This window comes from Triturus cristatus, chromosome 1_1, assembly GCF_964204655.1.
Source record: "Triturus cristatus chromosome 1_1, aTriCri1.1, whole genome shotgun sequence".
In the NCBI taxonomy this organism is placed as follows: domain Eukaryota; kingdom Metazoa; phylum Chordata; class Amphibia; order Caudata; family Salamandridae; genus Triturus; species Triturus cristatus.
This window is the reverse complement of record NC_140579.1, coordinates 767,866,445-767,938,533: the sequence shown is the minus strand read 5'-3', so window position 1 is coordinate 767,938,533 and position 72,089 is coordinate 767,866,445. Positions and strand designations below refer to the sequence as shown.

At 47.9% G+C, this 72,089-nt stretch overlaps 1 pseudogene across 1 annotated transcript; it reads right to left on the bottom strand.

Moving 5' to 3' along the window:
* Nucleotides 1–14,138: 14,138 nt before the first annotated feature.
* Nucleotides 14,139–50,258, bottom strand: LOC146871053 (uncharacterized; annotated as a pseudogene). Its single transcript, XR_014979026.1, has 3 exons — nucleotides 50,159–50,258; nucleotides 17,190–17,417; nucleotides 14,139–15,258 (listed from the first exon to the last, which is right to left on the bottom strand). The product of XR_014979026.1 is annotated as an uncharacterized LOC146871053 (transcript).
* Nucleotides 50,259–72,089: the final 21,831 nt, after the last annotated feature.

Sequence of the window (72,089 nt, the reverse complement as noted above, 5' to 3'; positions counted from 1 at the left end):
AACTGACCAACACCCAAGCACCATGGAGGCAGTCGGAGCAAGCGCAGAGGATGAGTGCAACCCCACAAGCACCCCGGACAACCTGCCCGGGACCATGGGGATAGGGAAGGGCAAGGACAAGAAGAAGAGGAAGACGAAGTTCAGTCCGCAGGAGAACAGGATCATAGTAACGGAGCTGATGGAACACCATCAACAAATGTTCGTCACCTCCAACTTGTCATTGGGCACCAAAACTGGAATATGGCGGGACATCGTGGACAAGGTGAATGCCGTCGGAGAGCACAAGAGGACAATGGACGAGGTCAAGAGGCGATGGAATGACATCAAGCGGAAGACCAAGGAGAAACTCTCGGCCAACCAGAGGGCAGCATGGCAGACTGAATGTGGGGGCCCAGCTCCACAGCTTGTGCTAGATGACATGGAGGAGCTGGTGTCGACAGTCATCAGTGTGGAGACTGTGGCCGAAGTCGGGGGAGCGGACACTGCTCAACAGGAGACAACACAACCGCAAAAGGGTAAGTGACCACCAGGTACTGGGGGGATGGGTGGAGATGGGCACAATGGCACACATGCACAATCAAGCAGGGCACAGTGCACACCCAAAACGACTCTGTGTCCTCGCCCAGATCTACAGACTGTCTCAATGTACAATGTCATGCTGTCTGAATGTCAACATGTACCATGCAGCTACATACATGTGGACACATTGTAATACACCAGCTCCCCTTCACATCGCAGGGGCACCGTCAACACCTCCTGCAGAGCAGTCCCAGCCACTCTTCACTGATGACGAGGAGGACAACACCAGCATCGACACCCAAACCATCCAAGACATCATTGACCTCATCCGCCACTCACCTCCAGGATCAGGGCAGCCCAGCTACAACGATGAGACCCCACCCACCACCCAAACCACCCAGCAGGAGGCACCCACAGCCCCGGCATTCTCCCAAGACCTCCAGGAACAACATATGGCCTTCCAACACCGTGTGCTGGAGTGCCAGAGGGAGACGGCTGAGCAGGTGCGGGTGGGCTTCGGCATCATGGCTGCCAAACTGGACGCCATCCTTGGGTGTCTATGTCCACCCCATGGTCTCCAACGAGCCCTGACTGACATCGCTGGAGTCATGACATGGAGAGAAGAGCAGCTGTCCGCTCAGAGTGGCCCCAGCTGTGAGCTGGCACACATGCGAAAGCTCATGGAGGACATGGTGCGGATGGAGGCGGAAAGGATGGCAGCCATTGCTGCACATCGTCGAAATGTAGCTGGGATCTAACATGCCCTGAAGACCTCCATCATGGCATTGCCGCCACAAGGCATCACGCTGATGAATGCTGCTGCCCCCACACCATCCACATCCCGGCCCCCTGGTGTGTCAGTGCCTCCCAGTGCGGCAGGCGTATCCACTCAGGCCCCTGATGTGTCAGTGGCACACAGTGCCGCAGCCAGTTCTGCAACACCCACCGGTGGGGCAGGACACACACCCGAGGATGAGGACATGGATGGGACTGTGGTCAGAAGGACCAGGCACTACCATTCATTTCCGCCACCTGGCCTGTTTCTGCTTGGTCCCGCACATGGCCTCATGACCTTCCACTGACCCCTGATACACTCCGATGCACTCACCTTGGACAGCAACATGGACTGCCACATCCTGTTTGATGACCAATGACACAGCAACCAGACTGCGGACTGTACCCTTCCCTTCCGCAGGACTTGTCATCCCCGGATGGACTCTGGCTGGCCCTCCACGGGCCGATATCGTGTAGTGTGCTCGGCATTGCCCTGTATTGCTCCAGCTGCATGACTGCACTGGATGTGCAATAAACATCCTGTGACGCACTGCTGTGTCATGTCTTTCATCAGTCATGTATGGATGTGGAGATGAATGTGGGGACAGTGCCTTCCCTTGCGGCAATGATGTTCATCCTGTGGGATGCGAGTCAGAGGGTGCTACATTGCATTTTGTGTACCGGGTCCCGTGAACACTACAACAGGGACATACGCATCAGTCACTTCCTTGTCCGCACATGGACTGGACCACGCCGAGAGCCCACGAGTCATTGTGGCAAGCCCTGCACTGGTCCGGCGTACAGCAAGCAAGACCACTCTGATGATGCACCGAGGGGGGGCCCTCATTGCTACCCATCGCAGGCATACTCGCTGGTGGTGTGCAGGTCACTGGTCTAGTTGTCAGCATGTCACAGCCACTCCCTGAGGGCAGGTTTGCACACACACCACACCCATCCGACACATGTGTCACTGGCCATGTGACTCCACCAACATAAGGGGCGAGAACGTCACATTCCCCTCTTCCAGTGGTGACTGGATGACGGCCGTTTCACGCTTCTCATCATTACGGGACCATGAGTTGTTGCGCACAGGGTTGGTGGCACCCGAGGCCTTGCGGATGGCAAGGGCGTACAACCACGTGGTGCTAACTGGGGTCGCACAGGGTTGGTGGCACCCGAGGCCTTGATTACGGCAAGGGCCTACAACCACGTGGCTCTGACTGGGGTCGTACAGGGTTAGTCGCACGCGGAGCATTGCGGCCGGCACAGACACCCCGCCGCAGGACGATGACTTTGGGTGCACTGAATCAGTGGCACCGTAAGCTGCTGAGCAGGTGGGCAGCCTGCGGTGATGCCCCATCCCGGCTGTCTGGACAACTCATGTTTTGTGTGCCCTGCTGGACCGCAGTGTAGGCCAGGTGCACTGGTATGTCCTATGCCATGAAGTTATCAAGACCAAGCAACAGACGTGAGACCTGGTGGCCTGCGGAGCATGGCTGCATGGTGTGGAGGGTGCCATGTCCACGGGCCCCGGGCTTGAGGCTTGCAGCGGCACATGGTGGGACATCCGGTCTACACACCGGTGGCGGAAGGTGAGCAGTGTGGCCTGGGTGTGCATGGGCGAGCATGCTCTGACGTGGGGCGGAAGGGGTTGGGGTGCTCTGCCTGGGTGTGCATGGGGGCGGGCAGGCGATGTCTTGTGCAAGTGTGTGTACTGTGCCAGTCGTGTATCTGGACTTTGTTTCAGATGACGGCTCTGACTCAGATGTGTGACCTGGTGTACTGCTATATATACCGGCAAGTGGTTGGAGACACACCGGTGGCAGCAGGTGAGCAGTGTGGCCTGGTTGCACAGGGGCAGCACTCTCTCTCTGTCTCCCCCTCTCTTCTTCTCTCTCTCTCCCTCTCTTCTTCTCTCTCTCTCCATCTCTTCCTCTCTCTCTCTCTCTCCCTCTCTTCCTCTCTTTCTCTCTCTCCCTCTCTTCCTCTCTCTCTGTCCTTTGATGTGCGCAGGATTCACCTTCTCATCATGTTTTTTGTCTTGCAGGCTGTGACCTACGGAGTGTCCCGAGGGGAGCCGCCATGTGTCTTCATTTCATTTCAGTGTTCATTTTAATAAAGTTTCATTTGTTGCTTCGAAAGTGAATGTGTGATGCTCATTTCTCTGACGACACATGCATTTCACCAGTTGTGATTGTGCGACATCAGCAGATTATTTTGTACATGTTTTGGTGTAGCTGATGTGGCATGTCTTTGTTCGGGGGGTCCCAGGCAGGGGTGGTCCGGTGGGGGGGTGGTGGTGGGAGTTGTGGCCCTCTTGGGTATCCGGGCCGCATGATGAGTGGCTTCATGACATGTGTTACACTTACGATGTGGCCCTGGGCTCCCTTTTGTGGTGCTGGCTGCCGTCCGACTTTACACCAGGTCAGATCAGGTGTAGATTTCCTGCTGCTAACGCGCCTTATCGCCGGTTTTGTGTTCTTATCGCCAATCTGACTGGCCGTTGAGAATGTTTAGGAGTGGTGTTGTTGCGGCTTTTGGCACGGGATCGCCCACTCTGCATCTCATTAGCGAGAGTTGCGGGGGGCCTCTGTGGCAATGTTTTTTGTGGCTGCTATCGTGGGTAAACTGGTGCTGTGGGCTGTTAGCACCAGCTTGTGAATGGGGAGGTAAATTTAACACGACTTTAGCTGCGATAAAGTGCCGTTAATCCGGCGATGGCTCCTTGTGAATATGCCCCTAAGTCTATACTATAAATATCTCCTCTGCTTGTTCAAAATGGTTAATCCTGACCCTAAAAATCCTTTCATGTCTCTTCCTCGTTCTCTGCTGACTAGCCAGCATTCACATCCGCAGCGCCATTCCATGCAAAGTAGCTATTGTGAAATGGCCTGATGCATTCTGGGGCTGTTTAAATAGGTTTGGGTGGCATGTGCTTTGCCGTTTTGTATTATTGGATGAACGGTTACCACAAAGTCACAGGGCAAAAACATGCCTGACATCTACTCACACATTTACTAGTTTGCAAAGGTAGTAGAAATCGGTGATCACTTCCAAATGTAATCTTAAGTTGAGCCCCTTAAAGATAGTGGCACCATTCTGTGAAGGCAGCTTGTTCTGTTGAAGTATAATTGTGCTCTCTTGGAGAAAGATGGCAAAAAATAGAACACAATGGGATGTAATTCATATATATCAAGAGGTCATTATGATCCGTTCCAAAAGGTTCATTAGAGACATCATCCTCCAAAATAAAAGTTTGAACAGGAGATGGGTGGAGTAAATCTGGAGCTGTGTCAATAGATAAAATGTGTCTGAAAGACATGGAATAAAACACCCATAGGAGTTACATATAAAACAGTGCATTGGCTTCATAGTGGTGGGAACATTATGTCCTTGGTTTTCTGTGGCTCAAAAGATAAATTGGACATGGGGCTGGTTAGGATGAGAATTTTCCATCTCTGGTAATTGGGTGTGTAAGCCTCCCTGAATGCATGACTGCGTGTATCCAGCTTTTGATTTTAGGTCCTGATGTCATGCTGCTCTGGTGTGAGCACATAGGCCTTATCCACTCCCTGACAATGAGAGGTCCTGCACTTGTCCTGTGGTCACACCAAGCATGCCATCATTCTAAACATAGGACCACTGTTCCTGTCATTGGGTTTAGAATGTAGCGGTAGTGGCAGCATACTGTGTTATTGAATCTTCAATGTGACCAAAACGTTTTATCTGAGTCACTGGAGTGGAGCACTACTGTCATACTGGTGTCAAATTCTGCTTCTATGTAATTTCCCAGAGTTTTGTGCTAACATTCAGAGTGCACATTAGGTGTATTGATGTGTGCAGCCTGTATGGTACATATATGGTGGATGTGAGTGGGCCAGAGTAATGGAGACCATATTTGATGCTCCTAGCCTGTCCTTGCTCAAATTGGAGGGTGGGGACTGTGCCCACAGACAATGGAAAGTATTGCTCACATTCCTGTAGCTGGATTCAGGGCCGGACTGGGAACCAAAACCGTCCCTGGCAAAGTGCTTGGCCGGCACTCCGGGGGTTGAGGGGTGCGGCCGATCTGTTTGCCAGGGTTGGTTTCCGCCGATTTTGTTACAGGGGCCGCTTCTGCAGCTATGCTGCAAAAACGGCCCAGTAACAAAAACGGCCCCCAGGGGCCCAAAACCAGCCCCCACCCTTGCGGCCCACCGGGGGAATGTCCGCTGCCCGCTACGGCCAGTCCGGCCCTGGCTGGATTGAGGAGATCTCCACACTGAAGTGATGGGAATGGGGTGAGGACTCCTTAGATATTCTATGCATGGGTAACGGTGAGAGGTCGGTATAAATAATCTGTTGTAAAAGGTGAGGAAGCATGTAGTTGCAGCTGTCTCTGTGTGTTTCATTGATTACCCGTTCAGTTGGACTCATAACAGCCAGGTGATGCAACTTTCTATCTCTTTGTGCCTTTTTTTTTCTTCTCCACCGGGCAGAGATCTCACAATGGCAAAGTATACGGGAAATGTAAAAAACGTAATAAACTTTTAAAAAAACTGTAAAATCATTTTTATATTAACTATTAATGTAAATTAATTGTATCTACTTATTTTAAATATAGAAGAAAAAAAATTAAAAATACTACAACACTACCGACCTAATAAATTTAAATATATCAAATTAAATTAAAATTATTTTTTAAAGATTTATTTAAAGGAATTTACCACCTAAGTGAAAAGTGTATATTTATTTATGTATCAGAAATTACAAAAATGTTACGTATATAATTGATTTAAAATAATGTAATTATTTATTAAAACCTTAAAGTTTACATTTAGTTTCAAATATAGTGAAGGGTATTTCAATATTTTATCATAAATAACATGGATGTATTTATATATAACTTGATTAAAGGTAAAGTAAATTATATATATCTTTAAAAAGTCCTAATAAATTAATTTAATTTAATATTATTTCCTAAATAATTGATACCTCCACTGTTTTCTATGAGTAGGTGTTGCAGTATAAAACAGCATCAGCTGTTACTAGTAGCCTTGCCCCTCAATTGGAATAATAAAATATAACTCATATAAATACTATTGAAGAAACACCTGAACTATGCAAAATACATTGATTTCAAATCATGTGTGGAACCTGTCTGATAAAATATGGGGTGATGGGTGTAAAAGATATAAAATGACTGCAATCAATAGCTATACAACAGTTTTCGGACCATCCCGCTTTCCTACCATTTTTCCAAATGCCATAAACGGTTTACAAGTGGACTGAAGAGTGCTGGTCAGCTTTCCACAAATAATGGTATAAGATGTTGGCACAGGTCACCTTGTTGTGCTGCCTTGTGGCAAAGGAAAAGGCCAGGAATGCACTGTATCTATGGCATATGGTGCATTCCTGTCCTTCACCCCTGCGCTAGAGCCGTTTCTGGAGCTTAGGTCCAACGCAGGCACTTTGGCAGCATTCTTTTTGTGCAGGAAGGGGTATCTTCTTGCACAAAAACAATCCTGAGTGGATTATTCCTCTTTCTATATGTGCTACAGAATGCAGCACACATAGAAAGAGGTAAAAACGAGGGGAAATAGTGATACGGGAGGTAAAGGTTAGTTACCCTATTTGTGATATACAATTGGATAGCAAAAACGTTAAGGCTTTTGTAGACTCATGTTCCCCTTACACCCTAATAGACTATGACACATGAAACATGTTTGATGAAGGTGAATACACTTTTGAAAAACCAGACGTACATCCAGGAGGGTACAACAAGGATCCCATTCCTTTGAAAGGGATGGTTAATATGCGCATTACCTTTAAGGACAGACATACCTTTGGGAAGATCTACATCACGGAAAAGGGAAGTAACTTACTAGGGTGGAAGCATCAGAAGGATTTAGGTATCACCCTTGATCCCAATAATATTGATCAAGTTTTACTTATTGATAGATCCTTAACAGGAAAAGGAATTTGTGATGAGTTTCCAGAGGTCTTTACCGAAAATGTGGGTTTGCTAAAAAATTACATGCACAAAATAAAACTTAAAAATGATGCTGTCCCAATCGCACATAAAACCAGGTCCATTCCCCTAGTGATGCGAGATCCATTAAAAAAAGAACTGAAGAAACTTGAGAGCAATGATATCTGCATGTGTGTGGACTTAAGAAGTTTAAATGCCAATATTTGGGTAGACAGGTGCCCGCTTCCAAAGATTAATTAAATGTTATCTGTAATAAATGGTGCCAAGTTCTTTTCAGTATTAGACCTCACCTCCGCATATCATCAAATCGCCTTGTACCCTGATTCTCAAATTCTCACAGCTTTCACCTAACCTTTTGGCACTTACAAATTTCTAAGAATGCCATTTGGTCTGGCCTCGGCCACAGTGGCCTTCCAGAGAATAATGCAACACGTTTTGGAAGGTGTAGACAAATCTATCTGTTTCCAAGATGACATTCTCATTTATGGTTCTAATGAAGATGAACATAATCATAACCTGAGAAAAGTGTGTACCAATCTTAGTGAAGTGGGTTTCACAATTAAGAAAAACAAGTGCTAGATAGGAGTACCATCTGTTGAATTTCTAGAACACACTTTGTCCAGTGAGGGCATGAAACCCAAGATGAATCTCATAGAGTCTGTGGTAGAAGCTCCTGTTCCTTCTAACAAAGTAGAGATCAAATCTTTCCTGGGTTTGGCTGAATAGATGTCCACATTTATAAAAATATTCTCTGATCTCGTACAACCTATTAGAGACCTACTTAAGAACGAAAATAAATTTGAATGGTTACATATACGCAACTCTGCATTTGTTAGGCTCAAAAAAGCTATTGCTACAGCACCATGTATTGGAAATTTTGGTAGTACGAAAGACACGTTCCTTACCACTGATGCTAGTAACAGAGGAATTGGTGCCACCCTGTCTCAAATGCACGGGCGCAAAGACAAAATCATAGCTTTTGCCTCCAGGACACTCAAATATGCTGAGGTTAACTATTCCACTATTGAAAAGGAGGCTTTATCTTGTTTTTGGGCAACTAACCACTTTAAATATTTTCTATGGGGCATACCGTTCGCACTCAGGACTGACCACAAACCTTTGGTGTCCTTATTTTCTTCTACGGCTATTGAGAAAACTACAGGATTGGCAAGTGGTTGGTGTCCCTACAAAATTTTAACTTCAAGATTGAGTATGTTCCAGGCACAAAGAACCAGGTTGCCGTCTGCCTTTCTCGTTTACCTCTCAATAAGCATATGGAAGAAATTATGGACGAATTTGAAGTGTTACAAGTGACCATTCCTGCCATTTTAGAGGAAGAGTGGAAACATCTCATGTCAAAGGACATTACTTACTAAAAACAGTTATAGAAAACATCACTAATGGTTGGTCTAAGAAATGTACTGATCTTCCTTGTGAGTTGCAACCATATTGGAATGTTAGGGATGAACTATCTATTGCAGGAACCAACGTGTATAAGTCTGCCAAGATAGTTCCCCCTGTGGAACTCAGACAACGCATCTGTGAGATAGCTCATGAAGGACATCTAGGTAGAAGCCTAGGCAAAAGTAAACTCCGTTCAGAATACTGGTTCCCCGACATGGATACTTTCATTGAGGACTTGGCCAAGTGGTGCCATGCATGTGGTCTTAGCGATAAAACAAAAAGCACTAGGAGAGCACCATTAGAACAGGTTCAAGTTCCCATTAAAGCATGGGAGAGAGTAGGTCTGGACATCATAGGACCTCTACAGATAGCTGGTCTACAAGAAAGGTTCATTATAGTTTTAGTGGATTATTTCTCCAAATGGATTACTATTAAGTTTGTCAACAAAGTGGACACCAAAGCTATAAAACTTTTTCTTTCTGATGCATTTTCTAGTGAAGGTGTGCCCCACACACTCATTACTGACAATGGAGTGCAGTTGGTTTCTGAGGAAATTAGAGTCTTCCTGGTTAGTCTGGCCATAAAACATGTTTCCACTCCCTTATATTGTCCACGTGCAAATGGGCTGGTAGAACGCTGTAATAGGATGATTAAAGACACTTTACAATTAGCGATGGTTGCAAACAAGCCCATAGTTCAATCTATCAAAGACATGATAGGGTCCTATCACATGACGCCCAACAGTGTAACTGGTTATTCTCCTTTTTGTCTTTTGAGGAGGCGCAAACCTGTATCCAGACTTATGCCTAATTGGCTATTTGAAGATAATTCATTTGTGTGGGATGGTCAGTTAGCCAAGGAAAAGATTGATAGCCATCAAGAGAAATACAAACAAGAATATGATCGCAGATGGGGAGTCAGCAAGTTCTTGTCAAAAGACCTGATGTCATCACAAACAACTACAACAAATACTATGGTCCTGCAAGGATCAAAAATGTCAAGAAGAATGTGGTTACGATGACTGATGGCAGAATGTGGAGCATGGATAGAGTGGTTCCATATTCGGAACAAAATGGTGGTAGCAAGTTGTTTGACGATTCCAATGAGGAAATAAACATGCCCTAGATCAAAAGGAGTGACAGATCTGTAAGATCACCCAAATGGCATGGAGATTATGTTATGGAATATCCTTTTAACCTGGCGTAATTTTGTTTGCTTCTTTTTACTGCATTCTTGGTTGTCCTTCTTATGCACTGTACCTTCAGACTTTGGTTTTTTTCTCATCCCTTCTTCTCTATCCTTTGGGGAAAGGAGGTGTTTTATAATCTTCCTACTATTTTGGGATCATATTAACAGTATATGTACACTCTTGTGTTTTTTCCCTTTTTGGCACACTCCATTTCCCTCCCCAAGTTATGGTTCCTCCCTGGAATGTTGAGCAGGAGTGCAGCATAGAACGTTGGCATTCTTACCTGAGGAGCATTAGGCTAAGCAATCTGAGGAACCGTCTCTTGTAATAAACTACCTTCTTCCTTCATCTACAGTCTTGTTTAGTATTATTTCAACAGCGATCATCAACATTAAGTTGGCGAGCGCGAGCTTGGAAAATCAACCTCCCAGCAAGATTTCTCAACGCGGGCCGTCAGATTTCTCATTGTGAGTCGTCGTGTATGCTTGTGTTGAGAAACCGTCTGTTCGCGTTGAGAAAACTGCCACTCGAGTAAAAATCTACTCGAGCGGCAGAAAGGAAGCAGTGCCCGCTTGCGCTGTGCATGGTGCCATTCACGATGATTGCACAGTGCGGACAAACACCTGGTACTGAAAATCACTGCAAACCGCACTACTCTAAAGAATCTCTGCCGCTTGCGGAGCTCCGCGTAGCGCTGCAGAGTTTTTTTGCACTTCACAGACTTCCACACAGCGAAAATCCGCAAACTCCGCTCAGACTTAATTATAAGGCTATCTCTTCGCCGGAAGTAAAGCATTCATAGAAACGCATTTTCCCTTAGAATGAGCATTATGATGCAGTTGAGTGTACTGCAAGAGAGAGCTGCACAGAGCCAAATGCTTCTTTCATTCACATGTTTTGTACATACCCCTCTCTGATTAAAGTTAAAGCTGCTAACCTTCAAATGAGTTCCAGCTGACAAGGCATTCTCATTAAAATGTGACTGAGGGAAATAATCAAAATCAAAGGAATAGGTTGTTTTCCATAGAGACCAATATTTAAACATCAAGCAAGTACGTTCTGTTTCCTCCTTGTGTAGGTTTAAGTCACAAGGGATCGCTGAAGTTAGTCTGTGGGTTTTATTTGTACAAACAAATTAAATTCTGTTGGCCGATAGTGTTGCCTAGTAGTATGCAATCTAGGCTATCAAGTGTTAGGCTTTACAAGTTTATTTGTTTCAGCATCTCTTTAGTTATGTTCTGCACAAGTTAAGGCTAAAGAAAATAGAGACCAGAAATTACAGTCAGAAACAGAATCACAAGTCATTTGCGCTTGTACGTTCAACTTACACATAAAGTTTTTACGAGCGTGAAGTCATTTGATTCACAAAACATGGGTTTCCATAATTATTTATACATACATACATACTCATACAGCTCTCAGATTGTTAAATTGTGGTTTTACCAAGAGCACAGAGGGGCTTGCAGCCAGCCCACTGCTTACCATTGGTTGGCTTTACAGTTACCCTTATTTTCATGCTTCTTATTTGATGGCTTGCCTTGTCCATTTTGTGTCTGTTCCTCCCCTGGAACATTCCTAATTTACTTGTGCCATTCCAATGCTTACTTCTTTTTTCTTGTCTTAAGCACTCCTAAGAGTGCAAATATGTTCAAGCTGTCCTCCTAGTGTGCTTCTTTTTCCACCTCCATGCTCCATGTTGCTCCACGCTCCACTTTGCTCTGTCTTACCTTTCTACCTTGCCCTCCCCCCGGATGCATTTTAAGAAATAAATTATCCTAATTTCCAAGGCCAGTTTTCAATCTGGCAGATTTCACCATCACAATTTTTGCAGTAATATTGTGCTATATATATTGTGTGTAAATTATCTGATGATCCATATTACCAAAATGACGCACTATTGGACATTTTCTTTATTTTTAACACCCAAAGATGAGCTTAGCTCCTACTCATTTGTTTTGCTTGTCACCAAAAAGGCAAAGCTATCCACACAGTTCGACACCACAGAATTCAACTCCACGCATTTCTAATCCACACCACGTAGTTCGACACCAAACCACAGAATTCAACTCAACAACACAATTATACAACACGCCACATATATTCAATCCTCACTAAAGAATTCCACATCATACCACAAAATTCAACAGCACACCACATAATAAAACTCTACTACATACCACTCCAAAACACAAAATACAATTTCAAATAATTACACCCCACATAATTTCAGTACACTCAGTTCCACATAATTGCTATCCACATAATTCCACTACACACCATGCCACATAATTCCACTACACAAATACACTTCACACCACACAATTGCACACCACATAATTCCACAACTAACAATTCCAATCCAAGCCACATAATTCCACTAGACACCACATACATACACTCCAAAACACATTGGTAAAAGACATCGTCATTTACAATGCCAATAGCTCTAACTTAAGCAAATACGAGACCTACTGCATTTTGAATACTGTTATTGCTATTATCATAGTGGGACTATGCATTGCCTGTGAGTGAATACGTTCATTTCCTCCTTCGATGAGCAATCGGTGGGGCTTATGTGCCAGTATTATGAAACTGAATCTGTCATTTTAAAGGTTAATGGTAACAAAGGAGAAAAATGATTGTCTGAAACATGGGTGCAAATGTATTGATTATATGCAAGTGGTGTATTTTTTGTTCATAATATAAGCAGTTGTTATCAAATTGTGTGTACCTGTTGGGATTTATAGATTATGAAATTGTATGTGATGAATGTATTCACAAACTTTATAATGCTCAACTTTCCCGGTACAAAAAAAAGGAGTTATTCCCCACGATCAGGATCAAAGTGAAAGAAGTTGACACCTAATATCACTAATTGCATATACAACACAAATCCTCCACTGCCTGGTCATTTTGAACTTTTGAACTTTTCTATTATGTCTTTCTTGCATAAATTCTCCTTCAACTCTTTCCTCATGCACTCTACGCACTAAGGGCCCTATTCCGAACTCGTTTGGAAAGCAAACAGAACGACTCGTGTCCGGAATGCTTTCCATATGACTCATTTCAGAGGAGTCCAAGCGATCATGTACGATGCATTTGAATGCATCCAGATACGATTCGGTCAGACTCCCATTGACTTCAATGGGAGCTTGTTTACTGAACGTGTACACAGACTCCCACAGCAAAAAAGGGGTGGGTGTGGAAAAGCATACACCCTGTGGTGGTCACTCCATGGTGCCCGCCACACTGTTCATGGTCTGACAGGGGGGACCTATGGGCACACCCTGGGAACAGATTTGGAGGGCCCCTGGTGAGGGGGGGCCTGCTATGGCACCCCAAAGTACGATTCTGACAGCCGTCTTGTCTCGCTGAGACCGAGGCAAAGCGGCTGTCCGAATCGTGAATCGTACTCACTCGGTCGGAATTTGACTCCATTGTGTGGCACCGTCCGGCTATGAACTAGTCGTACGGACAGGTTCGGGTCTGGGAAATGATTCGGTTGACGTGTCTGCGATCTTCGCATCATACTTTTTCGTTCCGACCTTTGTACTATTCGGTCGGAAACAAGGGCAACGAATCTGATCCGGGAAAGAAAAATCCGATTCGGAGGCCTTCCGAACAACATCGGAATCGGGCTCTAAGTGTACCCTTGGTTGAGAATACATTTTTTAGCATCATCTTGTGGCCTTCAAGTCCTACTAAACTGTCAATTAAAACTATTCAGGAAATGTTTCCATGCAATCTGTTTATTTGTGTGTTAAGTTTGATGTAACAAAAATATTTGAACTGCTACATTTCACAAGTAATGAACACCTCATCTTTCGGCCTCACTGTTGATTATTCCCAATCCTCTCATACCATCGGCATAGACATCATCTAGTACATAGACATAATTTAAGGTCTCAGCTCACATTCTTGAGAACCACCATTGATAATTTGATCAAGAGTCTACAAGAGAGACACTAATAAACCTTTTACATCTAAGGTGCTCCCTATATAAACTGCAACAAACTGCAGACCGTTTGCAAACGCATACTAGGAAATCACAGTCAATGGCTGTACGAAAATAGATACACACATATTCTCATTTTTTAAATGTCACCTGATACTTTATTGGCATTGCACTTTGTATTTTCATATAAAAGGTAAAAATACATACAGTGAAGGGTGCACAGAGAGTTTGTGCACTTCAACCGGTTGTTAGTGCATGAAGATGGAGATAAGAATTAATTCATTATTGGGTGACACAGAGTGGATCATGAATGAAACAGGAAAAGCACCACTAAAGTACTCATAAGAAAATTTGGGGGCCTATGCACATGACAAAAGACTGTCTAGACTAGTCCCAAATGATTTAAAGCTGCAAGGTTGTGACGTCCTGCTTTATCCACAGCGGATTGGAGCGTCAGCGCTCACAATAATCTCAGCCACCTGCACCCCAATATATTCCCCCTTTACATCTTGGACATTTATGGTGGCATCCTCAAAGATAGTTCTCATTTTTCCTGTCCAGGGTATGTCAGCAGTGTAGCGCGTTCCTGTGACAAAGTATTCCACAGAGTACTTGGGCCTAGCTTCGAGTTTAGCATTAATAGTGTCAGTCCTTGATTCCATCCGCCTACCTACGGTACCCACAGTAAAAGTGGTGGTGACAGAAGAGGAAACAGACATCTCTCCAAGACCTGGGATGCCTGCACTTATCTCAACGGTAACTCCAATCTCAATGGAGGATTCAAAGCTCCAGCTAGATTCTGTTTCAATAGTAAAGGCCAACTGCCTTTCAGCATAAACAGGTGGGCTATCTGCGGGAGCAGCACAGTTCTGCACTTTGGTTCTGGCGCTCAGTTGTAAGGGCTCCGTTCTCAATATTTTCTTATCATTGAAGTTATATTTAATATCATAAAGGACTACTTTTTTGGTGGGCTTGCTATTATGAACTAAAACGTACTTGCTCTTCAGCACGTAGGCTGGGATATCCATGTTCCCGTGCCTTTTAATACCAGACATAGCATTGAGGGTTTGACCTTCTGGATTTATTGGAGATGCTTTCCAGATGCTGACATCAGCCCTTGCCCCACTTCCTCTATCATTCCAAACCCAGGTCCAAAGTGCCGGGGTTACATACTCTGCTTTAACACAGCGGAAGTCATCAGCGGAAGGTGGTGCTTAGTTCCCTGTAGCTGCATAGCCAAGGGCTACATAACCGGGTGGACACACAGGACTCCCAAACCCCTATCTGTCCAAACCTGGACAAAGGAGATAGGCTTCACCAGAGTCCCTGCCTTAATATCCTTTGCAAATACTCCAGATGGCTTATTCTAATTATCAACGGGGATGTGACCCAGGCTGCAGCAGTGGTCAGCTTTCCAGAAGGAGACATCTCGAGCTGCTCCACTCCCTAAAAAACAAGATAAAGTATACGAGTCCAACGCTCATACATCCCTACTCATGCTGCAAACATGTCCTTTATATAAGTCCTGGCTGTTTTAAGAAGCTTGTCTTCCATATTTTAAGGCTTCCAGACCTTTTAATTTCCATTAAAGATCACGAAATTCCTCCTTCTTTGTGTAATGTTGCCAGTGTGTCAACAAGGATTGTAAACACTGGGAACTCACAATAGGGGTACGACTTGTGAACCAACCTCAAATTTACGAGTTGATCTTTAAACGACTTTTTGAAATGAAATGGTAAATAAGGACCGAGGGATGAGAAACCCTCAGAGTGTGCATGCATAGTCCACCATAACTACCAAGCAAAGTTGCTGATTATTTGTGTCAAACCACAAGTTTGTAAAGGCCTCACTTGACACTTGTCCCTTCATTCCACCCTTTGACCTGTGTCGGCTTTTTGTTTTCCCTTTTTCTAAACAGTGAATTATCCTCTGATGGTGGAAGCACACTTGCAGATGACCTAGAGGTCTGCCGCATATCTCCCTATTTAAAAAATCAAGGTATTTTAAATAACGTAATGTATAAGCAAACCTCATCCAGACCTGATACTTGAGATTCTTGACCAACTTGTTTGTCCACCACGCTATAGCGCCTCAAAAGGAAGCGTGTATTCTCGTCCCAGGATATGAAATTACGCAACACTATTCTCATGGAACTATCTTTCATTTAATTTAAAATCCTTTCTTTTCAATCAAATGTTTGCATAATTCTTAATTCATTTAGCTCATTCATTTGCCTTCAGCCTTTTTGTTTTTAATCTCTTTTGTCTTTTAAGTCTGTATCTCTTCTTGGAGTAAGAAGGCTCCCTGAAATATATGTTTACGAACATTCATCCTTCTCAGTGAGAATTTTATAATTTGCTCTGATGTGCCTTTCCTGCTCTAAAGCCCAATGAGCAGTTCATGCACCAGATAGGAGCAATTTGTATTCATAGACTATCTTTCAGTGCAGCTAGAAGTGGCCTAGGGAGCAAGCGTAGTCAAATCAAGATATTGGTAGCCCCAACTCCACGAGGCTTGTGTGGGCTAAAGCAGATCCATAGGCTTTTGTTAGAATTTTACTTAGCTATCCCTTCATCTAAGCTGCAGATGAAATGAAAATGGTCTACAGTGCTGAACCACAACAGTATAAATAAAATGAAATTAATGGGAGGGTGTGCCCACCTATGTAGGTGTTGGTTACAAAATGGCAGATCCTATTGAAATTCACATGGGCAAATTATCTTGGAAGATTTGCTTTATGGAGACAAGATAGAGAGTTAGCAGGTATGTGTATTAAATAGGTGGAGTGGACTGACGTAGGTCCTTGGGAAAGTGGGACGGTATGCACTCATCAAGGCAGCTACCATCAGTAAACATTCTTACGAAAAAGTGAACATCTTTGGCATCTATTGGAGCTAAACACTGATATGAAACATGTCAGCAGCAAAGAACTACCCCATTATCTATGATAAAATCTCAGCACACTGCATAAAAGAGTTTCAATGGTCGCAAATTAAGAGACCATCAGCGTGATCAATGTCTCCTATTGAAAAAAATGCTGATTCGAAAACTGGGAACACAGAAACACACAGATACATAGACGAATTCATGTAGGCCAGACTGTTTGACTACATGCCTGTTACAGAGTGCAGTTTTACATACATAATAAGCCCACCAAACTAATCAAAGGGCAAACCCCTTGGCCAAGCAGGTGCCTCTAAAAAGACATCATTCATGTGTCTCTAACGTGACTGACTTTTCACTAACCATAGGAGCCAATCAGGGTCAGCAGAACTTTCGCAAATTCCCAACGTCCCTATATGCCAGCCCTCATCTGCGTAATTAAATCTGGGCAGTGACCAGGGATTTATAGTGACCTTAAACATCTGTGAGCTTACCTCTATCATCCCAGATGTTGGCCATTTCTTGCGTCTGATAAAGAACCAGAGAAATGTCTTCAGAGTCGCCTTGTGATGGGAGTGTTATTTTATCAGATTTCAGGATGTACGGTGTATTCGATGGTCTGTTATAGTTGCTAACAGATAAGAAAGACTCAGAAGTCAAACCATTAAATGGAAAACATAGACGATGCAGGTTAATTTCATTCAACTTGGTCCACAAATGTGCTGACAGTTATACAATATCTCTAGTTTGACTGGAATAGAAAAGATGTTACTGTGCAGGCCATCTCTGAAGGCCATGAAAAGACACTGATATCATTATGGCAGGATGGTTACTTTTTGTCCCACACTGTAAGCGCTGCACCAGTTCTGAATGACTTGTTGGTCTGACTTGAACTGATACTGTTTATGAATAAAACCTCACCCCAAAAACTAGGTATACATGACTACTTTTACTTCAGGAAGAGGACAGGAAGTCTGGCTGACAGGGCTGGACTGGGCAACAAAAGCAACTCTGGTAAAAACGATCAAACCATACCCAGCTGCACAAAGCAAGCAAACGTAATGAGTGAGTTTAACTTGTACACTGCCAGAATATAGGCTTCTAAGTATCATGCTACAAAAATGTTATAGCAAGAATTTCAAAAACAACAATATTCTGAATGTTAGTAAACAGAGGTAAGTATAGATGTATTAGTCTTTAAAAAAAACATTTTAAAACATTTTGGTACACAATCAAGATTTATATTACTCTGCCAGGACTTTACACATACGGTCAATTATCTTGTCCATTAACAGTCCCCGTTCTCCACTACTGTTCCCCTTCACCTGGTCACATTTGCATTAGGCCTTGTCAGCTGTCAGTTCACCCAGTTCACAGTCCAAAGTCCATGTTCTCCGACTGTATGAATCCAGGAGGCTACCCCAATATTGATACAATCCCCTCCAGATCTTTTTAGATTTATTATATTTTACTCCACATAGATGTACCTTTCCCCATCCTCGTCCCACTCCAATGCACACACATCACCACCAGACTAACTCACCAAAACAGAAACTGCATCACTGACAAGGACTGGAACAGTACTCTCAACACACACTGACCCGAACACAACAACACCATCTCCAAAAGCCATCAAGACTTTAAACAGTTGCATCATCAACTGTGCATATTCCCTACACCTCCCTCACACTTAGCATTACAACAAGATCTAGACCACAGGCTAGATGGTACAAAGAGGAAGGAACTCAGACTGATTAAATTCCATTCCATTCAACTGGAGCGCACATGGAAAATAAGTCAGGATAATGTAGATAGGAGCATGTTCCAATCCTCCATGAGAAGCTTCCACCAAATGTGCCACTCCGGCGGATGGCATTGATGCCAACATCAACAGAAGTGGATAAATCTTTGCCATTGTGAAGGATTTCACCTCACCAGTGGTCACCCCCCTTTTGATCACCCCCTAGCAGGACCTCTGCAACAATATATCTCAATTCTTTAGCAACAAAATTATCATTTACGGTGACTTCAACCCACAACAAGACCTGACAGAGCTCACCAAATGCCTCCCGATATTATCCAGAAAACCAGTGCTAAACAAGTCTCACGGCAGAAGAAACTACTGCCGCCATGAAGTCCATCAACTCAGGGGCCCAATCGGATCCCTATCCACACCTCACCTACTACAGATAACTGAAACTCATAAGCGCCATGCCCACACATTCTGAATGCCTCCACCTCTTTTGCGACCTTCCCAGATGCTTGGAAGCATGCAGCTGTCCTCCCATTGCTGAAGAAACCCTCAGCAAACGCTTCAATGCTCGCCAACTACAGACCAATCTCCCTGTAACCATTCCCAGACAATGTCTTAGAGAAAATCATCAAAAACACATCACTGGGGGGCGTGGCCAAGATGGTGACCTGATCGGACACGGTCTCCTGTGGCTCCCCGCAGCGGCCCTTCTTCCCCGGTCCCCAGGCGCAGGTCGTCCCCTACCTTCCACTTACAGGGGCGGTCAGCCAAGCAGGGTGTAGCAGTGCAACACTGGCGGGCCTGCTGGGCCATCTGGGCGGCGATCTCCTCGCACAGCCTTGGTGGTGATTTGGCGCTCCACAAGCAACATGGCGCCCGGGTTGTAGCAGTTGGTGCCGGCGGCGGACTACCTTTCTGGCCCGGTGTCTGCCCGGGATCCAGTCCTTCAGAGGAAGTGCTTATGCCGTGGCGCGGAGCGGTCGTTGAGCCGCTCTGACGCAGTAGGGGGGGTGCGGGTGTGCGACCTGCCCCGCGCCTGGATGTACCTGCAGTGGACCCGGCGGCGTGCAACTCGAGGCCGTGGCTTTGAGGCCTAGTCGTGGGAGTGTGAGCTCATCCGCTCATCCGCCGGCCTGGCATTGAGGTAGCAGCAGTTGGGGGACAGCCAGCAAGAATCAACGCACGGGCTCTGGTGCTGGGACGGGGCACGCGGACCTGTGCCCGGACCTGCGCCTCATGGACAGGTCGTTCACCTGGCGTCGGAGTAGCGTGGGCTGGGGATCCCGGGCCTAGCGGCGCTGGACTGAGCCTCTAGGGGGCGCCCACCGGCCCTGGAGCCTATGAGTGCCGGCCTGGCCCGGGCAGTCGGTGAGAGCAGCAGTCGGGGCTGACGCGGTGGTGGTACTGCCCTGGGCCGAGAGAGACTGGAGTGGCCCTGGTTCTTTATTGCCTACCCTGGAGAGTGAGAGGGGCGTGTGGAGTGGCCATGTCTGGCCCTCCCCAGCTTTTGGTTGTCCAGCAGCGTGCGGCCTTCCCCAGCATGCAGCGCTTTACAGGTCTGGAGCGCTGCGTGCCTTCCTGATCTGGTGAAGTGGTGTGGAGTTCTGGATCCATCGGCGGCCTCCACCTCAACCATCTGACTAACGGTGGGTGACTCCAGCAGTGGAGCGGTGGGCATCTGTGGGGCGCACACTGCCTACTCTGATCCAGATAACTGCTGGGGAGGGTCCCTGTCTGAGCGGCGTGAGGCACATCATCCCTTCCTGAGAGTTACACCTGTGGCCCGGCTTGCCTCCGTTCGTTCGCGCCTTGTGTTGCAGTCTGCGGAGGTAGTTGGTCTCGGCGAAGGGGGAACTTGACCGGGGGCCTTCAATCCTGCCAGACTATTGGTGCTCGCCCCTTGTCATGTACTCAAGACCTCTGGGGCTGCTCTCCGGGACTGGGGCTTTGAAAGTAAGCATCAACAGTGAACCTTGGGTCTTGGGTCTGCTCCGCTCTCTCTGGTGCGCCTGGGGTTGCTGCTCCTGTTGGGAGCTCCTCACGCGGACATCTTGGCCTGGCCACGGACTTATCGACGCTATATTGGCCCTCACCGGGGTCTCCTTGTGGTGCTGCCTGCTCAAGCGTTAGCTGAGGGGAACCCTTCCTCTAGTCGGAGCCTTCACTCTCGCCTTTGCTGGGGCCCAACCTCTATCCCCCCTTCCTTTCATCTGCGGCCGGTAGGACCACCGTGGAAAGGTTAGTCAGCGGCCTGTGGTGGTGGAGGATCTGGGCAAGTCACCTCTTCAGGACTCTGTAGGGGGGGTCTGGGTGGACCTCGCACGCGGGCTCGCGGCTCCGTCCACCAAGCCATACCTCGGTCCATTCCCGGGTGGTGGCAGCATGGCCAACATGCGGAAAAAAGGAGACCGCTCTTTAAAAGACATGCTCACTAAAGGGGCAGCAGCTGGAGATAGGAGAAGCCCTATCCCGCCTTCACCGGCGCAACCTCCTTGACAGGATGAGGGGGAGGTGCCCATCACCAGGGCTTTCCTTGAGTCACTCTTTAACACCCTCCGTGCGGACTTTCAAACACTTAAACAAGAGGTGGCGGGCAAAGTACAAGAAATTTGCAGAGATGTGGACGAGCTGGGGGAGCGCGTGGCCGCCATAGAGAGCGAGGAGCATTCTTAAGCGGAAGAACTGGAGCAGCTGCAACAAGAGGTCCTTCAGTTTTGGGACCAGCAGGTCGACCTTCAGTCGCATGCAGAGGACCTCGAAAATAGATCTCGACGCAACAACATCCGCGTGCGGATGGTCCCATTGCAAATGGAAGGGGAAAATCTGACTGAATATCTACAGGGCCTCTTTTGGGACATTCTGGGGGTTGACCAAGACTTTGAAATCCGCATTGATCGCGCCCACAGGGTGGGCCTTGGGAGAAAAGCGCCGGCTCCCCCCCCCAGATATCTTGGCCTTCCTGCCGGACTTTCCCCTGGAGGAGCGCATTTTAAGGTAAGCTCGCCTCAAGCAACCCCTTGCATATCAGGGGCAGGCTATCACTCTTTATCAGGACCTAGCCTCCATCATCCTGCAGAAACGGAAGGCTTTTAGAGATGCGACTGCTTTCCTGAGGTCCAACGGCGTGTCCTACTCGTGGGGCCATCCCTTCCGTTTAATCTTCAAATGGAACGGCAGGTTGCATCAAGTTCGCTCTTACCGAGAGGTCTCCGACTTACTGGGCCTTGCTCAGAGCAGTCCCGATTCCTATCCTAAGCCCTCGCAATGATCCTCCAGGGAGGGCTGGCAATCGGTGGGAGGCCGACGCTCGTCTTTGGCACAAGTGAAACCGGACCGTGCCACAATGACCACCGAAAGGGCCGCGGCCCTCGCAGCAGTAACAAGAGACACTTCTAGATCGTACTCACCGTAATTGCATTATGGGGACGTTATTTTGCATTACACTTCTGCTACCGGTGAGGGGGGGGGCAGTGGGCGGGGAGCCCGGGTCGCCTGAACATGATGCTCACCCTGTTTTTCTTCTTTCACTGGACTGCAGCTAGGGCTGAGGACATTAACCATTGTTGGTTGTTTGGAATGTTTAGTTGGGATTTGGGGGGGGGGGAGGAGGGGCGGGAGTTGCGGAGTCGGGGTGGGGGGATCCCGGTGTGTGGCTATAGGGAGTTTTCGGGGGCAGGTTGCTTCCAGGACGGTGAGCTCGCCGGGGGCGAGGTCGCCGCATCAACTGTTTGCACCTACTATCAGTCGCTGCTCATTGCGCATACCCTCACAGTTCTACTAGGTCCACTATGACAATTCAAGTTCTCACTCTTAACGTGAAGGGGTTGAATAAGCCCATCAAGCGGTGGGCGATTCTGAGTTACTTAGAGAATTCTGGGGCCTCGATATGCCTGTTGCAGGAAACGCATCTCCTACCAAAAGACTGGCACAGGATGCGATCTCGTGCGTTTCCTCACCAATTCTATTCTTCTATGCCGGATAAGAAAGGGGGGTGGCTATATTAGCAGCACAACACTTTCAGGGCAGCATTGGTGATAAAATCGCTGAGATAAAAGAAAGGCTCCTAGCGTACAGGATCCGGGTGGGCGGTACCCCTGTTAAAGTGAGCTCCCTCTATGCTCTCAATCAGGGGCAAGAGCCCTTTTTCATAGATGCCCTGTCAGAAATACTTCGCCACCACGATCGGCACATTTTAATTGGCGGCGACCTCAACTTTGTCATGGACCCCACTAGAGATAGATCTGGTCAGCGGCACGGGGGCAGGGGCGATTTCGAGTGTGGGGAGGGAGTGGCTGCAGAGTAGGGGACTGACGGATCTTTGGCGAGCGGCTCACCCTCACAGCATGCACTATTCATTTTATTCACATGCACACCAAACGTATGCTTGATTGGATCATTTTTTAGGGACACCTGACCTTAATGCTCTGGTTGGGACGGTGGAGATTGTCCCGGTGGCCCTATCCGATCATGATGCGGGGACTGTCTCGCTCGATCTCCGGCCCTTACATCGTCCAAAGGGACACTGGCGTCTTCAGGAATCCCTCCTACAACGCCCAGATGTTTCCAAGCAGGTGCATAAATGCATCACTGACTACTTGTCGCTCAATGACTCCCCGGCCGTATCTCTAACTGCACTTTGGGGGGCCCTCAAGGTGGTGGTGAGAGGGGAACTAATCGCCATCTCTGCGGCTGATAACAAGGCCCGTAAAGAGAAACAGGCAGAATTAGCGGCCAAGGTGGCGGAACTCGAGAGGGTACACTGTCGTACTGGGGCCCCGCGAATGTGGCAGCAGCTGAAAGCGGCACGGGCCCAACTGGCTAGCCTGGATTTGGATAGGGCAGAATACGCTGCTTTACGACTCAAACATTCCTACTACGTCGGGGGGGACAAGACAGGGAAGCTTCTTGCGAGCAAACTCCGAGCTAGGGCTCAACGGTCTAAAATTGCGGCCCTTCACACTTCGTCCGGGGAGCGGGTTGAAAGCGATGAACAGATTGCCGAAACTTTCCGTGCATTTTATGCCACTCTGTATCGTAGGGACCCTACGGTCAACAGCTCGGGGGCAGCGTACCTCAACCAGGCAGCGGTGACTGCTTTAAATTCATCTGGCGCTATAGCTCTATATGCGCCAATCAGGGTCGAGGAAGTCATTAGTGCGATCTCCCGTCTCAAACCCCTGAAGTCCCCGGGGCCCGATGGGTTTTCGGCGGGTTTTTATAAAGCCTTCTGCCAGCCTCTTGCCCCAATTTTAACTCACTTATTCAACTCTTTCGAGGGCCCGGGTTCTATCCCGACGGACATGCTGGAGGCTGATATCGTGGTTCTTCCCAAGCCTGGGAAGGACCTCACTCACTGTGCGGCATATCGCCCCATCTCTTTACTTAACCTGGACCTCAAGTTATTTACGGGTGTCTTGGCGGCTCGCTTGGGCCCCCGATTGCCGGGCAGTTTTGAACCCGACCAATCGGGTTTTATACCCAATAGGCAATGTGGTGACAACACCAAGCGGTTGATGCACTTAATTGATAAAGCTCACTATATGGGCTTGGATGCACTGTTACTCTCAGTCGACGCTGAGAAAGCGTTTGACAGGGTGGACTGGGGTGTCCTGGATCAGACGCTCAAGCGCTTCGTCATAGGGGATTGTTTTAGGGCTTGGGTAGCGAGCTGCTATGATAGACCCACGGCGACGATCCGGGTCAATGGGATTAGTTCACGGCCATTTGATATCAGGCGGGGCACCAGACAGGGGTGTCCTCTTTCACCCCTGCTCTTCGCGCTATATATCGAACCCCTGGCGCAACGGCTTAGGGATAACCCCAACATCTCGAGTATTCCCTTTGGGGGGGAACGTCACATTGTCAGTTTATATGCTGATATTTTGGCGACCCTTGATACTCCCAGCCGCTCGGTTCCAGCATTTTTACAAGAGCTGACTGATTTTGGCGAGGTTTCGGGCTTTAAAGTAGGCCTGGGCTAAAATTCCGTTCCGCGGAAATTGCGATAATTTGACATTTACGCGTTCCGCGGAGAGCGCGAAAATGTCAAAATTTCCGCAATCCGCATTTTACCGGAAATGTTTTGCTTGCTTGCGCTGTAAAATAATACATTCTCGCATGCGCGCGATCGCCTTACTTGCATCCCCACGTTCGCCGACAAGTTTTCCCGATCCGGTCGCGTTCTCCACGAGATGTTGGATTGTTGGTAGCCATTTGCGCTATCTCGTGACAGTTCTCGCCCGCAGTAATGTCATTCGTCGCACGATCACGTCTTTCTTCTCGCGATCATGCACCGCGAGACAAGTGAAAACAAGATGGCCGCGCCCGTGAGCAACCGCATGGGTAAGTTGGCGAGCCGCGACCACGCAGAAAATACCGCGAATGGGCGGGAAAAAAACTTCCGAATCTTCGCGATATTTCCGCGTGTTTGCGGAGATTTTTAACATTTTCACGATAATTTGCAGCAGTGAATTTCGCAAATTCCGCCCACCCCTACCTTAAAGTTAATGTGGGGAAATCAATGTGGCTGCCGCTGGGTCTCAACGAGCATATTTCTGAGGGCACCTTTCCCGAACTCCGGGATTTGCGCCCACAATCTGAAATCCCGTACCTGGGGATCATTCTCACTCCGTCCACGGATCAGACAATCACTCGCAATTATTCCAATCTTCATTCCCAAATCACTCAAGATCTTCGCAAATGGCGCTGTTGGGCCGAGTGGCTACGGTTAAAATGTCCATTTTGCCTAAAATATTATACATTTTTCAGACTATCCCGGTAGGACCCCCCCCTGCGGTTCATTCACGCATTACAACGGCAGCTTCACCATTTCATATGGGCAGGGAAGCGCCCGCGCTTACGTCGAGAGATTGCCTACCGATCCCCGGATGAAGGGGGGCTGGGAATTCCCCACCTCTTGACCTATTACAGAGCAGCGCAATTCTGGTATATCTGGTAGAATTGAGTAGGCCCGAATCAGAAAAAAGATGGCTATTTCAAGATAGGGCGATGGCAGGTCTCTCCTTGTGGAAGGTACCATTTCTGAAGCCTTCAGATAGACCAGCATACCTTAACAGGTCTCCTATCACTCGCTCAGTAGTACGGGTTTGGGATGCTGTGGTGACCCAGCAACATCTCACCTCCTTCCCATCGCCACTTACGCCCCTATTCGATAACACAGACTTCCCGCCGGGGCTCGATGCACGATCATTCCCGGAGTGGAGGGCCTCGGCCTGTAAGTCTGCTGGGCATCTCTTTGATATAGATGGGTTCCTCTCATTTACTGAGCTGACTGACTGGCATGGCATTAAAAACCCCAAACGATTCCAATATTTTCAGCTTCGACATTGGTTGACGCACCCCGACATGCGGCCTTTGGTTAGTAGACATCTTACGACCTATGTGAAATGGCTTTTATCGAAGCACTCTGACCGCCACTTGATTTCTGAACTCTAGCTCATGCTGCGTCCCCCGGCTCCCCTGGAGCGCTCTACTGGGCAGTGACGATGGGAGACAGAGTTAGGCAGGAGCTTTTCACTGAAGGAATGGCAACAGATCTACTATAGAGCTAATCATACCGCTAGAAATACAGCGAGTAGAGAAGCAGCGGTTAAAGTTGCCCTTTACTGGTACCTGACCCCAGCCCGACTTAATAATATTAACCCAGACCGCAGCCCCACCTGTTGGAGGGGTTGCGATGAGGTGGGCACATTGATGCACATCCTATGGGTGTCGTACTTTAGAATTTGGGACCGCATAGGAGGCAGGGCCCTACCCCTGTCTATCTCGGTAATAGTGAACCGCGAATGGTTAATGCGGTATGTACAAGTGCTTTGTGTAACGTTTTATCTATGAATGCACTGTGTATACGCTATTTTACATCACTACGTGGGTTCCATTTTGCATCGGTGGCCATCTTATGGTTGCCCTCACATGGGCTATATAGCATGAAGCGAATACGGGCCTTTTAGAGCACATGTGCTCCTCTTTGACTTTTCTGTGACCTGGGCAGCTTGGCTCCGCTGCCCCAGGTCAAACTGGTCCCACGAGTTCCCCGTCCTCTGGCTTCCTGTGATTAGCATCAGGGCTTGACACACCATAAAGTCTTTTCATCCTACACAAGCCTCCAGCTAATCTCTTTCTCACCTGACTGTTCCTGCTTTATGGCTTGTTTCCCAAAACAGGAGATGCTCATGTTTATTGGGGCCTATCGATATCTGATGTGGGATCTGAGCCTTGCTGTGTAAATAATTGCGGGCTGGCTTAACTGGAATGTGGGATGGTCATCATGACTCTGCCTTTTCGTTTGTAATGTATACTTTAAATGACCATACCATAAACCTAGGAATGTATGCCTGAGGCAGGAAATTCTGTATTGAAGGAGAAGCCCGTTTCTGTGATTTTTAGCAGTTTCCTGAGAACATACACGCTGTTGTACTTCTAGGATACCTGTAATTGGTCTGCAGCCAATAAACTGATCTTTGACTTCACCCAGAAGACTCTGTGTTTCTGTAGGTCTGAAACAGGAAGAACCCCGAAGTCATAGGGTGTGTTCCCCTGCACCGCTGGGCTTAAAATACCCAGTACTTCAGTTGGCGCCCAACGTGGGGCGATTTCAGCGGTACCGGTCCAAGCCAGAGGTTCGTGAGGAGCTTCGTGTGGAAATTCTGGAGGAAGGCCGCCACTTCATCGACCCCTGCATGTCGACGTGGTCCGAAAGTCTTTTCTGCGAGGTTCTCCGCATCCCGACGGCTACGAAGGACTGCTGCCCTGATTAATCGCCCTGTTTTGGACCCTTGACGATTTTGGTAGAGCGAAACAATCGAGAGAGTCTTCTGGTGACGCCATCGATCATCAATATTCAGTTAAGTATATGTGGAGCGTCTCCTAGTTTGAATTTGGTATCCTTCGGGATCATTTTGATTTGGTGCTTGCAAGTCCCAAAGCCAGAGGACTCGTGTATTCACGAGACTATCGTATTCGATAATCCTTTGACGTTTGAAACTAGACTAGTGAGCGAAGATGCCTGGTTCTAGTGTATTTTGTAGATTGTTTTGTTTGGGTTGTGGAAGGGATTTCCAGTTAGAGGATTCATGTCCGGTTCCTCCAATTGGAACTCCAACTTATGAGCTTTATGTAAAACATGGCGTGGGCCCCATTGCATATAATGAAGTATGGATCCGATACACCAGAAAGGACGGTGTTTTAAAATGGCCCCAAAATAGTAGTTTCGATACAGATATCTTAGATAATTTGGAAGTTAAATTGTTTAAAAAGAAAGCCCGGCCGGCGATGTTTGATTCTTTCCGCCTATGGCGAAAGGAAGCCAAACAGAAGGAAATTAAGCTAGCGAAAAGAAATAAGAGAGAGAGAGGTATGTCAGTGATGCAAGCAGCTGTGCAATTGAAAGATAATGAGGAGGAACAAATGAAGGAACAGTTACATAGACAGCGCAAACTAGGGATTGATAAATGTTACCCTGTTTTGTCACCCCTTGTGCAAGATGAGACAAAAGAGAAAGAAAAAGATTCCCTAATGTCCCATTTGTTAAGTTCGCCACCCCCATATGCGCAAAATGCCACTGCACCTCCACAGCTTGTAAATGCGCAGCCTCTAGTAAATATGCCACAAGCCTTCCCGCAGCTGCCAGCTGCTCTTCAGCTGGCTCCTATCCCTGCAGTGCAGCCCTCTCAAGGGCCACCAGTTTTGCTACCTGTTACCCCCGCGCTTTCTGCGACTTTGCCTAGCACGCCAGCGGCTTCCCCTGGCGCTCCTTCTTACACTACCCAGGTACCTGTATCTGAATCTGTTTTTCTTCCCTCTGTTTATCCCCCTGTTTTCGCCTCAACTTCTCCTTCAGCACGACAACGACTGGCTAATGTAGTTACTAGTTTAATGTCGCCTCTCTTTGGGTCATCCAGTGCGACTCCCGCCTTACAGCGTAAGCAATTGCGCAGTCAGCTGCCTGGTCCCGAAGAGAAAGAGGTGTTAGATCATTTGGCGCGTAGGTGGATTGGTTTCCCTTCACTCTATGAGGTGGAATCGGTTGTTAATGTTTTTCACCAATGGGATGCCCCAAAACAGAGGTATGTCTTTGATAAAATGTGTGAATTCCTCTGTGAGGAATTGGAGGATAAGGGTGCAAACCCAAACCCACAGGAATTGTGTCGAGTGCGATTTGATTTCGAAACAGGTGTAATTGTGGGCCCCAAGGTAGATAAAGCAGTTGCGACTTTACTGTCCCTCAGAAATGGCGATTGTCAGCAATCATTGTTTGACCAGGATTTCCCTGTGGGGAAGGAGGTAAAAGCGCGCCAATATCCGATGCGTGAGGTTCCCCCAGTTTGGAGACCTGCTGATCCAAATGCTAATCCACCTGTCTTAGCACATTTTCAACGTGTTTGGGTGCATGTCCCTTGGAAACGATCTGAAGTAATAGCGCTTAAACAGACATTGCCTGACCCCCGTAAAAACCCTACCGGTTATTATAAGGAGTTATCCCAAACTGCAGAATCTTGTGTAATGAATTTGGCCGACATAGATATGCTGTTTGGGAATGTGGTTCCACAGCCTTTATGGGGATCCATTCGTAATATAGATCACGCTGTAGAATTGGGTGACACATGGGCTAATATCGTTGCTGCAGACGCTTGACAAGTTGGTTGTGCAAAACCTGAGCCTTTGGTAGCAGAGCTCCCTGGTAGAATTATTACCTACATGAAAACTATAATGCCTGCGATGCGCGTAAATTGGGACAAACTATCCGCATGCAAGCAGAAGAAAGATGAGACAGTATCTGATTTCTTCACCAGGTTTGAAGAAACGTTTATCGACCACAGTGGCCAAGACATGAGCACTGAAGGTGGCCAACGGTTATTCGTTGATAAATTTATGCAGAATCTACTTCCCGAGTTGTGTAAAAAATTAAAAGACTCAGAAAGTTCTTGGGCTGTTTCCTCTTCAGCGCAAATACTGGCTACTGCACAGTATTATGAGAATAGAGACAAAGATGAGAAGGATAGAACAGATAAGAAAACGAAAGAACTTAAAACAAAGGTCCTCTTGCAGCAGGCCTATCCGCCACGTGGAGGACAGAGTAATTATAGCCAAACACAAGGTATCTATCAGCAGTCCCAACAGTTTCAGAATAGTCAGCAAATGAATGGGTATTATCAACCACGAATCCCTGTAGGTCCCAACCAATGTTCATATTGCAAAGAGGAAGGTCATTTTAAATATAGTTGCCCTAAATTAATGCAGCGTAACAGTAATGTGTATGGCGCAAGAGGTAGAGATGGTCAGCAAGCTCCTAGAGGCAGAGGGCGCGGAAATGCTCCCCAGAACGCGCGTCCTCTTCCGCCTCAAACTACCATAAATAGTTTTGATCAGCAAGCCAAAGTGACTGGTAATACAGCTCAGTACTACAATAATGATTATTATGCAAAAGACGACAATGTAGAAGATGATGATTACTAGGACAGCCGTAGACAGAGAGAGGGAGTTGTTTCAGTGCCAGTGGATCAGAGCGGACCTTATGTTAAAGTAACTACAGCAAATGTAACGGAGCCCTTTCTGCTGGATACTGGTGCTGCAAAGAGTTCAATCATGCATTCAAAACTCCCTGGCGCGCATTTGTCTGGCGAAATGAATGTCTCAGTAGGTTTTTCTGGCGCCCCAGTTAGGAACCCGATTTCTAGTCCTATGTTACTTTCTGTTGGACCTTGTGAGCTAAAAGCACCCCTCATTCTAACAACAGGTTGTGGTGAAAATTTGCTGGGATTAGATTTGCTAAAAAGATTGCATGCAACGCTGTATTGTTCTCCCTCAGGAGTACAACTTACATTAGGCAAGAAAGTGATTTCCCCGATGTATTTGTCTAAAAATGCAATGCCACCTGAATTGTCATCCCTTCCGGATGCCCTTTGGGCCACTGGTCCCAATGATGTGAGTCTCCTGGAAATACCGCCATATGTGGTCACTTTAAAAGCCAATGTCAGATTGCCACGCATTCCCCAGTATAAGATCTCCAATGAAGGTCAGAAAGCGTTGTTAGAAATTGTCAGCGATTTGATCAAGAAGGGTGTGATTGAAGAGACAAGAGGCAACGTTTGCAATAGTCCTGTTTTACCTGTCTTAAAACAAACGGACCCTTCACAGCCACCTGTTTACAGATTTGTGATTGATCTTAGAGAGGTTAATAAGATTGTTGTACCACAGTTTCCAGTTGTCCCTGATATAACTGCCTTGTTAACCATGATTCCAGCCTCCGCTGCATGGTTCTCAGTGATCGATTTAAAGAATGCTTTCTTTAGCATCCCAATTGCAGAGGAGTGCAGAGACATTTTTGGCTTCAGTTTAGGAGGTCGCAGCTTCCGCTTTAAACACGCTCCTCAGGGCTACTGTGAAAGTCCATCAATATACAGTCAGGCTTTAAAAGCGCAGCTTGATGCACTTGTTTTACCTAGTGGCACTATCCTTATTCAGTATGTTGACGATTTACTAATCGCCGCAGATACTGAAAAGATTTGCAAAGAAGCTACCTTGTCATTGTTGCGTCATTTGTCTGCCTTTCATCACAAAGTGTCTCTCTCAAAGCTGCAATATTGTCGACAAGAAGTGACCTACTTAGGTCATCTCTTATCGAAGGAGGGAAGGAAACTGACCCCAGAAAGAATTCAGGCCATTGCACAGTTGAGTGTGCCAAGAACACAGAGAGAAGTGCGTGCTTTCTTGGGCATTACTTCATACTGTAGGCATTGGATTCCTAATTTTTCTTTGTTGGCAAAACCGTTGTTAGCATTAACATGCAAAGACACACCGAATCCTATCCCATGGTCTGAAGAGTGTCAGAAAAGTTTTTTGGAATTGCGTAATGCATTGTGTTCAGCTCCTGTATTGGGTACCCCTGACTACAGCAAGCCTTTTACATTGTATGTTCATGAGAAAGATGGTTGCGCAATATCAGTGTTAACACAGCCTTTTGGCGACAGACCGCGTCCATGCGCGTATTTTTTGTCAAACTTGGACCCGGTAGCGAGGGCACTGCCAAGTTGTCTGAGAGCCACAGCCGCCGCAGCTATGTCTATTCGACAGTCTGCTGGCCTAGTAATGGATAATACATTGATTGTTATGGTTCCACATGCTGTGGACACATTGTTAAACAGGACTAAGACACAACACTTAACTAGTGCGCGATTATCTGGTTATGAGCTGACACTGTTAGCAAATCATATACACATAAAGAGATGCAACACGTTGAATCCAGCTACATTATTGCCAATTCCAGCAGATCTAGATGAGATTGAGCAACATGATTGTCTATTCAGAACAGAAGAAGAGACGAAAGGGAGAGTAGATCTCAAAGATACTCCCCTGACTGAGTGTGATGGTACTTTATGGGTGGATGGTTCGTGTTTCAAGCTTCCAAATGGTGATACGACTGCTGCATATGCTATCACGACTTTGCACACGATTGTTGAAACTGCGCGTGTGCCACAGAATTTGGCTCAAGCAGCAGAATTGATTGCCCTTACGAGAGCATGCGTGTTGTCTGAAGGAATGAAAGTGAACATATATACAGACAGCCAGTACGCCTTTGGCGTGGCTCATAATTTTGGGCGATTGTGGAAGGAACGTGGGTTCCTGACTTCGCATGGAGCTAAGATTCAAAATGGCAAGTTGGTGAATGATCTCCTTGAGTCGCTGACCCTACCGTTACAAGTTGCGATTATGAAATGCAGTGCGCACAAGAAAATCACTGATGATGTTGGTCGTGGTAATGCGTTTGCTGATGAAGTCGCGAAAGAAACGGCAAAAGATGTGAAGACTCGAATGTATGCTGCAGGCCCTGCAAGATGGATTGGTGATGTTGGAATGTGCGAAAACACAATAGAGAGTGTGAAGTCCCTTCAAGCTGAAGCCACAGAGAAAGAGTTGAGCAAGTGGAGAGAAAGTACGGGTAAATTGGATGAGAATGGTTGTTGGGTTGATTTGTCAGAACATCGGCGATGGTTGTTACCTGATGCATATGTGCTTCCAGTAGTTACTATGGCACATGGAATGGCACATATCAGTACGAAAGGAATTTGTAAGTTGTTGGCTCCAGTATGGCAGAATGCTGGAATTCCCAAGTGTGCAGAGAATGTGGTCAAGAATTGTATGGTATGCTTGAAGTACAACCCTGGTAGGGGAACCCCAACTCCAGCTGGTCATTTTGCGCCTCCATCATATCCATTTGAAGTTTTGCAGCTAGATTTTATCCACATGGAAAGGTGCAACAACCTGAAATATATAGTGGTGGTTGTTTGCGCTTTTTCAAAATGGATTGAGGCCTATCCCCTAAAGGATAACACTGCTCTATCCACAGCCAAAACCCTTGTGAAAGAATTTTTCCCTAGGTTTGGAATGCCAAGAATGGTGTGGAGTGATAATGGGAGTGAGTTTGTGGGCCAAGTGATGAAGAATGTGTGTGAGGGACTAGGTATAAGGCAGAAATTTCACGCTGCAAATCACCCCCAATCAGCTGGATTAGTAGAGCGCTACAACAGCGCTCTAAAACTCAAACTGGCCAAAATCCAAGCGAGCTCAGGTCTTAAATGGCCTGACGCTCTGCCTCTAGCACTCCTGTCCACTAGAATGACCGTGCACTCACGAGTGGGACTTAGTCCTTATGAGGTTGTTTTTGGCCGCCCGGCCAATGTATGGGGTGTGCCAAGACCGACGAAATTCAGTGAAATCGAACACCCAGTACTGCTTGATTACTTGTATGATTTGACGGTTAAACTGCGTGTTTTACACCAACAGGTGCACGATACTCTCCCTCCGGCCTCTGAGGCTCCAGGACACCCCATTGATCCTGGCACGTGGGTGCTCATCAAAACTTTTCAGCGGAAAACCAACGAGGAGCCCCGCTGGATTGGCCCTCACCTCGTACTACTGTCTACAAGATCAGCTGTTCGAGTAAAGGGGAAAAGGAACTGGATCCACGGCGCCCACGTGAAGAGGATCCCTTTGCCTCTGCCGTATGACCAGTGGGTCCAGGAGGGTATCGCAGACTCTGAAACAGACACTGTACCTCGTTTTGTGCCGTTCAGTGATGCACGCATAAAAGGCACAACTTCAGCGCAGGAAAGGGACGATATTTTGCAAGAAGCTGTGCCACCGTCAATTCGATTGGACACTACCGAGCCTGAACTCTTGTTTCAAGATCAAACAGTACCTGGCCGTCTCCACTACAATCTGAGACCAAGGCCTATGGACAAATAAATATTCTTTTCCTCACCTTTTTGTTTTTTGATTCCCTGGACTGACAGGCGTACTCCTTAGCAGAAGATACTCACCCGCCGCGAGCGGCACGATTAGAGGATGGAGTTTTGTAAGATGGAGAGACTCACTGAGGAAATGAACTTTAAAACAAGAATATGTAAAATAATGAAAAGCAAATGTTTTGTATTTTTATGCCTGTTTGTATTATGTAGTATGGTAGTGTTTACTGTAGGATTTGTATTCTTCTCCTCTCAAGAGCCCATTGCCCCCACTGTACAGCCTATACCTCCTCCTACTATCTCCTCACACTCTTTCCACCCTCTGCCTGAACATGAACAAGTTAGACGATCAGAGTTTGTGAATAACTCGTTTATTCAGCTCCTGCACCAGCACCAACTGGTCATGAATACAACAAATTGTTGGGTGTGCGGTTTAATGCCACATACCATTAATAAGGGTATTCCCTATCTGGTGCTGCCGTATAGTTACAATGGATCGTCATGGGCATTCCAGACCATGTTTCTCTATGCACTAGATGCGTACTCCCCGCGACAACCGCGTTCCATCAGACCTAGCACCAATAATAAAGCTTTAATGAAAGGAGTTGCCGATATGAGCAGAGATATCGATGCATACTCATCCATTCCCAAAGAAGAGCTGAGAGCTTATGTAGGGTGGAACGCGACGGGGTATAGTATCAGTCTAGGTGAAAGACAGCGGAAAATCTCATCCCCAATCTGGGTCGTACCCCACATAGGTCGGTTCTGTTTGCAAGGTAATGGTCAGAATCCTAGAGCTCAACTGGGAAGAAGTGACTGTACTGAAACGTACACTTTTCCGTCACAGTTTTCCCCTGCGTTTTTGGCTGCCAAGGGTACATATTTTATCTGCAATGATCGAGCATATACATGGTTGCCCCCCGATTTCTCGGGCACATGTTATATTGTAAATCTGCTACCGCCAACATTTACTGCCGCCTCTGACTATCACAAGACCAGAGTTGTGAGAGGCGTGATTAGTAAGGAGGATACTGCCAGTCAGGAAGCGGGAGATTTCTTTTTGGGTTTCCTGCCGTTTTGGGGACCTATGGTTAATAGTAGGAAACTGAGACAACTGACTCGTGTGGTTGAATCCACTGTTAATGTTACGGCTGGTGCCCTTGGTAATTTGACAGCTGAGCTCCAAGCGGATCGCCTCATGACTTTGCAGAACCGCATGGTTCTAGACGTCATACTTGCAGACCGTGGTGGGGTATGTAAGGTTATCCAATCCAGTTGTTGCATTTTCATACCAGACAACGCTCCAACAGTTTATCAAGCCATCTCCAAACTGCATAAAATATCTGAGTCCATACACGTGGATAAAGGAGATTGGTCACTGGTGGGGTGGTTCTGGGAACTGATATCTGCCTGGGGTTGGAAAGTTCTGATGGTCATTGGAATGATCTTAGCCATCCTTTTCCTGTTCTGTCTGTGCGTACAGTGTGCTCCCACGATATGTGGCCTCTGTGCTACATTATGTGTAAGGAAACCTGTATCGAGGGACGAGCTAAGTAATAGGATGATGCTACAGCAACATCTCCATGACTTCGTGAATATTGACCTAGACTCGGATTGAAATGAGTATAGTTATTGCCTATGTAAGGGCAAAAGGAGGGTCTGTCGTACTTTAGAATTTGGGACCGCGTAGGAGGCAGGGCCCTACCCCTGTCTATCTCGGTAATAGTGAACCGCAAATGGTTAATGCGGTATGTACACGTGCTTTGTGTAACGTTTTAGCTATGAATGCACTGTGTATACGCTATTTTACATCACTACGTGGGTTCCATTTTGTATCGGTGGCCATCTTATGGTTGCCCTCACATAGGCTATAGAGCATGAAGCGAATACGGGCCTTTTAGAGCACATGTGCTCCTCTTTGACTTTTCTGTGACCTGGGCAGCTTGGCTCCGCTGCCCCAGGTCAAACTGGTCCCACGAGTTCCTCGTCCTCTGGCTTCCTGTGATTAGCATCAGGGCTCGACACACCATAAAGTCTTTTCATCCTACACAAGCCTCCAGCTAATCTCTTTCTCACCTGACTGTTCCTGCTTTATGGCTTGTTTCCCAAAACAGGAGATGCTCATGTTTATTGGGGCCTATCGATATCTGATGTGGGATCTGAGCCTTGCTGTGTAAATAATTGCGGGCTGGCTTAACTGGAATGTGGGATGGTCATCATGACTCTGCCTTTTCGTTTGTAATGTATACTTTAAATGACCATACCATAAACCTAGGAATGTATGCCTGAGGCAGGAAATTCTGTATTTAAGGAGAAGCCCGTTTCTGTGATTTTTAGCAGTCTCCTGAGAACATACACGCTGTTGTACTTCTAGGATACCTGTAATTGGTCTGCAGCCAATAAACTGATCTTTGACTTCACCCAGAAGACTCTGTGTTTCTGTAGGTCTGAAACAGGAAGAACCCCGAAGTCATAGGGTGTGTTCCCCTGCACCGCTGGGCTTAAAATACCCAGTACTTCATGGGGCTGTAGAGAGGTGACGGGGTACTGGACAGCTGTCCTTAACGATATCGATACCTACTGCGAAACGGAAATGCCCCGCTTCCCAGCCTGCACTCTGTTAGGGTTGCCTAATGCCATCACCTTTCCACTGAAATCTATCCAGGGGAAACAAATGGGAATAGCATTGGGCGCAGCAGTACACCACATATTGGCGCTATGGGGTACGCAAACTCGCCCGTCCCATACTGGGTGGCTGCACCAACTGTGGTACATTATTGGGATGGAACGCATACACGTAACTTCCGAACTATCTGGCGCCCTCTTTTGGCGCTGCTGGCGCATTAATTTAACGAAGTTACATGTCCCAGATACCTCCACCTGCTCAGACTTACTGACGCCTTACCGTCTAAAGATACAGGTTAGGGACTGCTCCACCTTCGCGCTTCTACAGCACAGCTGCACACGGGTATCCTGGGGAAAAGGGGGGGAGCGGGGGGGTGTTAGGTTAGGGAGGGAGGGAGGGGGTTATGGCGGGTGGGCCAGGATGGGGGATGGACTCTGGTATTGCTGGTTGATCCTATATTGTTAATAGCCACCTATGGCCCTGCAGGCCTGGGATATGCTGCCTCAGCAGGGTAATGGGGCTTGCAGGGCTCATGGAGGGCAGTGCTGGGTCTGTTCAACTGTCATTCCATCTGCTTGAAAATAATAAATAAAGTTATTTTAAAAAAAAAACACATCACTGAATACCTCAATGACCACTAACTCCTTGATACTATTCAGTCTGGTTTCAACCCAAACACAGCATGGAAACTGCCCTCATTGCTGCCATGATTGACATCTGTATGACTCTGCACATAGGAGACACAGCAGCCCCCATCGTCCTGGACCTCACTGCAGTGTTTAACAAGGTCTCCATTCTCATCCAACTCCTATGCGACATCGTAATCCAAAGACATGCACTCTGATGGAGCTGCTCCTTCCTGACTGGAAGGAGCCAGTCAGTGAGCCTGTCAACATACACCTCGGACACCACCAACCTCATCTGTGGGGTTCTGCAAGGATCCTGCCTGATCCTGATCCTCTTCAACACATTCATGATCTCTTTAGCCAGCATCATCAGCTCTTAATTTAAAGTTCCTTCCTACACCAATGACACACAACTCAATCTCTCCCTCACAGAAAAGACCTCCAGTACCCACATTATGTTCAATGTCTGCTCCTCCTCAATTCTTGAATTCCACCAGAAGCTGAAGACCTGGCTTTTCATGCAGTCCCACTAGCCATAGGTTTGACTAGACTCACACCTGCTCGGGGTCAGAATGCCCTCCCGGGTTATAGTGCATCCTACAAAGCTGTATGCAATGCTATAGCATACCTTGATAATAAGAATATATCTAAGATATGTAGATGTAGAGTTAACATTAGTTTTTTATTTACCTATATCTTATTATTTTCATACAACCTTTCAAGATAGGTTGACGGTCTTACCCTCAAAGAAAGTTTTGAAAATATGCAGCTGACCAATGCATTATGCAACACTAATTTTTAAATGGGAAAAAGTATTTTGCAACAGTTTTGAAAGGAAAATAGGGGACCAAATCCAAAGGAAAAGGCAGTAAACTACAAATGTTCACAATTCTATGCATGAAAAGAACGGTACTATCATTTATTGAGAGAACGTCTCCTCTCCTCTAACTCAACATGCAGCTTGCAAGTAGAAAACTGCCTTATTTCTAGTTTGGTCTATTTTTTGTGTCGTAATTGTTTATTGAAATAAAAGTGTACAACGGGGTGTCAATGCAAAAGGAATGCAATAGTGAGCCACAACATTGAATGGCACAATAAAAAGGAGAAATATGGGAGTGGGGAAAAGGGAAGGGGAGCGGCGGGAGGTACAGGAGGGAGGGTTCAGGTCACAAACGAAGACAGGTTATCCAGCTGTTCGCCCTTTCGCTGTGTGCCGGACTTCGGATGCTGGCTGCAGCATACTGAGCATAGATATTTTTCCTATTACAAGAAGTATCGAGGCTCTTGTGCCATGGTGTCTTAGGAGGTAGAGGGAGTGGAGGGTGGGTGCCCTAGGGTTCCGTGTGATGTAGGTGCAGGGGTGGAGAGGGCAGACTGAGGAGGGGAAAGGAAGATGTATATGCCACAAGGTGGGTAGCCCGTGAGCCCCAAACCATGAAGAAAAATATCACAGCTGGGGAGAGGAGGGAAGGAGAGGGGTGATAGTGTGGGTGTCACTTTGCCTGTTTGCCCCTGCTGGAACTTTGTGCCTACCTTTTTGGCTTTCCTTGTTTGGCGTCATTGCTGCTGCTCCCGTTGGCTTCACCCTCCCGCCGCCGCGTTTGTGACTCTCGCGGCCGCAGTGAGGAGGGAAGGAGACAACTACTACTCCCAGGCTCCCCCGCGGTCCAACACCGGAAGCAGCGTTACCACCTCCCGCGCTTGGAGGCGCTTTAAAACCGGATCCATTCCCGGTGGAGCGGGTGTCACTTTGCCTGTTTGCTCCTGCTGGAACTTTGTGCCTACCTTTTTGGCTTTCCTTGTTTGGCGTCATTGCTGCTGCTCCCGTTGGCTTCACCCTCCCTCGCCGCGTTTGTGACTCTCGCGGCCGCAGTGAGGAGGGAAGGAGACAACTACTACTCCCAGGCTGCCCCGCGGTCCAACACCGGAAGCAGCGTCACCACCTCCCGCGCTTGGAGGCGCTTTAAAACCGGATCCATTCCCGGTGGAGCGGGTGTCACTTTGCCTGTTTGCCCCTGCTGGAACTTTGTGCCTACCTTTTTGGCTTTCCTTGTTTGGCGTCATTGCTGCTGCTCCCGTTGGCTTCACCCTCCCTCGCCGCGTTTGTGACGCTCGCAGCTGCAGTGAGGAGGGAAGGAGACAACTACTACTCCCAGGCTTCCCCGCGGTCCAACACCGGAAGCAGCGTCACCACCTCCCGCGCTTGGAGGCGCTTTAAAACCGGATCCATTCCCCGCGTCGCGGGCCCGCGCGCGGACGGCGCCGGGCTAAGCCCGGGCAAAGGGCGGGCCCTCTGTGGCCCTCAGAGGCCTGAGGAGCCTGGGCTGGGTCAGAGACCTTGGTTGTGCAGGGAATGTTCACATGTTGCGATCTGTGAGTTTATATTTTATCACTTACGTGGGTAAAAAGTGCTGACTGTTGTAGGACAGTACCACCGTAGCTATTTATAGACAATTGTTAGACAGTGGGTAGAAATAAGTTAACTTGATGACTAAAGGAAAAAGTGATAAAATTTTGTCTAGGGTGGGCACAATGGATAATTATCTGATCAGGAAGGTAAATCAGATCAATAACGATTGAAGGGCTTCCCTAGGACAGGAGACCCCTATAACGATACAGGAGGAGGTGCCTCTCTTAGTGGTGGATACACTTGTGCCCAGTAACCCCATTACTGGCGTAAGGAAAGTTGTAACGGCTATAGCCCAGGTGTATAATGAGAGGCATGAAGATCGGCCAGACAACTCTAGGGCTGAAATAGAGCATGCCTTGTCGCCCTTAAGTTTGGTAAGAAAATATAAAAAAGTACAACGGAGATGTAGGGGGAAGTATAACCAAAAAAGAGTAGCCACATCCAATCATAAAAGGGACTTTTTCCTGGAGTCATTAACGGGAAAAAGTTCTGCTCTGGGGCAAATAGGGACTGTGCCATCGCCAACGACAAATCCAACAAACATCTTAGTAGAACATACTGGGTTATTAAATACTGGAGTTACAGAGGATGAAGGAGAAGTGCCGGTTAGTCTCTGCACTGATGATTCTCTGTTAAGCACGCCTGTTAATACTTGTGAGTCTTTGCCGAGTTTCTATAGTAGCAATGATGATGAAGGGTTATTATATCTCCCCAGATTCTCCTCTGAATCTCCCTCAAATTCAAATGATATGTCATCACCTAAGGTTAAAAGCAAAATAAGAGGGGGTGGTCCATTAAAAAAGCAGCAAGCTGAAAAACAAAAGAGGAGTTCAACCTCAATTTTGAGCGATGTGGTTGATCCACTGGCTCCTCCCACGGTCCCCTTAAAGGCAACCCACTGTTCTACTAGTGAGGGTGGTTTTTTGGAAAAAATTGAAAACTTGGTAAAATTATTATTGCAGCCCCTTTTAGAAAAGACGATGTTGATCAATACGCACTTGGACCTGATCGAGAAAAAGGTAGAAGTCAATACACTCTTACTATCTGACCAGGCGAAAGGGTTAATTAATATAAACCCCAGTAAAATACCTGTAAAAATGACGACAGCAATAACACAAGCCCCACTATGTCCTTCTTCCTCTTCAAAATTTAACCAGGTCGGAAAAAAGCCAACTTGTCCTCCCCCAATTAAAGTACAGACACCTCCTTTGCTGAAGAAGAAGCCTGCTTCTAAGGTGCAACTCCAAAGTAAAGTAGGTGACCAAACGGGGGATAACTTGATCTTAGAAGAAAAAGCAGTACCATCGCAAAACAAGGTCAATAAGGATAATGAGGCCGGGAATTCTAATAACAATAATTGGCAATCACACAGAACAGTAGATTTACTGCCAGAAGCTGCTCCTTATGCGATTGTCATGGCGGGTGTCCCCGAGCTCCCTTTTGGGAATAGGGAAGATTATCAAGCCCTAAGGAACAAAGTCATTCATTGGCTTTGTAACAATAGACCCTTGCCTGCCTACATAAATGGGGAAATCTTAAATGTTAGGCGTTCTAATTGGGTGGGGTCACGACCTAAAGATAAGAAAGGGGATGTAATCATTGTAAACTTTAAAGACCATAGAGCTGTTAGGCATATTGGGGATTGGTATGGCTCAAGTAGTAGTGACTCCATCTCCACACGTTATCTTAGTTACTTCTATCCACACTCTCCAGCTCAACATCCTATAAATCAGGAGGTAAGAAGGCAGACTGTAAATAGGCTTGGTTTTAGCCATCATGGATATAGTCGGACTCCTTTCTCGCAACCACAGAGTTCTTTTAATTCCCATTCTAGGCAGTTTTATCCTTCCACCCCAGGCCCTAATTATGGAAATAATTATTTGTGGAACGATAGAGGCATGGCTCTACCTGCTTATAACATACTAACTCACAATCGGTTTGATGCTCTTTCAGGCCTTGAATATGTGGATTGACACAAGAAGGGTACTCGTTATAGTAAAATATTAGGACTAGGTGGGCACACTGACAAAATTAATGGGAATGTAAAAGAACAGAGGCTTTGGGATGGTCATGAGGATAGCATACAAGTACAATCTGCCCAAAGAGAGATTCATGCTGATATTGGGGAGGACAGTTGCAAGATCTTGAGCAACCTTGACTTAAAAGAGAGGGGAAATAATGGAGGAGTTAGTTACCTGCGATATGAAAAGGTGTTGGGCAATGCCTCCTTGGGTGATTTTGGAGCAAATGGAACAAGGAAATCCTGTACACTCCTATTTTGGAATGTGGCAGGATTAAGGGAGAGAATTAAAAATCCATCTTGGGAAACTGTTATAGATGGACATGACATTTTGGCCCTCCAAGAAACCTGGTCTATTGAACCAGGGTATATAAGTGGCTATAGAAGTTTTTTACTCCGGCCGTGGGGGGCCAATATGGGAGAGCAAACGGAGGTTTAATCACGTTTCTTTCAAACCAGCTCAAATGTGAGCAGGTTTGGTTTACGCCAAAATCTAGTTTTTATCAATTAATAACCTTAAGCAACAAGAAGGGAGTTAATGTTGTTGTTATAAATTTTTATAATAATATTCCGAGAAAAGAAATTCCTAGCATCTTAAAAATGCTGAGGGAGGACATACAACATGAAATAGATGAAACTGACAGGGAATCAATAATTTTATGGGGGGGGGGATTTTAATTGCTCACTCTGTACAAAGGGCAAACAGGGTATTTGTGGCTTAATGTTAGAGCAGGAGATAAACCTAACACATTTTGATCACTCTCTGACCGGGGACCTATTAAATGATATATTGTTCATGTATGATTTGGGTTATGCAAATGAAATAGCCCAAAAACCTACTACCTTTGTGCCCACATTTATTGGTAGAGGAGCATTGTCTACCATTGACTTCATCATTGCCTCAAATAGTTGCAGCCATAGGATTAATGGGATAAAAATTACGGAGCTGCCATTAAGTGACCATCTGCCTCAAATAATGGAGGTCGAAAACCCATTTTTTGATTGGCATGAGGATGTGCCCTCTATGTGCACAGTTCCTGATGTGGCCCTTGGGAGACAGAACGGGTACACTTTAAAATGGGGTACAGTTGTCCCAGAAATGTTTTTAGGTAAACTGTTGAATGTTTGCTCAAATAGTTTTGATATCTGCCTGGAAGAAAAGTCTAACAATGAGCTGATAATAGAGCATTTTAATTTAATAGCTTCCACAATTAAGAAGAGTCTGTGGGTGGAGGTAAAGAATAGGGCAAAGGGTAATAAAAGTTGGTTTGACAATGCCTGCACAAGGGCATTGACTGACTTGAAACATGCTATTCATAGGACACCCCGAGATCTTATGGAATTAAGAGGCTGTAGGAAAAAATATAATGAGGTTTTAAAAAATAGAAAGAATGCCATAAAAAAGGAGGCCCTAGAAGTTCTATGTGAAGCATCACAGCTTAAGGATGCATCTGCATTCTGGAGGGCCGTAAATACCCCGTTCCTCTATGACAAGTCTAAAGTGCGCATAGAGATTGCAATTGCTGAGGAGGACTGGGTGGAGCATTTCTCAAACCTTTATAGGTCTCAAGATGAAAGCCATATTATAGATTCTGTTATAAGGGGTAATATAGGTGCAGAGGCTGAAAAACTGGTAATAACTCTGGAGGAAGTTACGATGGGTCTGAAAGAAATGAAGGGTGGCAAGGCCGCAGGGCCTGATGGGATCCCAGCAGACTTGTTCAAAGCAAACATTGAGATCTGGGGACCCATGCTGGTACAATTTTTTAATGCAGCACTGGCAAGGGGTTTAAACCCGTCTTGGTTTACCTCGGTCATTGTACCTATATATAAGAAGGGAGATAGACAAAGCTGTGTATGTTATAGACCAATCTCCCTTCTAGACTCATCTGTAAAAATCCTAGGGAGAATCATCTTGGCAAGACTTCAAAGCTGGGCCGAGGAGAATGAGATAATGAGTGACCTACAGTATGGATTTCAAAAGGGCATTGGTACTGTCGAACAATGTTTAAATTTAATGATTTTGCAATCTAAGTACACGAGGATAAAAGGTGAACGTCTGTACCTCACGTTTGTTGATCTCACGTCGGCGTTCCATTGTGTGTCACATGTTAAATTATGGGCAATCCTGAGAGAGCTGGGTGTGGAAGATTCCATTATTTGCTTTCTGAGAGAATTATACTCAGGAGCCACGGCATCGGTCCTTTATGGTAGGGGGGGCCAATGTACCAGAAAATTTGGGGTGGGTCGTGGTGTACGCCAAGGGTGCGTCCTGGCCCTATTTTTATTTTTGGTGTACATAAATGGACTTGAGCATCGCCTGCTGCAGGAGTGTAGGGATATGCCTAGGGTTGGGAAGAGGTCTATCCCTGCACTCTTGTATGCGGACGATGCAGTCCTAATGGCCCGCACCCCCTTGGCCCTACAAAACTTGATAATATCTTTTGAGAAGTTCATGTCAAGTTTAGACTTGAAAGTTAATTGTAGTAAAACCTTCTCCATGAATTGTGGCACTAGATCTGGAAAGCAGACAAAAAGAATGTTTATAAATAATGTCCCATTGGAAAATACTTCTACTTTCCCTTATCTTGGTATTTTGTTCCATGAATCTGGGGTGTGGGCTAGTGCTGTAAAGGCCAGAACCCTTTTGTTCCTTAAAACCATAATGGCCTTAAAGATTTTTATTAAAAAGCTGGGCAAGAAACCGATAAAAGAAATTTTAACAATATATAAAGCCACGTGTACATCGGTAGCTTTGTATGGCTCGGGTCTTTGGGGGGATTCCAATATAGACTCAATTCAAATAGCCGAGAATACGTTTTTGAGGGATGTCCTGACAGTACCACAAAGTGTTGCGACTTACATCTGCCATACTGAACTTGGACAACCTCATATATCAGACTTAATTAGAATACAACCCATCCTTTTGTGGCATAGGGTATGGATAACAAATGAGTGTGTTATGAACCGGGCTATATTGCAGGATGTATTAAAACTGGAAAATGTGGGTAGATCTGATTGGCTAAATTATGTTAAACAATTCCTTATTGAAATTGGCTGCCAACAATATTTTGATGACCCACTCTCAATGGGTAATATATCCAGAAAACTGCTGAAAAAGCTATGTTTGGAATACCTCGAGGAAAAGAGAAGGCGAGAGGAAATGAAAACAAAGACAGTAACCTCGCATCTCTTGTTGTTAACTGGCAATAAAGTACAGCCATACTTAACCCTGCCGATGTCAAATTATGATTGATTTCTTTTGACCCGTTTTAGATTAAATATTGTTTTTAGACTCTTGTCCTTCCCAGAAATGAATTCATGGTTGCGAAATTTGCCTATGTGCCCGTGCGATGACTCCTCGTCCCAATCTGACATCCATATTTTATTTTTTTGTAAATTTTATATTTTACTTCGTAGGAAATTCATTATCCCACTCCTCAAAGAATTGAAAATAAATAAATGTCGCCCAGCCTTTTTAGAATTTCAGAGAATGGACACTGTTCTAACTGTTACTGTAGTTTTAAGCTTTTTTAAAAATGTTTTTAAATTACGGAAAATAATGGGTATTGATGAAATATAATAGATTTGTTCTTTTTATATTTTCCCTGTGTAAACTGTAAATTGATGTTGTTGCTTTCATGGTTATTGTCTTTTAACCGAATAAAGTACTTTTTGAATTTGAATTTGGGTGTACAAGGGGCAGGGAAGAGGATCGCGGGAGGTGAAAAGGGGGGTGTCCTAGGTCACTAGTATGTCGGTGAGCCCAGTGCCTGGATGTACGGCATCGGGGGTCTTTGCTGAGTGTGGAAGATCCATATGTCTGTGTGCCCGGCAGTGGGAGGGAGGGGAGGAAAAAAGGGGGGAGGCAGAAGCATAGGCATGGAGGAGGCGATACGGAGAGGGGGTGGTTAGAATTTGCCCCAGGTGATAAGGGGGGGAAAGAGGGGGGCTCTTTGGTCATCTATGGTCATCTTGCATACCATAGATGACTCGTTCATGGAATGCCATCTGCATCATTGCCACCATCCAGGCTTCCTGAGAAAGGGGAGTGGGTGAGTGCCACTGGCAAAGGATGCAGAGCAGTGTGCAGGAGGTGGTGTTTCAGTCGGGATAGATCAGGGGAGCCTCTAAGATCATGTAGGAGGATAACAGGAGGAGTAATGGGTAGCTGGAGGGGCATGGACATCCACAGAGTGTCCCCTACGTAAGTTCAGAAGGACTGGATTGAAGGGCAATCACTTAGGATGTGGGTGAGGTCCCATTGGTTAACCGAGGACCTCCAGCAGTTTGAGTGGGGTAGGAGGCCAGCTCTTTGCAGTTTTTGTGGGGTCCAATACCACTCATGGAGCATCTTGAACAAGCAAACTTTCAATCGGGCTTCCTAGGCGCCTTCATCCGGGGCTTCCAGAGCCTCAGGCCAATCCTCTTCCTAGATGGTGATCTGAAGGCGGTCCTGCCACTTGATGTGGAGGCTGCGGGAGAGGGGTTGTGAGGAGAGGTTGTTCATGAGTGTGCTGTAAAGCTCCGACATCATGCCCCGATGTCGGCCCCATGTGAGCAAGTATTCCACCTCCCGTGAGGATGGTAGGGACCATGGGCAGGGACCCGGGCATTGCCCCAGGCAATGTTGCAGTTGCAGCTATTGCCAAGCCTGTCGTGGGTGGGGGCCAATTTCTCCTTCAGCTGGTTGAAAGGCTTCAGGTCGCCATCCATCAGTACCTGGTACAAGGTATGTATGCCTGCCTCAACCCAACGCAGCCAGCAAAGGGTCCAGACGTCAATACAGAGGCTTTAATTGCCCATCGTGGCGCGCTGTTGTGTAGTCAGTGATCCACTCTAAAGAGGCGGTGGGCACGGAGCAAGGCTTTAGGCATGGCTTGCAGCACCGGGTGGGTGTGGGTGTGAAAGTTGAGGGGCGTGGGCCCCATAGAGATGGCAGAGTCCATTGTCGTGAGTGATGATCGAACATTCAGTGTGACCCAGTTTGGAGAGTCTGGGGAACCCGGCAGTTAGTAGGCGTGTTGAGAAAGATCTAGGGCCAGAGGATAGAGTTACACCAATGGAAAGCCCTGGCTGCCACAGGAGCGATGCACCATAAGTTTGACTGCAGCTAATCGAGGTCAGATGAATCCCCACCCGAAGGCTCGGATCCAGGAGTCAATGAGACGTCACGCGGTCAGTGGCACCATAATGGGGAGCATGCCGAGCGTGTAGGTAAAGCACGGCAGCTAAACCATCTGCACCGGCTGTGCCCTACCCCACACAGAAAAACCCAGCAGTGATCATTTATCAAAGTCCTGTTTCATCTGTGTGATGAGGGGGGTCAGGTTGTCTGTGACCATCTCGGTTAGGTCCCTGTTGACCAAGATTCCCAGGTACTTAAGTCGGGAAGCTTTCCAGTGGAAGAGTTATCTGTGGATTGCCACCATTGTGGTGCATGTCGGCAGTGGGAGGACTTTGCTATTGTCCCAGTTTACCTTGTAACCGGACAAGCCGCAAAGTTGTCTTGACCTTCTCAAGGAATGTGATAATCCCCCGCTGGTGCCTTCAGTGTGTAGAGTGTGCAGTAGAATGATGCAAACTAAACAATGGCCTGGGGTTGGGTGAGTATCTCCCCACTCAACCGGCCTGATAGCTAGTATGGCCATGGCAGCCTCCCGCTGTCGGAGCTGGGCCACTAGCAGGCGGCCTGCCTTCTCCCTCTGCTCATAGTGCTGCCCTTTCATGCACTGGAGGGAATACTCGTCACAGAGGTATAAAGTCTGTTGAGGGCCATACGGGCCTGCTCCAGGTGTTGGAGTAGAGATGGTTGAGGGTGGTGATCTGTGCCTACAACTCGGCACTGTAAAGCGTAGCTTGCTTATTGGCCAAGGCGGTGTATCTCATTAGTTGGCCGCGGAGGGTTGCTTTTGCAGCCACCCAGAGCACCCTGTGGAAATCTATGGAGTACTTGTTGTCCGTCATGTATGCAGAGACATGGGCCCGGAGTTGGGCCTTGCCCTGGGGCGAGCAATATCTTTGTACGTTCAGGCACCATGGTTTACAACCAGGGGAGATTAAGTCCACATCTAAGGATAGTAAGACCATGGAATGGTCAGACAGGGCTGCTTCTAGTATACGAATTCCCCAAAAAGTGCCACTGACGGGTGGGAGATGAGAAAATAGTCTAGCCTGGATTGCATACCATATACAGAGGACAGTATACTCCTTGTCCATTGGGTGGCAGAGATATCAATGAAAGACGAGGACATGGTCGAAGGTGATATCCCCCAGCAAGGCTCTATCTGCATCATTTCCCTTGTCTAGGGGGGCAGTCCTGTTGAGAATAGCATTGCGAGTGAGGTTCCAGTCCCTGCCGTGGATGTATTTGAATGTTCTGAGCTCCACAAGGAGGTGATTTAACTGGAGAAGGAAGGCACGTTTGGCCCCTGTTGGTGCGTATTCCGAACCCACACATAGACACATATCCCCCACCCTTAGATTTGCAAATGCTATCTGCCTTCTGGGTCGGACCACATCTTTACCACTGTGACGGCCAACGATTTGCGGATGAGCATTGCTACTCCACATGTTCGCTGTAAACTGTTCGTGGCGGTGGAGGGCGTCAAAGTGCTGACATTTATTACTTTGTCCACCCAGTCGCCACGCAGTTTGTTGGCTTATAGATTGTCAAGGTGTGTCTCATGTAGGAGGGCCACATCCACTCTTTTGGCCTACAGGTATGTGAGCACTTTTTACATTTACTATAATGCGTGAGGCCATGGACGTGCCAGGACAGGGCGCACAAGATTTGAAGGGCACGCGGTGCGGGTGCAGTCATGTGGAGCTGGGGGTCGCAAAACGGTGAAAGCAATTGTGTGGGGGCAAGGCTGGGTGGTGACAGGCAGTCAGGGAGGGAGAGAGTGGCCAGCAGGGGTGTGGGGGTGATACAGGCAGCAGAGGACCGCAAACTGTCAGAGGGTGCAGCAGGTGGGGATGGAGGGTAGAAAGTGGGGGAAGGGGCTGGACAGTGGCTGAGTGGAGGATGGGGAGAAGACACAGGGGGAAGAAAGGGGAATGGATAGGGGCACAGTGAGGGTGGGAGAAGAGGTGGGTGGGAGGGAAGGAGGGTGGAGGTCTCAGGTAGGAAGAGGAGGGCAGGGAGGGAGGTCTTGTGACACTAGGACACACTAGAGGAAGGGTCAGAGAATGGAAGGGAGTGTGGGAGGTGAAAGGAAGGAGGTGGTGGTTGGGCTGTGTGGGAGAAGCACAGCGGGGAGCGCAGCGCCTCGGGTTCTAAACGTTGTCAATGAAACTTGCAAGTATGGCCCCTTCCAGGGTCAGGGCAGGCTGGGAAGTGCTCAAATTTGCATATATGGATGCGCAGGCGGTGGTGGAAGGTGGCCATGGGTCCAAAGTCCCCTAGGTGTGACTCGTGGCGGGAGTCCATCGCCTCCAGCGAAGGGCACGACGCCGGACGGATGACGCCATAGGAGGGATGTGCAGTGGAGGGGCAGTGCAGGGGCACACACATACGAGTCCCCTAGGAATCTAGGTGCCCAGTGCATGAAGTTCGGGGGGCAGAGGTACAATTAAGTGTAGAGTAGTGGGGGGCGTCTATGTGCTGCCCCTAGTTGAGCGCTTGATGCATTTTCTTTTTGCAGAGTTTTATATAGTTCGAACATGACCCGAAACAGGTATCAGAGCGCTTTACATAACACATGGGGAGATTACGTGATTTGCCCAGACTCACAGGATGTACAGCGTTGGTGCGCATATTGGTCAAGGAGTAGGGGGCTGCACACAACGCATGTTATAGTAAAATACATGTTAAGCAAGCAGTGGCATAGACGAAACAGTCAGAGAACAACGAGAAAGGCATGAAACATTTATAAAGAGATCTAAAAAAAAAGATAGGCTACAAGAAGGCATGCTGTCTTCAACCATCAGAGCTCCAGATGCAGCCCACCCTTGATATCGGGGTCGCCATGGCCAGGCGCGCAACACCCATTGGACTCAAAGGGCTTCTGCCCCCCCCCCCCCCTCGTGTGTGGCCGCCCGGGAGGAGACAGCTTCCCGGGCACACACACAGCCGCACCCCGAGCACTTCACAGGTCTTTAAAAGACCATTTGCATGTTAATGAGGCCTCGCTGTTGTTTCACCCCTTCTAAGAGCCCCTGCAGCTCCACTCTGCCTATTGCTTAAAGTTCATCCCCCCTCGAAATTTTTGCTCAGCCATACCCCCCCCCCCCCCCCCCCCCCCGAAATTTGGCTCTAGTTGCGCCTCTGGCCATGGCTGCTCCTGCTTCAGGGCCCGATCTCCGGGAGGAGGCGAGCTTCATGGGGGAGTGGGATTTGTCTCTATCCTGCTCATTCTTGAGCGCAGTCACGTCCTGGAGGGCCTGGCTCCTGTCTCTCTGCCTGGTAAACCTAAAACGAGCAGTTTCAAAGAGTCCATATTTGATGTCCAGCTGCCGGAGCATAGGGCGGAGGGATAGGAAGGCTTTACTGCCGCCATCTGCACCTCGTGTCCTTCGTAGACGTAAGGGGCATGATTTTGGGCAGCTGAGATTAACTGTTGCGCCTGTTCGTGATGCAGGAAACAGACTATGAGGGGCCGTGGAGCTCACTGTATCTCCATGGGTGGGTCAAAGGTCAGGCCGGTGAGCATCAGCAGCGTGTCTTTAAATATAGTTTTGGCATCTGACCCCTCTGCGGACTTCGGGAATACCAAAAACGCACATTGTCCCGCGGGCTCCGGCCGGTCCTCCAAGTCTATTACCTTGCTGTGGAGTTTTTGATCCTGCTTTGGTAGGGTGCTGATGTGGTCCTCCAACATAGAAGCTCGTTGGACCAGACCGTCCACCCTGGTCTGGAAGCATGCTATGTTCTAGCGAATGGATTTGGATTCGGACGCCAATGCAGAAATGTTCGCTTCTATACCCTTCAGACGTCGGCCCACAGCGGTGATCTCCTTTAGGATGTGTTCCATGGTGGCATCCGGGGTGCTAGCGGCCATCGGTGCAGAGGCGGTCATGACCAGGGAGACAGACATAGAGCGGGGCAGGTTGAGGGCCTCAGAGAAGAGAAGCTGTTTGGCAGGTTTGCCCATGGTCTTGCCAGGAGACATCCCCTGACTCTGCAGCTGGTGGGCTCTCTGTGATGGTCAGGGGGCTGGCAATGGCAGGGGGCCTGGGTTAGGTCGCAGGTGGTGAAGCGTCACCTGTACATGGACCCATAAGGATTCGGTGGCGTCCTTGCGCAAGCTGTGCAGGGAGTCGGCAGGTGCCCTGGCGTCAGTGATGTAGAATCTGAGGCAGAGTGGCAAGCAAATGACAGACCCCAGTCTAAGCCCGAGCCTAACAGTCTACGGTCTCTGTGACCCCTCATCCCCATGTGCCAAAAACCTCCAGGCAGACACTCTGTTCGGGCTGCATCCTATGTCATGCAGGGGGCAGCGTACTCACAAGATGTGTGTGGCACAGTGTCCCTGGTTGCCTCCAGTGGCAGCCGCGGTCCATGCCGGTAACAGCGGTGGATGGTGAGGCCGCGTTGGGGGGGGGGGGGGTTTCGAAGGACGATGCCAAGGGAAAATTAATTAATTATTTCATTTTCGCTCAGCATCATCCCTTGAAATCCCCCCCAATGCGCCCCCCCCCCCACTGCTGTTACCTGCACGGACTGCGGCTGTCCAGTGGGGACATCAGATAAAAGGGGGTAGTGGTGTCTTCACACGACCAGCAGTGGAGGGGCCGCAACAGCTGCAGATGACTGCTCTGGTGTCAGGCCAGCAATATCGTGGGTGTAGCATGAGCACCGACCTTCGGATCTGGGCAGAGGAAGTAGGTAAACAGGGGTGGAGGGCACAGCAACAGCATCCAGGAGGTGCCCCCTTGTTGAACTACACCCCGGGGACAACTCACCTCCAACCCAGCCACGTGGTTTTCAGGTACCTCATGTATCTTGCTGTCAGAGGCCCGGCCTGTGGTGAAGCCCAGCTGGCAGAGGAGCAGCCCCTTGAGCTGGTATGCTATCCGTGGGCAGTGTCCACTGCTGGGCTCAGGCGAGATCAATACCAGGCAGAGGCTGAAGAAGTGTGTGGCATGCCACCCGTGGGCATGCCGCAGCCCCCCACAAACTGCACGCTCAGACACACCCAATGCTGCTGGCATCATCATCAGGTCCGGAGAGTCACAGGCGGCGTGTCAAGGCCCTCCACTGTGCCCCGTAGACAATGTTCATGGCAGGCACAGTGGGGGTTGTAGTAGTGATTTAGCTCCCAACACTCTGTAAGAAGCGGCTTTTGCCGTCTTGAAATGCCGGTGTGAAGCGGTCTGCTGATGATCGGGCCGGGCTCCTTTAATGCTGTGGCCCGCGGCTCCAAAGGCAGTGTATGTGGTAGGTGTGGTGGGGGTGCAGTGGTGATTCAGGCCCCCACCGCCCTCAAAGGAGAAGCTGTTGCCATCTGTAAGTGCAGGCGAGGCGGCGTGTGATGATCGGACTGGCCGGGCCTCCCTTGATGCTGTGGGCTGCGGCTCCACCCAACGGCATGGGCTCTGTTGTTCACCCCGGGCCACGTAGGGCCAGGCGATGAGGTCTTCATACTCCGCGCCGACATCCGTCACCACTGCAGTGCCGATGGTATGTGTCGTATACGGCAGAAGAGGTGGGGAAGAAGTTGGATGAGCCTCTGCGTGATAGATGCTGCAACAGCATTCCAGGGCCCATCCTCGCATGGCGCTCCTCAAACAAGTGGCCATCTCCGTTCGTAGCCAGACCACGCCTCTCCTATTTATTTCTTACACAAAACGTAATGTTTCCTCAAATGCAGTTCCATACAAGAAGGCTCCTATGATAAACATGACATAGCTTTGTTTCACCTCAGTACTGGTAATTTTAAGTTCAAATACATTTTTATTAGCATTTAGTTCCACCAGCACAACTGGCACAGACTTCTGTGTAGTAAGACATTTTTTGAGAACCATGTAAGTAAAAATAGTACAAACTATCCCTCTCCCCCTGCCTTTAAACAGCCCTCCCTCCTATGAACACCCGTCAACCGCTTTCCTCAACCTAGATCTCAAGAACGTTTTACTTATGATGTGCCTCCCATTCGAACGGCAAGTCTTTTGAGTTCATCACTGCGCAACCGTATGTTGTTAAATCACAGAATAATAATCTATTTAATTTGGAGCCATCCAAAATGTTCAGTGCTCATTGTCTCTTGGGGCAAGTGAGTTATTATATAGTCATTACTAAAGAAGTCTAGCAGTAGCAAGCACCCTATTGTTTGGAAAAGTCTATTTTCATTCCCCTTGTTGCTGTGGACGGCTTCTCCATGACCAGCATTCATCATAGTTTCTCCAGCCATTTCTACTCTGAGGGTGGTTGTTGTTGGCTCCGGAGTCACAGGATCAACTGTTTGTCTGCTTCTACCAGATGGAAAATAAAGCAACCTTGGTTGCCATATAATGGATAGAATTCCAGTGCACGATATCCCAGTAAAAGTACTTCAGGGTATTTGGCTAGTGCTGATCCAGTGATAGCGTCCACATTTGTTAGTATCATAGCCAGACGTTTGTCAATCTGGGACAAGAGCTGAGCACATGAGTCAGTGATCCCTCTTCCCCACATCCCCCGCATGCCGTGCTCTCCCCATCTCCCCTTCTTCGCCAACCACGTTGGTGTATCATGCCATTTATAAAGAATCTTCAGAAGTGTTTCCCTGCATAAGAGGCAACATTGTTAGCTTTTTCCAATAAACCCCATTGCTCTTGATCTAATACCCAGACCCTTTTCCCAAAAGCATTGGAAGGGGAATTTACCTTTACCACTTTACATTTAAAATGGCATATACTCGGGAAGTCGACAATATTGGTGGGAGAGGCACTCTCTGATTTCTATTTTGAAATTTAACATTGCTTTTTTCAGACTCCAACCTTTTGAATGAAGCGTGCTGCAGAGGGGGCATTCAACAGTCCTGGATGCCAAATATACTCAACTCTAAGGTATTTATACCAGCAAGCTACAGTGCGTAGATATACTCGGGAAGTGGCATGGCTGTCCCCCGTTTAATATAAGACATATTTTTTGTAGGGGATAAGGGTTTGAGCGGTGCCAATCCAATTTTCAAGGTGAGCAGCCAGTGCGACATTTGCATTTAGCAAAAGAGTTCCGACTCTGGGAGTACATATGCCTTGTTTAATTATTCAAATGTTTTGATAGTGTTGTGGTCTAACACGTCTTTAAGGGGTTTGTACCCGCCTTCCAACCACCGCTGAAAGGGGACGTGGTCAGTCCTGGAGTGAGCTCTGTGTTGCCCCAGAGTAGAGTGAAGGGGGATGGAATGCAAATAAGACTCTATCTAACCGCCATCCAATCCCAGACGTCTAGCGTGGTCCTTGTGATTAGGAATTTCAACAGTATTTTGGTATGCTAGACCTTCGGTTGCCAGGGCACCTCCCATAGGGGCCCATCACCATTGTGTGAGCTATATATCCCTTACTAGTCTCTCTCTGTGTCCAGTGTATCAGTTAGAGTAGGTGAGCGGTCGCATAGTAATGAGCCAGGTAAGGGATCCCCAATTCCCCCTGCTGGAAGCTCCATGAATATTGCTTTCTAGCAAGCTTTTTTTTCTGCCTGCCCAAACATCTGAATTACACATCGACTGGAGGTCCCCAAAATACTCCCTAGGTGGATTGAGAGGCAGCGTTTGGAATATGTAAAGAATCTTAGGCATATGCCATAATAAAAGTGTTTTGTATTTCTAGCTGTCAAGTTTTACCCCTTGTTCATGTCTTTAGTCCTGGGTAGGGTGATAGTGGCCAAGGCAAGTCAAAGAAAGTTAATGTGGCCAACTGCCTATGTGAGGAATGTACGACGTTACAATGCATACATTTACAATGCATGCCTTTACACCGCAGTTATTACATCGCAACATCCTTTACAACTCATACATTTACATCGCATGCCACTACAACAATTTTTTTTAAACTACATTTACAACGTATTTCATTACATCGCATTATACCTTTACAACGCATACAATTACAACGCATACCATTACATTGCATTTAAGGTAAGTGTTGGATAATGTAGGGGTAAAAATTACTATTCTAAATCCAGGGGGTGCAACAGTAGGGTAAGTGTTTGATAGTGTGGGGGTAAAATTTACTATTCTAACTCCAGGGGTGCAACAGTAGGGTAAGTGTTGGATAGTGTAAGGGTAAAAATTACTATTCTAACTCCTGGGGGCGCAACAGTAGGGTAAATGTTGGACAGGGCCGGACTGGTCATAGCGGGCACCGGGCAATCCCCTGTGGGCTGCACGGGTGGGGGCCAGTTTTGTGCCCCTGGGGGCCGGTTTTGTTACAGGGCCGTTTTTGCAGCTTAGCTGCAAAATTGGCCCTGTAACAAAATCAGCCGAAAACCAGCCCTGGCAAAGAACTCAGCGGCACCCCCAACCCACCGGGGGGGGATGGCCGAACACTTTGCCAGGGCCGGATTTTTGTTCCCAGTCCGGCCCTGCTGTTGGATAGTGTAGGGGTACTATGCGTTGTAATGACATGCAATGTAATGACTGTGTTGTAGTGACATGCGTTGTAAAGGATGTTGCGATGTAATGACTGCGTTGTAAATGTAATGTAATGACTGCGTTGTAAAGGTTGTTTCCCCTATGTGAGCATGTTACCTGCTGTAGTTGCTCGACTACCACTTTGGAAGTCGACATACTTCGAAATTCCATCTTAGAGATAATCATTTTAAATTTGGATACTGTCTGATAAGGAACTAATTCCACCATGACAGCAGGTAGAGAGCCCTGGTGGGATGTGCTGGAAAGGAGGATGTCATGTGCGTATGTAGTCAGTTTAATTTCCTGGTTGCCAAATGTAATGCCCATAATGTTGGGATTCACTCGAATGCACTGGAGCAGTGGTTCCAGGGTCAGGGCAAAGAGGAGGGGAGATAGGGGGCACCCCTGCCTCATACCTTGAATGATCATCACCCACTGGCGATAAAGCCTCTTAGCATGTTTCTTGGTCCTGATTTTCTGGTACGCTGCCAGAAACCTTCCCCCAGACCCATCATTGTCAATGTGTCAGCCATAAACTCCCAGTCTACCTTGTTGAATGCTTTTAACAAATTCAGGGTGACCTAGAGTGACTGCTTAGCCACAGTGGTCACAGAAGGGAGACGTGGAGGTATGAGCCCCACTCCTTAGGTTAATTATGTGGCTTCTGAATCAAAGAGATGGAGAACTCAGTCAAGGAGGGAGTTACACGGCCCTCTCCAATGTTTTGTAGGACCTTGAGTAGCACAGGTAGAAATGAAAGTGCAAAACTTGTGCAGAAGGCCGCTGTGAAACCATCCAGTTCTGGTGCCATAAAGGGCACAATTTGGATATTGCCAGGAGGGTCTGCTCCTTTGATATACGGTTTTTCAGACATTCCATGTCTGTCCACTTCCGTTTAGGTACTGTAACTCTCGCTACATAAGTGGCTTGGGTCTGCGCTGCGGACCTGTAGGCTCCGGAGCAGCATCATTTTGGCTCCACTCTTACACGTCACAATCACAAAATATATACATGCACTTAGCACATGTACTCTGTGTCGTAACGATATTAATGTAAAGTGTTGAACTTGACATAACTATTGAAGTGCATTCACTATAGGATTAGAGAACTCATATATATTGTGTGCCATAACTTTATTAAAATGATATACTCCTTAAAGACTTGATGAAAACCATCCTAACTCTATTAAAATTCATTTATTTAGAAACAAAAGGAATTTATGTAATGCGAGCACTAAAGTTTCAAATTTTCCTTTATAATGGAGTTCTTAGTCACATTTATACACATGTACTAAAGTTATTTGATCTGTATGTAACATGAAACTAATGTGCTGACATTTTCCATTCATTTGTGGTTGAATGTGCACATTTATATTAAATGTGCACAATTTATTTCATATGGTAAATTCCCATAACTGGCCAGTATTTCTTTTTGCATAAAATATTGTTTTTCCATTTTTTGCTTCCATGTCTTTTCCTTTCAGTTATATTCGCGGGGTTTGTTAGTTTGAGAATAGATACAACACAGTACAAGTGATAGAGAGAGAGCCTGAGAAAAGGACCTTGACAAGGTACACGGAGAGCCAGAGCATCACCTGAATGTTTCCATTTATTAATGTTGCGAGGAGCCGCAGGTAATCAAGGACAATAAAGTTCCCATGTTAGGCTTGGGATATTTGGTAAATGTTGCAGCTCACAACGTGAGAATGGAAAGAACAATGAAGCTCTGGATGATGCGAACAGAGGGGTGTCGCTATGGAGACACTTGTGGTCCTAACTGGTTTTTACACTGACTGAGGGTACCTCACTTTCCCTATGGACTTTGAGAGGTGTAGACCTTTATGCTTTCCTTTTTAATTCTTTGCTGAGAGTGGCTTAGGCTGACACTTGGTATTGAGAATTGTTTACCTTAACCTGACTGCTAATTTGTAATAAACCATCTTAACTATTGTTACTGATTCCTGATCCTTATTGTGTAGCCAACTGGGTTGCACTGTTATTTAAATTGATTGATTAAAACTTAACTTCCTTTACTTCTCAGTTGAAGAAAAGGTCTGTTGGATAACCAATGATAAGAGGTTTAGCTTAGTGCTGGATCAGCACTTTCGTGTAAAGTTGTGAGTAATACTCATGAATTCATCTAGCCTTTTCCGAGTCATGGATGTTTCCTCACCCATCTGTGGATTTAACTCCAGAGATTAGGTTTTTTGCTTGTTCCCCATCAGGAAGTTAGCAAAGCGTTTGCCAGATTTATTGTCTCCTTATAATATTTATCAATCAATCAATCAATCAATCATAGCATTTGTAAAGCGCACTACATACCCGTGAGGGTCTCAAGGTGCTGGGTGTGGGGGAGGCTGCTACTGTTCGAAGAGCCAGGTCTGGAGAAGTCTCCTGAAGGTCAGATGGTCTTCGGGCTGCCGTAAGCGGATGGGGAGGGTGTTCCATGTCTTGGCGGCGAGGTGGGAGAATGATCTGCTGCCGGCGGTCACTCTTTGGATGCGGGGGACGGTGGTGAGGGCATGGTCTGCGGAGCAGAGTTGGCGGGTGGGGGTGTAGAAGCTGAGTCAGCTGTTGAGGTACGCTGGTCCGGTGTTGTGGAGTGCCTTGTGTGCGTGGGTGAAGAGTTTGAAGGTTATCCTCTTGTTGACAGGGAGCCAGTGCAGGTCTCTCAGGTGAGGTGTGATGTGGCTGCGGTGAGGGATGTCGAGGATCAGGCATGCTGAGGCGTTCTGGATGCGTTGGAGCCGTTTCAGGAGTTTGGCCGTGGCTCCTGCGTAGAGTGCATTTCCGTAGTCCAGTCTACAGCTGACGAGGGCCTGGGTGACCGTCCTTCTCGTTTCGGTGGGGATCCACTTGAAGATCCTGCGAAGCCTGCGGAAGGTGTTGAAGCAGGAGGAGGAGACGGCATTGACCTGCTTCATCATGGAGAGGGTAGAGTCGAGGATGACCCCTAGTTTGCTTGCATGGTCGGTGGGTGTTGGGGGTGTTCCTAGTGCAGTCGGCCACCAGGAGTCGTCCCAGGCCGAGGGGGTGGGTCAGAGGATGAGGACCTCCGTCTTGTCTGAGTTCAGCTTCAGTCGGCTGTTCCTCATCCAGTCGGCAACGGCCTTCATTCCTTCGTGGAGGTTGGTTTTGGCGGTGTGGGGGTCCTTGTTGAGGGAGAGGATCCGCTGGGTGTTGTCGGCATAGGAGATGATGTTGAGGTCATGCCGTCGTGTGACGTGGGCGAGTGGTGCCATGTAGACGTTGAACAACGTTGGACTGAGGGATGAGCCCTGAGGTATGCCGCAGATGATCCCTGTGGCTTCGGAGCGGAAGGGGGGGAGGCGGACGCTCTGTGTTCTGCCGGAGAGGAAGGAGGAGGTCCAGTCCAGGGCCTTCTCCTGGATTCCGGCATCGTAGAGGCGTGTTCGTAGTGTGCGGTGGCAGACCGTGTCGAAGGCGGCTGACAGGTCCAGGAGGATGAGGGCCGCGGTTTCTCCGTTGTCAAGCAGGGTCCTGCTGTCATCGGTGGCGGCGATGAGGGCAGTTTCGGTGCTGTGGTTACTGCAGAACCCGAGCTGGGACAGGTCTAGGATGCTGTCCTCCTCAAGGAAGCTGGTCAGTTGTTTGTTGACGGCCTTTTCGATGACCTTCGCCGGGAACGGGAGCAGGGAGATGGGTCGGAAGTTCTTGAGGTCCTTGGGGTCCGCCTTGGGTTTCTTGAGTAAGGCGTTCATCTCCGCGTGCTTCCAGCTCACCGGAAAGGTCGCTGTCTCGAAGGAGATGTTGATGGTTTTCCAGAGGTGGGGTGTGATGGTGCTGCTGGCTTTGTTGAAGGTGTGTTGTGGGCAGGGGTCTTCCGGGGATCCAGAGTGGACGGTGTTCATGATCTTGATGGTGTCGTCGTCGTTGATGTTGGTCCAGGCGAGCAGGCGGTTGGTGCGGGTGGTGGTCGTGGGAGCGGGGGTCTCAGTTGTTGCCGGGGTGGTGATGGCACTGAAGCTGTCGTGGATGTCTGCGATCTTGCGATGGAAGAAGGTGGCCGGCGAGTCGCACAGTGAAGGTGGGATGTCGTTGGTGTTGGAACTGGGATTGGATAGTTCCTTCACGATGTTGAAGAGCTCTTTGCTGTTGTGTGCGTTGTTGTCTAGGCAGTCTTTGAAGGAGGTCCTTTTGGCGGATCTGATGAGGTGGTGGTGTCTGCGTGTGGCGTTCTTGTGGGCTGTGTAGCTTTCCGGTCCAGATCCAGTTTTTCTCGAGTTTCCAGCAGGTTCGCTTGGAGGCCTGGAGGTCTTCGGTGAACCAGCTGGCTTTCTTGCTGGTGTGGGTGTTGGAGGGCTTCTTGAGTGGTGACGAGTTGTCTCAGTCTGAGGTTGGCGAGGTTGTCAATCAGAGTGGTGGAGTTGGTGTCGTTGTTCTCGAGGTGGAAGTTCAGGTCCCCGAGGAGGATGTAGTCCGTGGAGGCGAGGGCGTGTGTGCTGATGAGGTCGGTGATGGAGTCGCTGAACTGTGCTCGGGGTCAGGGGGATCTGTAGACGAGGGTTCCTCTGAGGGTGGTGTTGGGATCGGTGTGGATCTGGAAGTGCAGGTGTTCGGCGGTGCTGAGGGTGTCGTTGGTGTTGGTTGAGACTTTGAGAGTGTTCCTGTGGACGATGAAGATTCCTCCTCCTACTCCATTGGTGCGGACCCTGCGGGTGATCTTATAGCCTTCCGGGATGGCTATGGCGATGTCGGGTGCCGAGGAGGGGTTCAGCCAGGTCTCCGTCAGGAAGGCGATGTCTGGGGTGATGGAGTCCAGTAGGATCCCAGAGTTCCATGGTGTGTTTGCGTGCGGAGCGGGTGTTGAGAAGGATGCTTCTGAAGTAGTTGGGTTCTTTGGTAGGTGGGTTGGCGGGCCGGATGCTGGTGAAGCTGCAGTTCTGGCAGGAGAAGGGTCCTCGGGTGCGCTTCTGGGCGGCCAGGCAGCAGGTGCGTGATCGTCCGGTGTTGAGTGCGTGGAGGGCGCTGGAGTCATAGCAGAGGCGGGCGTCATGGCGTTCGCGGGGTCCAGGGGTCCTGGCGCTGGGCACGGTCCAGGCGCAGATGGGCGCAGACGGGGTTGCCTTAGGCACGCCTTCAGCGCGCCAGCGGTGTGCCCGCTGCGCGCGGCCTCCATAAGAGGGGAAGTGGGAGGGAGGAGCAGCTGGGAGGTGGGAGCGGGGCGGTGAATGGGGGTGCAGGGGGCTTGGCCACAAGGGACGCAGCGGCAGGAAAGCGAAGGGGGGAGCGGGCGGGAGTTACAGAAGGGAGCAGAGGGCACAGGGGTAAAAACAACCACAACGCAAATAAAGTGAACGAGGGTAAAGGGGAAATCAACAACAAAGCAAATAAAGTAAAAGAGGAACAGGGGTAAAACAACAACAACGCAAATAAAGTGAAAGAGTGCACAGGGGTAAAACAACAACAACGCAAATAAAGTAAAAGAGGGCACAGGGGTAAAACAACAACAACGCAAATAAAGTGAAAGAGGGCACAGAGGTAAAACAACAACAACGCCATAAAAGTAAAAGAGGGCACAGGGGTAAAGAAGGCAACAACGCAAATGGCAAACCAACAGTGCTAGATACGGTACTTACAACAATGGCACTAACCAAGAACACAGCAGAATGAGCGGGGCACGAGAGGCAGCAGCGGGGACAGGGCACAGGGCACACAGGTGGAGCTGTATGGCGGCGAGGGGAGCGACCTGCCTGGTGGCAGGGTCAAGGGTTGCTTATTGTTGACTTGGAATAGTAGATTTGCTACTCTATCCAATTTTTAAGCCCTAATCTAGCCATGTACAATAAAAGTTTTTCTCTAGAGTTTTTGAGAGTCTGTATCCTTAACAGTCTGCTCCAGTTCACTGAGCTCATCTATAAGTTTTGCTATCCTTGTTCCTTTTCATCTCTTTAAATCTCTCTAAATACAGGTTGTAAAATCTCTGAAACAGGAGGGACATAAAAAGATGTACTCTCAAAGGGTTACAGCTATAGAAAGGGAGGCTTGGTCGTATAAGGACCAATCTCAGCATGATTTCTAACTCTATACAAAATACAATATGCCATATTTGACCTAAATATAAACTTCCCTTTCAACATGTATGGCTATCATACATTCATTTCCAAACCCCAACATCTATAAAACGCCATTTCCCTATTTACAGCAGTAGCCTGCTGTTAGACCTGGCATAGCTTGGCGTGATTACCCCAGACTTTTTGCCTTTGCCTCCTGTGATATTAGATGCTGTAGGTACTGGCCACTGCTAATCAGGGTGCACGTATAGATGTTCCCTGTATAAATTGAAGTGGTGATTGGTTGTCTCTGATTAGTATGTTTGCCTTACTAGCAACATCCCTAAGTGATGTGCACTGTGTGTGCCAGGGCTAGTACTAAAGAAATGCGCAGAGAGGGAACATAGGTCTTCAGTGTAGGGCATGCACGGATTATGCTAAATTAGCATGTTGTCCTGACAATTGCTGCCACTTGTCAGGCCTTACTTTCCCTTTTGCATGCACATGGGGCACTCCTGTAGGACGTCCTAGGTAACCCCTAGGCAGGGTGAAGTGTAGGTAAAAAGCAGGACCTATGCCAGTGAGGGTGCTAGGCCCTGACAGTGGAAAATACTCCATTTCATTTTGCCTGGTGAAAGGCCATCCTGCCCATAGGACAGATTGGGGAGGCTGGGTGTAGTATTGTTAGCCTAGTTTCCCAAGAATTGGAAACGGAACAGTGAAGTTTGGTATGTCTGAACTCACAGCGTCATAACACATCTTTTGGGGTAGATGGTTTTGTCGCTGTGTGTGCAGAAACCGCTGTTTGAGAAAATGGCAGAGTTTGTACTTTAGAACTTTTTGTGTGTCTCAGCAGAATGTGAATTGCCTGCCTGGATCTGGGAGAGGTGAGAAAGGCTGAGAGAGATCGTGCCCCAGGATAGGGGTGGAGATGGCACCAGGCTGCCCTGCACCTGGAGCGGGGAGAAGGAGAGGCTTTGCGAGGTGAAGAGGCCTGGTTTGGAGCCATAAAACAATAGACCCATCTCCCTCTGAGTGATTAAAGATCCAGGCCCCCAGTATCAAATGGAGGACAGTGACACTGGGGGGGAGATACGCAAGACTGATTTAGGGAGGGGTCAGGGACCCCGAAGCACAAGGAAACTTCAAAGACAATGAGGGGTATAACTAGAAGAACTGTATGGTTATGTTGATGATTTCCTCAAGAACGGTCTTGGTATCGTTCAGAGAAGTGCTGGGAATGCTTTGAAGATGCCATGGACTGGTCGAGTCTCTGGCGGCTTTGACTTGTCCACGATCGGGAACAAAACCTCTGTCTCAGGAAGAGTTGCTGAAAAGGCTGCGGGAGACACTTGACCCTTGCTTCGTGATCTGGGGCTTGTGTGCAGTTTGTAGCTCTTGACCGAGGAGAGACTGAAGGGGCGTTGCAGTGGGTCGTGTCCCCCCTTCTTCCTGAGCAGGACTTTGCTGTGTGCTGCATCCTGTACCCCAAGGGCCTGAGGTGAGCTGGCTTCCGGTTCGGAAACACAGGAAAATAAAAGTTTCCAGGAAGTCTCAAGTGGCGCGGTGGTAGGACCGTGTCGTGGCAGCCTGAGACCTCCGAAGGGGTGCCTAAGGTGATCGTGGGCACCTAGCGAATCAAGACTCTGACGCGCAGAGTGCGTGTCTTGTTGCAGCTACAGGTGTTGGAGCGCCTGTGGATTGTGGGCATCGTGGAAGAGAGCTGAGATTCGGGATGCGCAGGGGGTGCGTGCCGCAGTTCAGTCAAGGAGCTAGTGAAGAGCGCCCATCGTGGGCACTAAGGAGGAGTGAGTCTCTGACACGTGGGTTGTCATGTGGTGGTGCAGCCAGGGCGTTACTGGAGAGCGCCTGGTACCTGGTGTGCACCAGGAGGAGAGGTGAGACTCAGACGCGCAGTGTGCATTTTGTGGTGCGACCAGGGCGTTAGTGGAGAGCGCCTGGGTCGTTGTGTGCACCAAGAAACGAGGTGGGTCTCCAGCACGCAGGGTGCATGTGGGGTTGCAGTTGCGGCGGTAGAGGAGAGTGCCTAAAGATCGTGTGCACCAGGAGACGGAGTGAGACTCGGACGCGCAGGGTGCGTGTCGAGGTGCCAGCCGAGGTGTAATGAGGTGCGCATGGTCATGGGAGGCCGGAGGAGGAGTGAGTCTCGGACGAGCCGGGGGTGCGTGTCGAAGGTGCCACCGGAGGTGCTGGTGAGGAGTACCGGGGAGCGGTGAGCACTGGGGAGCGAAGAAGTCCTAACAGCGCTGAAGAGGTGGGCCAAGTGATCGGACCCTCGAAGGCAACGTGGAGTGGCACCAGCATTGTGTGGAAGGCTTCGTGGAAGGAGTTTGTACTGAACATTGGCAGCCTGGACCGGCAGCACCGCAGGAGCTAAACTACTGGTCCAAGCGTGCCTTGTCCGTAGTGACAAGGTTCTGGAGAGAGACCAAGCTGCTGCTGCAGGAGAGGAGTGGGGTCGCGCCCCCCCAAGTGGATCATCGCCTGGGGTGGGGTGCGGGCTCGGAGGGACACTCTCTCAGCCTCTCGCTGTTGGCATCTGTGTGTGCCTGTTGCTTCGGCCCAGATCACCGTTGTGCTGGTCCCGACGGAGCAGTACAGCGGCCAGGGCCCGGAGTGGAACTTGGGTGTCATCGTTGATCCGTGTTGGGGGCAACCGGTCGCACAACTTCTGAAAACAGTTGTATAATACTTTGCATATTTGCTGCTAACGAACTATTGGACAACGTCTGACACTAGTGGTGCTTAACGAACTGAGGGGTTAGTGCTCCACGCATTATGTTATGTTTCTCTTGCAGGACACAGGATCATATCGTGGCGCACTGCATTGGTTATTTACTGCACTGTACTGAATTGCACTGTGACGCATTGACTTATTCCTTCTTTGCACAGGGCATGCTGGTGGTGATACGCATTGCATTGTCTTCCTATCGCACTGTACGTAATTGCAGCGTGACGCATTACTGTATTTCTTCCTTGAACAGGGCATGCTGGTAGCGATCCAAGTTGCATTATTTTGTGTTGACTCAGTACATGATGGGCATCGCAAATTGACTGTAGACCACGATACAACCACATATTTGTTTATTGGTTCTATCTTTGGAGTGACCCTGTTATCCACATATCATGTCTCAGGAGGGGAGTCTGATAGCCAGTGTAGAATGTGAGTTTGACTTTGATGCTTTGTTGTCTTATAAGGTTGAACAGTTGAGGAGGTTCTACAGAGCCTTGGGATGTCCCATGAGGGGTAGCACCAAGAAGGTGGAGCTACAGGTGGCCTTGAGGGCCTGGTGGGAAGCCCAAGAGACTCCGGGGACGGGTGATGGTGAGGTGGATGAGTAGGACCCCGGGAAAGGATTTTGTCCACTGGATTTGCCAGTGGAGGGGCCAGCCAGTGGGGCTGGCAGTGGCCATTCCAGGAGGAATTTTTCACCAGAGGAGTTGGAGGAAAACCAAAGGGTCAGGCTGCATGAGTTGGAGGTGTTAAAACTGAAGGCTCAAGCAGAGGGCTCTTGCGTTGGAGGAGAAGAAGATTCTTCTCGCTCATGAGATAAGCATGAGGGAACTGGACATGAAGGGTAGACAACTGGAGCCCAGTTCAAACGGTGGCAGCGCACCACCAGTGCCAGGAGGGAAGGTTTACATCCCCAAGGATTTAGTGCAAGATTACCAGAGGGGTGATGACATTTATGCGTGGTGCACGGCATATGAGATTGTACTAAGAATGAATGAGGTGCCTGAGAAGCATTGGGGGCGGGCCTATGGAAACACTTTGAGGCTTCAGGAAGGGACATTCTATCTCCTTTAGAGAGGGTGGGAACCCTGACCTATGCCAACCTGAGGGAGGCTTTGTGCCTCTGGTATGGGCTCACCCCTGAACAATATTGGCAGAAGTTCAGGACCTTTAAGAAACTAGAATCCCATACTTGGGTGGAATGTGTGAATGAGTACACCCAGGCACTGGATGGTTGGATGTTGGGCAGCAAAGTCACTGTTTTTAAGGGCTTATACGATTTAATTAGTTGGGAACATTTAAGTAGTCTCTGTGTTCCCGAGCTGTGCCAGCATCTTTTGGATAGTAAGCTGACTGATCCCAGTAAGCTTGTTGAGGAGGCGGACCGCTGGAGTAGTACCCGGGTCCACAAGGGGATTGGGAGTACTGCTGCCAAGATTGGGCAGGGTCCCCTGCCAAGGGTGGGGGAGGGTAAGGGTAACCACAAGGAGTCATCCAAGGGGCTCCTAGGTGACCCCCCCAAAGAAGGGGTCACAGTCTCCCAAGACCAAGAGGGCCTGGGTCTCCTGTGGCAAGAGAGAGCCCTGAGGTCCCCCTACGTGGTACCTCGGTAAAGAAGTGGTGTAGGAGAGTAGGATCTGCTTCTTATGGTTACCCCCACTTTTTGCTGATGTAACACTGTTTTTCGACTTTAGTCTGGCTGGGGCCCTGCTCTTCAGGACCCCAGCCTAGCTGCTTTCTCGCTAAATGGCTTCCTAGTACCTTAGGTACACAACGGATTGGATTCTGAGGTGCCCTTATAAGTCCCTAGTATATGGTACACTATGTACCCAGGGCATAGGTACCCCAGAGACCTACCAGGGGCTGCAGCATGTATTATGCCACCCCTGGGAAGCCCTCCAAAATGACACCACAGGTCTGCTACTGCAGCCTGGGTAAGGTGTTGCATGCACCCCTTACTGAAATGTAGGTTCACTATATCTCACCTATCACTGCACATATAAACCTATCAGTCACCCCTATGGCAGGCCTTATCAATCCTGAAGGCAGGGTGCTTGGTTTTATGTGAGAGGGTGCCCATGCATGAGCAGAGCCCCTCTGCAGTCTTCGGAATCTCTTCTCCGGGGTTGTCTGTGATGCAGCCTGACCATATACTCTTAAGTGCATTATAACCAAACGGTAAATACTAACTTTGGACTGGCTGCACGGAAACATGTTGTGTTTGGTGTCAAACACCTTGGAATCATACCCCAACTCCAGTAAATTGTGTTGGAGTATGATCCCACCCTTCTAGAGGTAGAGACATGACAGCACCGGTATACCCGGTACCAGCTTAAAAGAGCCCAGGCTTCACAAAATGGATGCTGCAGCCACAGACATGGGTCTGGCCTCCTGCTTCTGACCGAAACTCCAGCAGGGGAGGCCTGGACAATAGGTTTCCTGTCACAGGGAGGTGTTACCACCTCCCAGTCAGGCCTTAGTGGATTAGGGCTGGGTGGGAGCACTCCAGGAGTGCTTTGAAGTCCTGCACTGGGGGCACATTTGGTGTCCCTGTGCATAGTCCAGCTCAAACTGGTTGCAGGGGCTACCATGCACCCCTCTTTCCAAACCCTCCCATAGGTGGGTCCCCTGAGTTAGTCCAACTCCTTCCTTGGGTATAAAGAAGGAACCTCTGTAACCAGAACTTTAGATATCCCTGGACGAAACTCTGAAACTGAATCCTGGACCTTAGACGATCTGTTCAACACCAGATGACTGAAGAATTTCCCTTGGAGTAAAGGAGTTACTCCCCTGCTTGGCAGGCACCAAAGACGCATCTGTCCGGTCTGCATCCCTAAACTCCCTCCGGACACCGAAGACTTTGCAGCACAGGAGGGGGATTTCCAGACTTCACAGAGGCCGAACTGAGTCCCCAGCAAAGCTGAGACCCATACCCCTCGTGGGTACCGTGGAACCGGAACCCCTGGACACCATGCCCATTTGCAAGTGCATCAGCTTCTTGACGTCCCTTGAGGCTGTGCATTTGGTTACTTATAGCCCAGACCCGGAGCAGAGAATTCACTGAAGATTGTCAGTCTACCCACTGCGAGTGACCCGTGGGCCGACATTTTCTGATTCCTCTTGAGGTTCCTTTGCGATCCCTGGCCCATCGACTGGTGGGTCCCTGTGAAGGCAACTCTTCCTTTGATTGGACTTCCCTGGTTCCTCCAGATGTGCCCCGACTCTCCATTGCTTGGGGAGTTCCCACGACCTTGTTGGTCCGCACCAAAGCATTTCTTCTCTTTCTGCATGGGTGCTGTTGCCAAGGCTTGTTGTGTCCAATCCAGGCACCGACGCTGCAGCACTCGACATCCTATGTGGGACAGCTCAAATCCAGCTCCTGGTTGTCCTCGACACATCCTGGTCCTCGTGGCTGAAGAGTCAAGCTTCACCTCTTCGCACCCAAAACACCCGACATCGGTGGGCATTCGTCTATCATGGCCTTGGTCACTGGCAAGTGACCCAGACTCTGTCCCCTCTGCTTTCTGGTTCTTCACATCTCCAATCCAGGCTTGGATCTCTTCGGACACTTCGCATCTTCCCGGTAGCAGCACTTCTATGCAAGCTGTTATTGAAAACGACGACGCGACCCAACACCATTTGACACCTATGCACCCGGCTTCCCTGGGTGAGGTAACTCGAGTACTCCGGTGCTCCCACGGGTGTTGACCCTAGAACTGTCTAAATCCAAGATGGTTTGGTCCTAGTCTATTTCTAAGTGTCCTTTAACTTTAAAAATCTAACCGCGACTTTACCCATAGAAGCTAACGGGAGCTCGCAGCTGTGTTCTCACACTGCACACGTCCCCCGTGGGTCCCCTGTGTCACTACCTTGGGTGGTTCCTTGGGGTCCCAGCGATTCTACAGGCTCTAGACCTTGTGTCTAGTCAAGTCGTGGTTCTTATACCACTTTCTTAGTATATGGTTTGGTTCGCCCCTAGGGCCTAACGTGTATTGTGCTAATTTACTGTAATATTTGAAGTGTAACTTATGTGATTTTACCTCTAGCCTCATAAAGAGACTAGTAGGGTGTGTTTAGGAATAAATACATATATTTTATATATATACCTGGTGTGGTCTCCTTTCATTTGGCCACTCAAGAGACTATAGACTGGTAAAACAAGCTGCTTTACATTCCTTCAAGATTTAACCTGAAGGCTGCTCTCCATAGCTACCACTAGGATAGCTTTCAATAAAGGTTGTCTTTAATAAGGGTGGGCGTCAAATTCCGTTCCGCTCACGGAATTTGCGCTATCTTGACATGTTCGCGTTCCGCGGAGAGCGTGAAAATGGCAACATTTCCGCAAGATTTTTTTCATGTTCGCGCTTTGAAAAAACATTCTCGCGCGCATGATCACCTTACCGGGATCCCCGCGTTCGCCGACGAGTTTTCCAATCCGTTCGCGTGCTCCACGAGATGTTGATAGCCGGTCGCACTATCCCGCAAGAGTTCGCGATTGCGATCACATCATTCGCCTCGCCATCAGACACTGCGAGAGTCTGAGATCGCGAACACGTAATTTTACACCGCGAGAGAGAGCATGAGGTTGTGAACACGTCAATCTCCACCGCTGCAGAGAGCATGAGATCGCGAATCATCACGTCATTTTTGATGCGCCATCTACATCCGGCGGAAGTGTGGTGAAGCTCGCGATCGCGAACACGACAAATTTTCAATCTGGAATAGACTATTATCTCTAGCAGCATAAAACCTTCTGTAAATGATGATTTGGATGAAAAAAACTCCTCAGATTGACATTTGGCTGTCCTTTTTTGTGCAAGGAGTACTTTTGAAATTGATATTTTACAAGTAAGTTGGTGTTGTGTCTGTTTGATTGGGGGCATTGCAGTTGCTGCAACTACAATTTTGGTACTTATCATTTTATAAAAAAAAATTTTGGGGTAGCCAGTAGGCCCAGAGCTAGTCATGGGTGGGTGCATGATGAAGCAACTGTTCCTTTGGTGTGTTGAATGTTTTTCAAACATCATTTAGGGCATGGATGGCATTGGATGGAGTTGGAAAATGTGTTTTTTGGGGGGTGTTCCTGTTTTTGGGTGTGTGTTAAAGAAATGCCTTTGTTGTGTGTGCCTGGTGTGTTGGTGTGCACCCTGCAGACCTTGTTTTGCCCTGTGGATTTTCGTTTTTGAATTTTATTGCCTTAAAAAGGCAAAGCAGTGTGGTTTAGCATGCATCCTTTGCCTGGCTACTTTTATAGGCCTTTTGTCAGTTCATTGATTCCAAGGCCTCCTGCTTGTTGCTTGTGATTTGTGAGTTTCCATGTGTCAGGTGGCCTTTTCTGGTGGGAGTTATTAGTGTGCTGCTTTTGCCATATAGGCCTGCATGGTATTCCTTTGTGGCCTAGGCATCTTGTTGTGGCCTGGTCATGAGGCTGGCTGCCATTTTGAAAGCAGGCAGTGTGCTTTTTGCAATAGGCCTGCATTGTCTGTCTTCTGTTTCTTGTAGCTCGGTGGGCCTGGCCATGTGGCGATTTTGAAGCCTAGGCCTGTCAAGCTTGTGTGGCCTTGTCTGCCAACGGGCCTGCTTTCATCCAGTAGGCTCAGAGCAGGTAGCCACAGGTGCATTAAACAAGTGTTTCTGTGTGTTCTTTTGAATTTAAACATCATTTAGGGCATGGATGGCATTGGATTGAGTTGCAAAATGTGTTTTTTGTGGGGTATTTCTGTTTTTGGGTGTGTGTTAAAGAAATGCCTTTGTTGTGTGTGTCTGGTGTGTTGGATTGCAGTGCACCCTGCAAACCTTGTTTTGCCCTGTGGATTTTCGTTTTTGCATTTTATTGCATTAAAAAGGCAAAGCAGTGTGGTTTAGCATGCATCCTTTGCCTGGCTACCAGTGGCGGCTGGTGACATTTGAAAGTGGTGCAGCGTAAAATGATTGTCGTAGTGAATTGTGGCGAGCGACGGAACGAGCCCGAAAACCTACAGAGGGTTGGGGGGGGATTTTATAAAAAGAGTGGACAAATGGTGCATTTTCAAGTAAATTTGAGAAAGCAGGAAGGTTACTAAAGCAAACAAAGGTAGCTGCTTATTCAGTATAACCAGGGTCATGCCGCCCTCTGCTCCGAGCTTACGTGCTCGTGTTTCTAAAACTAAAATGATGTAAAATATGTGTGTGACGTGCAAAAAAAACCTAAACGTGTGTGTCACCATATTTCTTTCACATCCTCCAGGTTTATCTTTCAAACCCAAGGCCATTGCACACTGCTCACTCACTGTCAACAAATTACGATGCAAAATGGTTTCGTATTGGAATACACATTAGCTCAGGTTGCAGGAGCTCATTTGTACAGCGATTAAACATTTTGTTTCTTGCTTTCCCTATATGCCCGTGACATCTACATGCTTAAGCAGACTCAATTACCTGCTAAAGCTAATATTCTGTATTATTATCTGTATACACATCTTGTTATCTTCACCTGTTATCTTGCTGTTGTGTCTCTCTGTCATAGAGTCTCTCTGTCTCTCTGTCACAGTGTTATCGGGGATCCTCTTTTCTCTCCTTATCAACCATAGATGCAAGGAAGCCTGCAATACGCTTGGTGAATACATGAGACAAGAAGTACCATCTAGGCGCCCAGCCCCAAAGAATTGCCATTTGATTGAATGACGCTCGGAAGAGTCTCTCTGCGGCTCTCTGTCTCTTCCTTTCTCACCGTCTCTTTCCCTGTCGTTATCTTTCTGTTATCTTTATCCCTCTCTGCCTCTCTCCCTCTGTCTGCCGTTCTCTCTCACTGTATCTGTCCTCCTCTCCCTCACACATTGTGCCTCTTTCTCCCCATAGTCCCTCTCTCTCCCATTTACTCTCTCTCATTCACCCTTTTCTCTTTCTTTCCCCTTTTTTCTCTTTACATTTCTCTTCCACTTTCTCTACTGACTCTGCTTTCTCGCTCTCTTACATGCTGACCCCTTTATCTAGCTAAATGTATCTCAATTTGGTCCAATAATGCACTATTATTTGGATGATTTAGCGATGTATAAAAGTTGACAATATGCTCAGAATGTATCACAATATGGGCACTGGTATGTAGCACTTTACAAAAACCACAATAAATCAAATAATAGAAAAAAATAAAAATCTTCACAACTTTCAAATATTGCCTACGTTTTCACGTGTTTTCAGTTCTCTATAGTGTGACAATGTGATTAGAAATATAGCAACTGAGATGAGTAGATCAAAATTGAAATACAATGCTTCGAAAGCAAATTAAAGATCTGATGACATGATGGTGAATATTTTTAGGTGAGTGTAAATATTCTCCTTTAAATAGTTTGCGTATTTTGAGTGATTGGTAATTGATTTTAAATGGGCATTGTGAAAGTCTTTGGAAGACCGTTCTTTCTATATTTTAAAGTCACTCTCAACAGTTTTCATTACGCAGTGAAAGAATATTTAAAGTCCCACATTAGAAGTAAACATAAATGTCGTCAGCAAGAGAGGTAAACTGTTAAATTGGCACTGTGGTTATTTTCCATAAACACATAGTAACCAGCAGCGGCCGGCATGCTCGACGGAGGGGGGGGGGTTGCGGCCCGCGGGTGGGCAATAAAACACAATTAATTTAAAATAAAAGAAAACGTACCTGAGTGCCGCCCGCCGGGATACCGCACTGCCTCCGCTCGGCCTGTAATGGTCGGTCCGCGTGTTCCTTCCTGCTGCAGGAAGCAGGCAGCTTCCCTCCACTACGCAGCGAGGGAAGCCAATCAGACGTTGGTAGGCGCAGCAGACTAGCACCCCAGCCGGGACGTTTTCTCTGCATAGAGAAAGATGGAGAGTGGGCGGTCCTGCTCGAGGGCCGGGGGGAGTGGCTTACCCACTAATGTGGGTACTGACTGTTTGGTGGGCTCAGGGCTGACCAAAGAGTCAGTATCCACAATAGTGGGTAAGCCACTCCCCCCGGCCCTCGAGCAGGACCGCCCACCCCCTCCGCCAGGCACAGAGGCACTTCTGCTTTCTCGCAATGCGAGAAGGCAGAAACATAAATGGTAGTTTATACCATTTATGTTTCTGCCTTCTCGCACTGTGAGAAAGCAGTGGGGCAACGCCTCCACGCCCCAATGGAGGAGCCGCCACTGCCTGTAGCCCACAAATGTCAGCCTAACTGGAATGACCCTGGACACATGTGAAATGCCGAAGAGTGGGAGAACCTACCAACTGTTACACACAGGACTGGCAGCTAGAATGTGTGACACCCCAAACAGCCCCTCTGCACAGAGCTGGCACACTCACCAACCATGAACATATCATAAAATCGCCATCAATACATGTCGCACTCACACCTGTCTGACTGATGTGCCTGTACAGATGAGTGACATGCA